The sequence below is a fragment of the Mytilus trossulus genome, chromosome 3 (assembly GCF_036588685.1).
Source record: "Mytilus trossulus isolate FHL-02 chromosome 3, PNRI_Mtr1.1.1.hap1, whole genome shotgun sequence".
In the NCBI taxonomy this organism is placed as follows: Eukaryota; Metazoa; Mollusca; class Bivalvia; order Mytilida; family Mytilidae; genus Mytilus; species Mytilus trossulus.
In genome coordinates this window covers 26608051-26680139 of record NC_086375.1, presented here as the reverse complement: position 1 = coordinate 26680139, position 72089 = coordinate 26608051, and the positions used below count along the sequence as shown (strand labels likewise).

Below are 72089 nucleotides of genomic sequence, written 5' to 3'. Positions count from 1 at the left end.
GCATTACTCAGTTTATTTTCTATGGTCGGCATTTCTACAAAGATGTTAAATAACAAAGATTGGCATGAAGAACAACAAAAGTCAAGATAGGGTGATCTGAAAGAGATGGTCCGACTAAAATCTCATATGTTAAAAGAAGGGACATTCACAAAACAAAGATACTTAGCTGTTTGAGGTAGAAGATCCAAATATAACATTTATAGATTACAAAACTGAAGCTAAGTTTTTTTTTAGAAAATTACCCCAATCAAAAAAGGTTCATATGATAATGTTACTGTGTTCCAGGCGGTGTATAACCCAAAGATTCATTGTTAGTTAACGCCACTTTAAAGCACCACTTTTGGGGTACTTCGTGGCAGACAGATTTATTAGTGAAGGAAGCCAGAGTGCCCAGAGAAGCCACCGACCCTCGATAGGGAAACTGACAACCCTCGTCAATTAAGATGACACGGAGTCGAACTCACAACCTCAGTGTTGATTGGCAAGTGATTACAGTAGTTACTACTTAAATCAATCAACCACCGATGCCCTTAAAACACATAGATAATTTTTAAATAACGTTTCTAAATATTATAGGATGTGTATTACCCAAAGATAACATTTACACAACATTGTAAATGATTTGTTTGGAGTGATTATCCACATAATTATATCTCTTCAAGACAACACTGGTACCACCATTGAAACTCATGAAGCTTAATCAGGGCGTATGACTATTAAGAAAAGTGCATATATGAATAAAGGCAACAGAAGTATACTTGTGTTCGTAAGTCAAAAACCGATTGAGAGGAAACGAACCGGGTTACAAATTATAACCGAGTGAAACATATCAACTTTAATAGGAAAACTAAGGAACAATATGAACACCAAAATGCAACAAAAACAAACTTCAACACACATAAAGAAAAATTATTTGATAACAGTTTCCATATTCCTGACTTGGAACAGGATATTTTAGGGGAAAAAAACCTCGTGGGCTGAACCTGGTTAAACGGCTAGCCAAACCTTCCGATTGTAAGACAATGTTAAAAAGTATTATATATACTACTGATACTAAAATATCCCAAGAGTAGTCCTATTAAAAATAGGTTTTTATGACGCTTCTATTGGGTTGATCCAGGTTTTTTACCCCTAGATAACAACCGTGTGCCACTGGTGCTGAGATGTTCGATGTGTGTGTCGCAATATTACTTTCATATATAAGTTGTTCAAGGTCTATGACGACCAGAAAACGGTCGCTTACAACAGCTACCGAATTATTATTAAAGCTCTGGTAATGAGTTGTTAGCAGTATATCATTTCCAAAAAAACATTCCTACAACACCAGTAATGAGTTTGGCGAGGAGGATTAATACAAGATAAAGTACACACAACACTGAGATTAAAGAGCGTTTGACAAAAAGAAAACGCTGCTACTTATTATTCGAGGGAAATGATCAAAAGGTACTGTTCCTACAACATTTTTGCTGAAGTGTTTCACTTTTTTGTACCTCTAGATAAGGTTCCTACAACACTTGTTCTAAATTGTTCGAGGTGTATGACCACGATATAGATATATATTAGGTAATACAACCAGCAAATTAAATAGGTACCGGATTGTCTAGTATAGTTGATACTGCGCAGATAATAATGATAAGGAACAATTATATAAGTCTGAAGATTTGTACTAATATAATCATCTTCGTATATTTTTCATTTATATTAGTACTATTGTGCACGTCTTTAGACATTTATATATAAGTAACTACACATCAAAATAATGTTACTGAGATATTCGAAATTTTATACTTTCTTATTGTTAGAGATTGATGACCCCTATATAATATTTCGTTAAGATTAAATTTGGATGTTCGAGGTAAATTACCGTAGTGCGGGGTGTAAATATTCGCGTATTTTCGCGGATAGAAAAAAAAAACGCCAATTTAAAAGTGCCCATGCAAAGGTATTGATAAAAGTTTGAATCCGCAAAAATTAAAACCGCCGAAATATTTCGTATACCTAATTCAATGAAAATTGCGAAATTTTACATTCGCGAAAATAACCCGCTAAACGGTACCCACTGGAACTAAGATGAGCGTTCATACAACAGAGCTACTTACTTGTTCACGTCTTATGATTACTACATAACGTTCGAACAAAAGTGGTACTGAGGAATATGATCTCTATAAAATGTTCAAGAAGCACTGCTTCTAAGTTGCTTGAGGTACATGCATATGATTCCTATATAACATTCATACAACAGTGGTCCTAGATATTGGTAATTGGAGAAAAAAGTAAAATCACAAAAATACTAAACTTAGAGGAAAATCAATTCGGAAAGTCCATAATCACATGGCAAAATCAAATAACAAAACGCATCAAAAACGAGTGGACAAGAACTGTCATATTCCTGACTTGGTACAGGCACTTTCAAATGTAGAACATGGTGGATTAAACCTGGTTCTATAGCGCTAACCCTCTCACTTTAATTGCAGTCTCGTCAAATTCCGTTATATTGCATTGATGCGTTAAATAAACAATAAAATAGTCAAAATATGGGTACATCAGTCATCATCATGTAACAATTTTAAAAGGAATAATTTAACAGAACACAAATACATCTACTATCTACGAATACATTGATTGATTTGAGTTTCTGACGTCAGAATTTTTTTATATGTCACATAAAATTTGTCGTTCAATGTGCATACAAACAATTGTAAAAGGAGTAGGTCCCGTAAGAGCCCGTTTTGGCCCTAAAATAAAGCAGATTTCAAAATTGTAAAAAATGTTTAAAACTTTTATTTATTTATTGGATAGTAGAATGGTTCTGCTACATAAATATGGGCTGTTTTTGACAATACAATGCACATATATTGGGTACCAGAACCATTAAGTCATGCTAAAATACTGAAATCTTAACAATTCCAGCATTTTACTTAAATTTTAGACGGTTTCCGTGTCAAACGAAAGTGGCCGCATTCGTGTTCATCACAAATATTTAAATGGAAGTTGTATTTGATGATAATACATAACATATATAAATTTTGAGATTGAACACAGATGCGGCCACTTTCGTTTTTGACAAAAACCATCTTAAAAGTGACATTTTTTCGCATTATTTGGTAGAGTTTTCCTATTTGAGCTTGAATCGGATCGTTTTTAAGGCCGTCATCGTACCTTGACCCGCGGTAGCCCGCTATCAGGTCGACCACGTACCTTCTCACCCGCGGTAGGACTAAATAAGATAAAATCTTTCACATAAATTAATTGAATCATATGAAATAGACACTTTAGGGTTTAAAAAGTGGTCAAAATCTTTCGTCAGACGAAACTGATATTTGAGGCCAAAATCGGTTCTTACCGGAACTACTCCTTTACATAGGCAATGTAAGCATACAGGGTCTAAAAATCAAAAGTATGTAAGAATAAATTTCAGAAATAGACCGAGATATAAACTAGTCCAAAAGTTATATATAGAATTTATAAGAATCCAAAAATAGTTGATTCCACTACGCGATTGAATGATTTTGACGTTTCTGGTTCAACGTATATACTAATTTATAATAGAAATATATCATAATGACATTTAATAAAACAATATCATACTGACGGGATCTTTTAAAGTACAAAATCACGTTATAAGAACAATAGAAATACAAAAAGTCGCATACAAAAAACAAACCACTAAAAAATGAGAGCCAATACAAACACATTGACGAGATGTATAAGTACCGAGCCACGTCAAACGGATATCACATAAAACCATTCAACAGTAAAAGTAATATTAATAATAGAACAAACACAAATGAAAGAACAATAAAACACGTTGTTAAGATGATAAACAACATCAGTACGCAGAATCTATACATCAAGACCATCGTGTATTATTTGAGAAGTTGATACGGAATATTTATCAACAAGGTCTTGGTACCTTCCGATGAACTTTTTTTTAGAAAAAACATACCCCTGGTTCATCAACTTTCTACTCAAACACTGATGACGTTTTACAAAGTGTGAATAGGAGCTGCAAGCTCTTGAATATCGAATGTTAGGAAATATATATCCCATATGCATGTGAAGTTGGTATATTGCTACTGAGGTGGAGGTGTTTAACATCTAGATAACCTTTCTTAAACACTGGTTTATATATAAATAATTGCTATAACAGGAAAATGACCAATGTTAAATGTTTATACAGCACTGTTATAAAAAAAAAAAAATTTCAAAAATACCGAACTGAAAGGAAATTTAAAAACGGAAAGTCCCTATCAAATGGAAAATTCAAAAGCTTATCACATCATATAAAAGGAAAACAACTGTCTTGTCTCTGACTTGATGCAAACATTTCCTCGTTTAAAAAATTGTGGATTTAACCTGGTTTTATAGCTAGCTACACTTCTCACGTATTCGACAGTCTTAAGTAATTCCATTATATACTTCACTCGTTCAATTTGAAGTCAATAACAATAACGGTATCATTTTTTTTGGCACACAAGATGCGCAAATGCGTTGACTGTATATTTCTATATCATTTACAGTCACTGACCCGATATCACTTTTCTTCATGAATAATATAAATTAGTTGCCGTAACTTGATTTGATTGCTCATGACAATCTCTTTGTCCTGTCTTTGTTTTAAAATGTAAACAACGAAGCGTTGAACGACTCAAACTTATTTCTTTAATAATTTACTTTGCAAGTATGTTTGTTGAAAATGGTTTTATGCTATTGTTGATATTTTATTCCATACTCCAACGAATTCGTTCACCATCGGATATTGTGTTATAATTTTACCTCACCAGAAATTATATCTTTTTAAAGGGGAATACTTTACCAATATTTATTTCAAAGCAATACAAAAACACAATTAACCACAATTGAGAATAGTTTTTCTTTCTATTTTACAGTATAAAGACAAAAACATGAATAAATAGTTGATTTGAAATATAAACGATATAACAATTTGGCCTAAAAATGTGTGAACAAAACAGACAGCCATAGTATGTTAAAAATAAGTGAGCAGCAGTCATCAGTGTGTAATAATCTTAATCCCTATAAGAATAAATATGTCAGGAAAGAAAATAATAATTCCATATGTACAAACAACAGAATAACAAATGAAAGAAAATATAACAAAATAATGACCATAATAACACAAAGGCGGAATGTTAGGTCTCTCCTAAAAGACATTACAAAAAAAAAAAATGAATCGTTAATGTAATAATTTACAACGGCAAATAAAAGAAACGCTTTTACACGTTATTAAGACGACACACCAACGTCAGTATGTTGAATCTATTCTATAAGACCATCATGCTTTATTTGTGAAGTTGATTATTTATCAACAACTGGAGTGAATATTGATGGAACCAATCAGAAAAGTTTGGATTGTTAATGGATAGAACATTATCAATATACTTATATCTGAATGTAATAAAATAGGTTGGATTATTTTATTATCTGGTTTTTGAATTGTCTGAAGGAACTCAGACTCATTTGGAAATAAGAAAAGGTAGGCACGCAGAGGCTCACATTTCGTTCCAAAAGGAAACCCACTTAAGATAAAATCTACCTCCAAATTCAACAAATATGTTGTCAATAAGAAACTCCAGTATACTGATAACTTGTTCCTATACGTAGCATGTTTTACCTTTTTTATTCACGTAACAAGCCATACATACATAACACTCGTTATCAAGTTGAATTGAACATAATCATTATACTTGACTTTTATATTAACGAATACCGTGTCTATGTTTGCAATTCTGTTTATTTTTTTTCTGTGATAAGGGCCGGATTAGATATATAGATAACTGATTAACCCTATTAAAATAAAGTATTGTCGGTGTTGTTGGTGTTACATCCATAAGTAATGTTCACCTCTACTTAACGTTCCATCAAGAGTAGTGTTGAGATTTAAGAGGTAATTAATCATGAGATAACGTTCCTATAACACCGGTATCGAATTTTTTAGAGGTGTATTAAACATCAATACCGTTCAAAGAACACTAGTACTGAGATTATTTTACTGTTTGTGTCAGATGTCCTTTGAAAATGTCCCTATTTGACCGTGTGCGTATGATGACCTTCGTTTGAAAATTTCAAACTGTTTAATTCTTTAATATGTCAATTTAAGAATAGATATGTCAATTTCAATTTAACAAGCCTATGTGATATTCCCAATTGAAGCTTATCATATTACATCAATGGTTGAAACTTTATGTTCCTTATGTCGTAACTACAATTCCGTTCCCCTTTCACGAATATGACCTACCAAATTAAATTATTTACCGAGTTTGCAATACCATGAATAACCGCATATTGAGATGGATCTGCTAAAACTTCCAGAGCACCAGAGATCACCACCAGTTTTTGGAGGGATTCGTCTTCGTCTTCAGTTTTCTATGTTGTTTCTTGTATACTTTAATTTGTCTGTTTCTTTTTTTTCATTTTTAGCCATGGGGTATTAACTTATTTTCCATCTATAGATTTAAATGTTCCTCTGGTATCTTTCTACCACTTTTAGGCCACACCAATTTAATTTCTTGTTCTACGGATTTTTTTATTCCAAAACGTTGGTCGATGGATCGATTTGAAAATTTTGAAAAAAATAAGAAAAAAATGATTTGTAAATGTTTGGGGCGAGGCTTGAAAAGTAAAGGCGAGTGTTTATAAATTATTTTTGTTAACATAAAAATAATAGGTTTTGACAAAATTGAATGGTATAAAACTTAATTTATCTCTTACACTTTGAATTTTTTTTTAATATCTCCATTTTTACACAAACAAAAAAATACACAGTATATATGATGTGTACAAGATGTATGTTTGTACAGGGTTTTGTACAAGTTATGAAGTTTTTTTCCCAATACCTTCTTGCAACAGGTGATACAGGTTTATATGCTAAAATGTACCAGTTATATGTTTTAAATTCAAATACATATACTTCAACCTCTCATTTGGAGCTTTTTTCCTTGTCATCAAACTAAAAATAAGGATACCAGAATGGTTTAAATTCTAATTTATTTTCCCGTTATGCCATATTCATGTCCTTAATCAGTCTTCTTCATGTCGTGTAATGTTTTTTTTATCAATGATCAGTATTAGACTGCATCATGTAGTTATGAAAATAAGAAACATGCGAGTCAAAAGACTGTGTGCTTGCATTATCCATCTATGTTAATAACCGTTTCACAAATGATATCGGATATGTTCCTTACGTCGTAATTACAATCCCTTTCCCTTTCATGAATGTTACCTACCGAATCAGACTTTTTACCGGATTTGATATCACATAAGCAACACGACGGGTGCCACTTGTGGAGCAGGATCTGCTTACCCTTCCGGAGCACCTGAGATCGCCCCTAGTTTTTGGTGGGGTTCGTATTGTTTATTCTTTGGTTTTCTATGTTGTGTCATGTGTACTATTGTTTGTCTGTTTGTCTTTTTCATTTTGAGCTATGGCGTTGTCAGTTTGTTTTAGATTAATGAGTTTGACTGTCCTTTTTGGTATCTTTCGTCCCTCTTTTAAGCAGTTCATACAACACTGATAACTTGTACAAAAAAATGTGTAAAAATTATAATTTGTACAACATTATAACTTGTACACAACATTAATATATATAACAGGAAAAGAACAAGATAATTAAAAAAAACCCATTTTATTGGAAGCAGCAAAAACATTTGTCTTTATAACCAGTATATCTAGTTCCACCTGAAAAAGAAAAAATCAGAATTTGTTACATATTTTTTTATTTTCCAGCCGTTGTATGAATGTAAATAAGATATAAGTAAAACACATTTTTCGTGGGTGTAGGTCATGTCCTCTCCTCTCCTTTAAACGTTAAAATCCTAGAGTTTAAAGGGGCACTAGCTACGAGATATATAAACAATTTGATTTTTTTCTGTTCAATCAATAATGAAAGTAAAATAGTGAAATAACAATTCGCCTTTTGCAGCCAAAAAGGTTCAATTTTGTCAAATTACGCTAAGAAACATTGATAATTACTAATTCACTTGCAAGTGAATGAGTCGACCTCTTTAAATCCGTATTCATGTGAACTTCAATTTAATCCCTAGCAGCTAGAGATTGACAACGCATGCATTGTACGTGTACTGGTTGTTTAAAAAAAAGGAATGCCAACAATGAAAGTGAAACTACGGTAAATCATTTGATTACTAATTCGATGCACATAAAATCATTCTCATACGGTTAAAAACAATGAGAAATATCTATGTTTAATCTATAAAAAAAAATCAAACAGACCTATAAAAATCCAATTGCACGTGTTGGTTAAAAACCGTTTAATCTATTCATATCTTTATTTATGTTCACATCGCTTATATGGTCATGTGAGGTCAAATCGATAGTTAATTAATTAGATGGCGTCTTGACTAAAATACACACGAAACGAACCTATATATTATCTACCCCATGCTCTGTAAACTGTTAATTTATACTGTTGATAGTTTGAATAAATGTTTTACATTGTTATAAATCAAATATGAGAATTTCAGTCAAATCGGTGACCATGAATTTGACAGCTAGTGCCCCTTTAACATACAACAACATAAATAATAATAGGTTGATGATTAAATACTTTCAACTGCTACGATCAATTCACAAACAAGGGGCAAGTAACAAATAATCAACGTCGACAACTGAAAGATGATTACGGAAGAGATAATTGTGGAATTAATCATGCACATTTACTTAACCTACTCGAAAAAACTATACCCTCTCTTTCCCGTTTTCAAACAACATATTATTCATAATTATAACAGAATGGATACAATTGACTATCGACAATGAAACCATTAATATCTTTGTTATAAACCATGCCGTTTGTTTAGTTTAGATTTGTTTCATGGTCTAAGAAACGTTAACATGCGAAATAAAGGCAATAGTAGTATACCGCTGTTCGATGGTAAAACTCACATCATAGTAAATAAAGGATATTTCAACAACCGCTAAAAAATCTAGTAGGTACACAATAAGAAGTCTATATTAAAAAAAGAAATAACTTTAAATGATTCGATACAGATTTCAGTGTTCATGACCGATTTTGATAAAAAAAAAAAAAATATATATATAGCTAGGAGCTTGGAATTCAAATGAATCGAAACAGAAACCTTTAAATCCTTATAACTTAACTTTGCATTACTTATATCATAATGATAAGTACCACATCAAAACCTGTGAAAAGACAATCAATGTTACTTATGATAAGTTAGAGTATTTGAAAACAAATAAGACATCATTTCCATTTTTTTTTAATAAATCATCTTTGCCTATCATGAAAACCCGATAAAATCACTAAATAACTAAAAAAAGCACTGATGGAAAAAGATCACTTCTATCTTCTCTGAAAGCACCCTTTCAAATCTGCTTTAAGTAATAAACTCATAATTTTAAAGAATATAAATCAGCTGTATATAAGGTGTCGATGGAATGAAACATATCTATACGGCTTTTGCAATCAAACCAAAGAGACATTATTACATTTTTGGGGAATGTTAAATTGTTAAAAGTTTTTTGCTTCAGCTTATTAATATTGTACAATCAGATTGCAATTCTGAGATTCTGATATCAAAACAAAACATCATCTCGGGATCAGATATTTTTTTCCCTTCTTTTTCATAAAATACTATTTTGATTCTTCACTTTTACCTTGTATCAAATTGTACTTGAAGTTAAAAAAAATTACTTTACAAAAAAAAATACCTTTCACAGTTCTTCTGGAATATGTAAAACAATAGATAAAAGAAAATCGGAAATCAATTATACAACTTATTTTAAGATAATTCATAAAAACTGCAAAATAAATGTGTAGAATAGAATAACTGGATGTATATCACAAATTAACAGTGGTTAGTGTACATCCTATAGATATATATGTATGTTAAGACTTTTAAGTTTTTAATTGAAATAAAGTGACGAATGTTGTTGTTGTGTTGTTATAAGCTATACAAATGTAGATTACATCTATTAGTTTTTTTTTACATAAATCTATATTTTTATGAGTTACAAGTATGCTGCATCAATACTAATCTGATCTATCTATTTAATTATATATAGATATAAGTTTATGTATTCTGGTTGTTTTTGTTTGTATTAAGCGCTGAAACTGGCGGGTCATAACACATATCGCATCCTTCTTTAAAGAAACGAAAAATGCATGTACATTTCGTATGAGATGAAGAAAATATATCGCATGACATGAAGAAATGGAAAAAATATCGCATGAGATGAAGAAATAGATAAATATTTTGCACGAGGTATCGTAACCTTTGTTCTTACCTTGATCTTATACTATACACCATATCCTCTATTAGTTAAGGTAGTACTTTTTATGGTAGATCTCCTTCCACCATTATATCCTCTATTTCCTCCGTAAACAGTCCTGACTAAACCGTTACCATTACCATAACTACCGTAATCGTTACTATATCTATGTCCTTTGTTTACTATTATTTTCGTTGTTTTACCATTTCTATAACCGTCGTTATTGTAACCATATCCATAACCGTCCTTTCTGTAACCATATCCATAACCGTTGTTTCTGTAACCATATCCATAACCGTTATTTCTGTAACCATATCCATTTCCTTTATTTACTATGATGTGAGTTTTATCATTTCCATAACCGTTGTTTCTGTAACCATATCCATTCCCTTTATTTACTATAATGTGAGTTTTATCATTTCTATAACCGTTGTTTCTGTAACCATATCCATAACCGTTGTTTCTGTAACCATATCCATTTCCTTTATTTAATATGATGTGAGTTTTACCATTTCCATAACCGTTGTTTCTGTAACCATATCCATTCCCTTTGTTTACTATGATGTGAGTTTTATCATTTCCATAACCGTTGTTTTTGTAACCATATCCATTTCCTTTATTTACTATGATGTGAGTTTTACCACTTCCATACCCGTTGTTTCTGTAACCATATCCATAACCGTTGTTTCTGTAACCATATACATAACCGTTGTTTCTGTAACCATATCCATTCCCTTTATTTACTATGATGTGAGTTTTATCATTTCTATAACCGTTGTTTCTGTAACCATATCCATTCCCTTTATTTACTATGATGTGAGTTTTACCATTTCCATAACCGTTGTTTCTGTAGCCATATTCATAACTGTTGTTTCTGTAACCATATCCATTCCCTTTATTTACTATGATGTGAGTTTTATCATTTCCATAACCGTTGTTTCTGTAGCCATATCCATTTCCTTTATTTACTATGATGTGAGTTTTACCATTTCCATAACCGTTGTTTCTGTAGCCATATCCATAACCGTTGTTTCTGTAACCATATCCATTTCCTTTATTTACTATGATGTGAGTTTTATCATTTCCATAACCGTTGTTTCTGTAACCATATCCATTTCCTTTATTAACTATGATGTGAGTTTTACCATTTCCATAACCGATGTTTCTGTAGCCATATCCATAACCGTTGTTTCTGTAACCATATCCATTCCCTTTATTTACTATGATGTGAGTTTTACCATTTCCATAACCGTTGTTTCTGTAACCATATCCATAACCGTTGTTTCTGTAACCATTTCCATTCCCTTTATTTACTATGATGTGAGTTTTATCATTTCCATAACCGTTGTTTCTGTAGCCATATCCATAACCGTTGTTTCTGTAGCCATATCCATAACCGTTGTTTCTGTAGCCATATCCATAACCGTTGTTTCTGTATCCATTTCCATTTCCTTTATTTACTATGATGTGAGTTTTACCATTTCCATAACCATTGTTTCGGTAACCATATCCATTGTCTTTGTTTACTACAATTTTCGTTGTTTTATCATTTCCACAACCGTCGTCGTAATTATAACCATATCCATTTCCTTTATTTACTATAATGTTCGTTAATTTACCATTACCATAACCGTTGTTATTGTAACCATATCCGTGTCCCTTTATTTACTATGATGTGAGTTTTATCATTTCTATAACCGTTGTTTCTGTAACCATATCCATTCCCTTTATTTACTATGATGTGAGTTTTACCATTTCCATAACCGTTGTTTCTGTAGCCATATTCATAACTGTTGTTTCTGTAACCATATCCATTCCCTTTATTTACTATGATGTGAGTTTTATCATTTCCATAACCGTTGTTTCTGTAGCCATAATTTTCGTTGATTTACCATTTCCATTACCGTCATGATCGTAATCATATCCATGTCTTCTATTTACTATGATTTTCGTTGATTTATCATTTCCATAACTATCGTGATCGTTACCATATCCATGTCCTTTATTTACTATTATTTTCGTTGATTTACCATTTTCATAACCGTCATGATCGTAACCATACCCATTTCCTTTATTTACTATGATTTTCGTTGATTTACCATTTCCATAGCCATCACGATCGTAACCATATCCATGTCCTTTATTTACTATAATTTTCGTTGATTTACCATTTCCATAGCCATCATGATCGTAACCATATCCATGTCCTTTATTTACTATGATTTTCGTTGATTTACCATTTCCATAGCCATCATGATCGTAACCATATCCATGTCCTTTATTTACAATGATTTTCGTTGATTTACCATTTCCATAGCCATCATGATCGTAACCATATCCATGTCCTTTATTTACTATGATTTTCGTTGATTTACCATTTCCATAGCCATCATGATCGTAACCATATCCATTTCCTTTATTTACTATGATTTTCGTTGATTTACCATTTCCATAACCGTCATGATCGTAACCATATCCATGTCCTTTATTTACTATAATTTTCGTTGATTTACCATTTCCATAACCATTATGATCGTGACCATATCCATTTCCTTTATTTACTATGATTTTTGTTGATTTACCATTTCCATAACCGTCGTTATCGTAACCATATCCATTTCCTTTATTTACTACAATTTTTGTTGTTTTGTCATTTCCATAACCATCGTGGTCGTAACCATATCCATTTCCTTTATTAACTACTATTTTCGTTTTCCCATTTCCGTTACCGTCATGATAGTAGCCCTTGTTATTATAACCATAATCGTTTCCTTTATTAACTACAATTTTCGTTGTTTTATCATTTCCATAATCGTCATGATCGTAGCCATATCCATTTCCTTTATTTACTTCGATTTTCGTTGATTTATCATTTCCATAACCGTCATGATCGTAACTATTTCCATGTCCTTTATTTACTATGATTTTCGTTGATTTACCATTTCTGTAACTGTCATGATCGTAACCATATCCATGTCCCTTATTTACTATAATTCTTGTTTTATCATTTCCATAACCGTCATGATCGTAACCATATCCATTTCCTTTATTTACAACAATTTTCGTTGATTTACCATTTCCATAACCGTCGTGATCGTAACTATATCGCTGATCTTTATTTATTTCAATGTTTGTTGTTTTGCTTTTTCCATAACTACTTCCATTTGCTAAAAGAAAAGTATCATTTCTTATTCTCATAAGTTATTTAAGTAATGAAAAAGTAAAATCATAAAAGAACTGAACTCCGAAGAAAATTTGAAAAAAGAAAGTTCATAATCAAATGGAAAAACCAAATGCTCAGACACATCAAACTAATGGATAACAAATGACATATTTCTGACTTTGTACAGGCCTCTTATGTAGAAAATGATGGATTAGAACTGGTTTTTAAGCTAGCTTAACCTCTCACTTCTATGACATCAAAACCTAGTTCCATTATAAGGACAACGAAGTGTGAACAAAACAAACAGACATAATAGATGAAATTGTCTAAAACATGGGTACAGCAGTCAACACTGTGTTATAATCTCAATAACTATTAAACAAACATATATGTAATCAGGAAGCACATCATGACATATAATCCAAGCATATCAGCATATAGTTTTCCTACTAAATATTCCTTCAACTGCCTCAATAAGGCAAATGAACAAAAAGAGAAAACTTACCCAATCCAATAAGAAGCAAGACCAAACAATGTTGTTTGAACTGAAGCATTGTTGAATAAGAGTAAAGAAAGAAATATGAAAATAAACTTATATAGTTTGAGATCCTCATTAAAAGAATCGGAAAATTAAGCAATGCACACACCTGATTAAATAAACACAGAAGGAAACGTGTTTTGCGTACTATAGATATTACGTGTAAAATGTATTATGTAATCCATTTCAGTAAAATAGATTAAAAAATAGAAAATGAGGAACTTTGGTAATTTGCGTAACTTATTGTTGCTTTGTGCATTTAAATTAAAGGCCCACGCTGAATGTTAATAAAAAACACATGAGAAAAAAAAAAAAAAAAAAAAGATAAAAAATCTATTAAGTATGTTTACCTTTTTATATCAGCGTGGTGAGTAAAACAAGTATAGATTTAATTATTTCTTTATGTTTTCGTACATTGCAGACATGACATATCTACAGCTTGTTATTTTCAATGGCATATTAAATGGGGAGCAGGTTCTGCTTACCCTTCCGGAGCACCTGTGATCACAAGTAGTTTTTGGTGGGGTTCGTGTTGCTTATAATCTTTAGTTTTCTATATTGCGTCAAGTGAACTATTGTTGTTGTTTGTCTTTGTAGTTTTTAGGCATGACATTGTCAGTTTATTTTCGATTTATGAGTTTGACTGACCCTCTGGTATCTTTCGCCCCTCTTTTAAATAGGTGGACAATTAAATATCATATTTGAAAAATATTTGGATAAATAAGTTCTTCAAATACACTTTGCTTGATATCTACCAACAATAAACAGCAAACAAAACATTAGGATATTTCGAGGTGTAACGAGATGGGGTGCGTGTAGATCTCTACTTTATGTCTTGTGCCTTTTTATAGGTTTTTTTTTGTCCTTTGTGTCGATAAAACGAGTCAAACTTTTAAATCCGCTTTTTAAAGTTTATTCCTATGTTGTGTTGTTCACCACTGTCATATAGTCTTTTTCCTGCTTGTGTTTGTGTCTGCCATAAATGAAATGTGAATTGATGAGACAACTATCCACGAGATAACGAATGAAGTAGATGGTAGCAACTATAGGTCACCGCTTCTAAAATGAAAAAAATTCACACCGTTAAAACAATTCAAACGAATTCAGACTATAAAATTAATGATACAATAAACAATTAAACGAAACATGCCAACACCGTTGCGAATGTCGAGATATTATTTCGTTTGGTAAAGAGAAAAAGGCTGGAAAAAAGAAAAGGCTGTGACAAATAAAATGATTTCATAATTTCATTATTATTTTTCATAAATGTAAATTTGATATGACGTTCATTGATACGGGTCGCTTGTCTGCATATAAAGTTTCCTTATTAGAAAAAAAGAAGAAAAACGAACATACTGGAGCAAATAAAAAGTTTGTTATCATCAGTTAAGGAAAGTGATTGCATCATAAAGATAAATGATAAATGATAATGTTTTTTAAGAAAAATAATGACAGCATTTCACTATTAAGCGGTGCAAGTTTTTTAGGAGTTTATTATTTTATGTCAGATCTTCGGTCATTGGTTGGGGCCGAATTCACTCACAACTTAGAATATAGCAAAGTGCTCTAGACCAATGAAATTGTAGAATTTGGTGTCTCTTAATTGTGAAGAATGAATGTAAATCATGTTCTCAGTAAGGGATTATTCTATTGTGCAGACCTACTTACAATTTGAAACGAAGGATTTTTATAAATGAGTTACAACTCCTCTGAATCACATTTACCAGATTAAGGCTGTATCACATGGATTGGATTTGACTAAAAGTTGCATTTTGAAACAAATCAAAGAACGATATGCCAATTTACAAGAATTGAAATTGTTATAGTTTGATGTTAATGGTTCACAATTGTCAATAGCCGAAGACGATATATTTTAAGCATAATATATATCTCATTGATTGTATTGTGTTTATGAATACTTTCTCATAAATGTATTGCTAGCTATGTTTTTAGTTAACGGATAATTCGGTCGCTATTATTTTCATTTATTCCATACATTTAATGGTTTGGTACCATTAAAACGTTTAATTTCTCTGCAAAGGTTTGTACCTATCTTAAAGTCAGGAATCTGACGTACAGTGGTTGTCGCCAGTTTATTTAGTTCATACGTATTTCTCGTTTCTCGTTTTATTATATACATAAGAACGTTGGTTTTCCCGTTTGAATAGTTTTACACTAGTTAATGTTGGGGTTTTTATAGCTTGTTGTTTGGTGGGAGCCATGGCTCCGTGTTGAAGGCCGTACCTGGACCTATAATTGTTTATTGGCTTTCATTTTTTGGTGGTTTGTTTTGTATATGCGACTTTTTGTATTTCTTTTGTTCTTATAACGTGACTCTGTACTTTAAAAGATCCCGTCAGTATGATATTGTTCTATTATATGTCATTATGATATGTTTCTATTATTAATTACTATATACGTTGAACCACAAACGACAAAATCAATCAATCGCGTAGTGGAATTAACTATTTTTGGATTCTTATAAATTCTATATGTAACTTTTGGACTATTTTGAATCTCTGTCTATTTCTGAAATTTATTCTTACATACTTTTGATTTTTTAATCCCGTATGCTATCATTGCCTATGTAAATTTTAAAATTGTTTATATGCACATTGAACGAAAATTGTTATACGATGATGACTGATGTACCCATACTTTAACTATTTTTTTTATTGTGTTTATTTATTTAACGCATCAATGTAAATAAAACAGAATTTGATGAGACTGTCATTAAAGTGAGAGGGTTAGCGCTATAGAACCAGGTTAAATCCACAATTTTCTACATTTGAAAATGCCTGTACCAAGTCAGGAAAATGACAGTTCTTGTCCATTCGTTTTTGATGCGTTTTGTTATTTGATTTTGCCATGTGATTATGGACTTTCGGAATTGATTTTCCTCTATGTTCAGTATTTTTGTGATTTTACTTTTTACTAAGTGGTTACTTGGATGGAAAGTTGTCTCATTGGCACTCATACTACATCTTCCTCAATCTAAAGAAATATGATAATAGGGCAAGTGTAACAAGTTGATAGTTTTTGAATTAAATCGACTCTAATATGTCTTTCTGTTTAATATGTATTTATTAACTGTCAGTAGCACATGGATTTGGTGCTATATTGGGAACATATATTCATTTTTAAAATGATATATGAATAAATTTAGTGTAATAAAAATAACCGTGAAGTCATCATTAGGTAAGGTATACTACCCTACTTTTGAAGTAGCCTTGTCCTACAGACAGATATATTAGTTATCTGTCGGACTAATCTATTTCTAAAGGAGGGTATTTTACCTAACCTATTAATGAATTCACGGTTCAACTAGCAAGCAAGTTACCTAAAATATTACCCATAGCTACACACTCAATGAACTTGCAATTAATTGTAACTACAGTAAGAGTTTGAAGTTTCTTTATATAATAACAAGAACTATTCATTCTTGGTACACGTTTACATTGAATATACTTTTTCATAGTTTGACCGTTCGACGCTCAGTCTTACTGCAGTAAAGTTGTCCCCTCCCATCCCTTTTGTGGAAACTCTTGTATTATAATTAATTTCCAACTATAGATCTGGAAAAAAACAACATTATGCAAATATTGTTTTATGATATAAAGGAATTCTATTCTATTATTTTTCTTTGAGGATGTATTTGTAAGACATGTATACGGTAGCGGTTTTCGTGTGCTGGCAAAGGAATTGAGAACAAACGTATTTCTTAAAATAGTAAAACTTTGCTGCACGTGTCTAGGCGACCTGCTTCACATTGATATATGTAAGAAGTTTGTATTCATAAATACGTTTTGCGTTTGATGCCACAAATTAGAAAATAAGTTACTTGGCGTGTAGCACCTTCCTTAGTTACTGACATCACCAAATGTTACTTATAACTAGGATTTTGCTTGTCGCAACGCGAATGCGCAGAAATTTATTTTCCACGATTTAGCAAGGTTCGTGTCACTCTTATACCTAGTAGCAATTTTGTTGACAGTTGTTCGACTTTTTTTATTCTTCTGATGTTTTCCAGAAAAAAAAGTGCACTTTATGCATTTTATGCTATTTTAAAGTTTGAACCATTAGCAATGCTCAACTTCGAAAACTTATAAATACTTAAACGCGCGAATAACCATATTTTCACTACGAACTTGTCGTTGCATGATAGAATTACAATTTTTGTTTATAAATAATTTTGATTTACAATGTTCAATTGTCCCTTAAATATCTTGATTTTCTTTTTTACAAAACATCTCATTATCATACCTTCAAAGAATATGGAAGAACAGACGATAGATAAGATGCACATCAATTATGTATTTGTGAATTTTTCATTTGAAAAAATATAACAATTGACTATACTTCTGCCAAAGTGTTTACTCAGTTTGATAAAAATTATTTAGAATTTATTTAATTTGCCAAATATATGCAAAATATTTGTTCATTCCATTCAATATTCGTTTTTTTTTCTTATTGGAAAAAGGCAGTTATGTTCGTGTCATGAGTACATAGGTAAAAGTTTTTTAAATACTCGGCCATGTATATAATTTTTGTTATTTGTACATTTACAAGGAGAGCCGTGTAACGCTTAAAATCAACTGTTTGACATTTTTGTAATTCCTACTCTTGTTTGTTTGAAATTTTCAATATTTATATCCAACATGTAACTTGTTGTTTATATCTTTTATTAATTTGGCGACACAAATTATCAGAACCTTTTTTATTTTACTTATTTTCACATACATATCTGTTTTGACGACGACTAATAAGCTTGGAATGATTGCTTCTTGGAAATTGATTATTACACGAAAATAACTACAAACACGTTTTTCTATGTGTTTTTTAAATAAGGTGTAAGCAGTGTTTAATTTTCCGTAGCTTCTTATGCCACATTTGCACTAAATGTTCTTAAACTTAATTTTCATACAACGATTTTATATAAGTCTAACTGTTTGGTCCTACTTTTTATCGCTTTGGGTAAGTAATTGTTTTTTACATATTCAGTTTTATAATAATGATAATTATAACTTATAAAAATCAAGAACAATGTACAATTTAGTCCCAGTGTACATATTCCAGTATTCCAGTCTTATAGTTGATGTGTTTCCTTCGGTATTGGTTTGTGACCTGGATTTGTTTTGTTTTTCTCTTTATCGATTTCTGACTTTTGAACAGCGGTATACTACTGCTGCCTTTTTGATGGGAACATACGCGTTTGGTCATGAACACATACGTATATGGTTCCACTGATATACTTATATTGTTGGACCATACGCTTGTGGTCTGGGTATTAAATATGATGAACGTAACTTTATGAATGACCATACAAGGTGTTAAAATGAAAATGTGACTACTTGATGTAAATGGTAGTTATTGTGACATGTTTAATTAAATAAAGTAAGTTTTATTTACAAGTTAAAATTATTCTTAACATATTTGTTCAATTGTTGTTATTGAATTTTCTTTACGAAAGGCAATAAGTCGACTTCGACCTTAGAATCTGATTTCATTCAATATATAGATGAATCATTAAACAAAAATTAAATTGTTCAACTTAAATATACTTGAGGTATTTGCATATACTTATTTTTCCGACGTAGTCGGTATAGTTTCGGTTTGTGCACTTTGAACTTAAGGACGCTTAACTATGGCAACAGAACACGCATGCTCGAAAATCCTTTCTGTGATTGGACAAAATGCTGTCACGGTGGGTAATTTGGTTGTGTTTGAAAAAACGTCTCGAAAATTATATCGTAATGGAAAGCAAGTGAAAAACTATAACTATTTGAACTAAATGTTACAAAGATTTATATTTTTATTAAAATGATTGTTTCTCCAACAGCTCTTTGCATCCATGACAGCTGTTTAATCGGGACAATTATAAAAATTTTCCATGACTTTTAGAACGCACCTACGCATGTGAGATTTCCGCGGGGTTTTGGTGAATGTAAACAGAAAGATATCACTTATACTACCAATAGTTTCTAGCTTTGTTAACCATGAATTAAGTTTAATGTAAACAGTAGTAAATGTATATTTGTTTCTTGTTATTTGCACTGGATTTTTTGACAAATAAAATTTTTAGTTGTCATCACAATATTCTTATATATCATTGCCTAAATATAACTAGACTTAGTAAAGAATATTCAGATGGAGATTTTATTAAAGAGGTCCTGCATCATTAAGTCATTGTGCTTCTGAAGGTTATCGAAATGATAGGTTTAAACATATACTCAAATTTAAATACGTAGGATATCTTTTTTAAGGTAGTTCTTGTTTGTTTTGTCCTTTATTTTTGTGTGTTAAATTGTTTCTAGTAAATCAAGTTTCGCAACTATTTCAAATCAGCTATTGCCAGTCCTTTTGATACAAAATATAAGTAATTCATATAATCTGCCCCATTATTCATATGTGTAAAATATAGCGTTATGTTTTTTAAAGTTTTCCCGATGCATCTGGTTTTATAAGTGTTATTCTTATTTCCGAACACAGCTGGATGGATGCTAAGTAGAATCTGTAAAGTAGCCGGTACTTTATTAATGATGTTATTAAAGACATACATTTTCCGTTGATATATTTTAAAATTATTAAGAAACTAAGATTTCAACACGCTCAGGAAAGTTGTTCGGGATGTTTTTTTGCTGTATCAATTTTGGTCTTTTTTTGTCATATATATCATATGACTGATAAGCACTATTTTTTTTTCTTTTCATGCTCATAAACATAATTAAGTGGAAAAGTATTTGAGAGAAAAGCGATGTTCTGTAATACACCCGTTTTAGAAATTAGAGGTTGCTTCCTTAGCCAATTCTCCCGATCATACTTACTATTTAGTGTAATGAAATGAGAATGGAAACAATACAACGAGTAGAAAAGACAATATAAGTTGTGTAAAGAATGTTTCATTACGGTAATTTTCTATTATGCATATCAAATGTTATATACTCAAGTCGCGATTATCCATACATTATCAGAATAATTATGAAACACGTGACGCCATCAAAGCATGGCTAATATTGAATGAAACCAATATTATTTATTTTTCGTTTTAAAGAGAAGCATGTGACGTCGCTCATTTATATTGAGCCCTTCCATTCAAAATATAACATGTGTTATGAGTTCATATCATTTCAAACTTACAAAACTTGAATGTAAGGAGGTACTCTTAGATTGAGGTACAGAACAATTAGTGGTACATTTATTACCGTATATGCAAATCTTCTTAAAAATACAAAATAATTTTATCATGTTTTTAATGCATGTCTTTTTTACTATTTTACATAACTATAAACTGAATTCATTTTAGCATGCTTGATATATCAAAGACACTTAAAACACCCTTGTTTATTACATAAAATTTACGAAACTTTTAAAATAATTCTTCTTTAATTTGAAATATTTAGGTTCCAATAAACCATACTCCATTAAGCAAGATGACACTAGCCGATTTTTGCCTCGCGGTGCGGAGCTTTTAGTTTCAGTCGACATTCACGCTATCTTGAATTAATTACTTATCACACTAACATTATGATTAGTTGCTTTATGATGCGACTGAGATAAATCAACAGCTATTAGTTTAAATGAAATAAAGATCTACAGACTTTTCTTCTCTTTGGATCTGACAGAAAATGCCAATTTAACTATGTGTATTTCAGTTCCGATCAATTGTCATTAATTCCAGTTATTTTATTATGCATGTATTTGACACTAAAATTCAATATTGAAATATCAATAATTGATACGTGTTTATTTGTAATTTTACCTTTTATTTGCTTTGTTAATCTGCACGATTTGCTTTACTAAACAATTCAACCTTTGTTCCTATGACAAATTTATGTTGACAAAAATGCGTTATTTGTGTTTTACACATTCTGCAAATCTAGGCACACCTCCAGAGTGGCACAGTTTCAGAGTCTTGTCTATTTGTAAATGTTTTAATTTTCAATAAGTAAAATGAACAAAATTTTAAAAGAATGCACACTCTCAATCAATATCTAAAGATACAAAATTCCTTATACTAAATCAACAACCATATGCACACATATTACCTAAAATTAGGATAGAGCAAAGCAGTCCATAGCTTTTAAGTAAGCTCAAATTTTTTGCTCGTTAAGATTACTAAAAGTAAAATGACACACACACACCGAACTCCGAGGAAAACTCTAAACGGAAAGTCTTGAATAAATATCAAAGGCAAAACCTCAATCACATCAAACTGTCCTATTTCTGACTTTGTAACTGTTTGTGTAGGTTAAAACTTTTCTCTCAGTATTATTTGAAAAATATATCCAGAGCAGTTCCTCAAACTCAAAAGAAATTCAAAACAAAACCTGCATATTCTTGCAAAAGAGTATCAACCAAAATACCAAAATCCATGTACTACAAAAGGGGGAGGAAGTTAAAAAAATATTACAAATTCAAACGCTCCACCATATCAGCAAACGAAACAAAAAGAAAACAACTTACATATTCCCTTTTTGGTAAAGACAGTTTCTGAAGGAAATAGTAGGTAAAACCTGGTTTGCTATCTAGCTGAACCTTTCATGTGTGTGACAGTTGTTTATAGTTCTGTTCTATTTATAAAGATTGGGTGAGAAATTATAGATGTTTAAAGTTTTAAATAGTTATCAAATGTACCAGGATTATAATTTAGTACGCAAGACGCGCGTTTTGTCTACATAATACTCATCTGTGACACTAAGATAAAAAAAGATATCAAGCCAAACAAGTACAAGGTTGCAAAGCATTGAGGACCAAAAATTCAAAAAGACGTTGTGCCAAATACGGCTACGGTAATCCTTTCCTGGAATAAGAATATCCTTAGTTTTACGAAAAATTCAAAGTTTTGAAACCGGAAATTTATAAAATGACCTTGAAATTGATATTCATGTCAACACCGAAGTGCTGACTACTGGGCTGGTGATACCCTCGAGGACGAAACGGCCACGAACAGTGGTATCGACCCAGTGGTGTAAATATTTATCAATGGTATCTGGATTATAATTCAATACGCCAGACGCGCGTTGAGTCTGTATAAGGCCGTGTTCACACCAAACGCCGTGTAGAGTAAACATGTTTACAATTAGTTTAGTGTAGTGTACACTGGTTTCACATTACATTTGTTCACATCTATACACCTTGTTTAGCTACCTGTACATAAGATTTGTTCCCACTTGTAAACTATATGTCATTTAAATGTTCATTACGTAGAACTGAATTCAAAATTTTTGGAAAATTTTTCTAGCGGTAAGGGAACAACCATTTGACTTCAAAAGAGGTGGGGGGTGGGGGGGGGATGGAAATATTCCGATCCCCAATTTGATAAAAAAAAAAAAAAATGGTCATACAGATGATAAAATTTTTTATTCTGAATCAAGAGTTTCCCCATACATTATAGTGTTAAATTTTGAAAAAAAAAGTATTTGATCACCAGCATCGAAAAAAAAGGAATAAAACGTACGCGCGAAAAAAAATCTGACTCAGATGAAAAAAAAAACCCTACCCCTTGTTTTAAGTTAAGTGGTTGCTACTTTGTGAAAGCCATTTTTATAATTTTCAGTAGTTTGAATATACTAGAGATACTAAATAACGCAAAAGAAAGAAAGATTTTGGCAACAGCGTGCTTACAGCCGAAAAAAAAGGATTGAGATATTAGAGATCACTACATTTTTATCTATTCTGTTCGTTTCAAATGGTATTTCTTCCCGAAGGAGTATTTGGTAAAGGAATAGGGTAACGTTTTTTTTAATTTATTTTACGTGTTATTTAACGGATCTGAGATACTAGACAAACATATCATTTACCTCACACTTTTTTAGTCATGCTTTTATGCGTGAATCGTTTTTTGAGTAAAGACCAGTGGCGAATATTTCACCTTCAACTATTTACTTCATTTTTGTGGAGGGGGAGGGGGGCGTGAGCTATTGATTTTTTTCAGGACAAATTTTGGTGACAAGTCGAAATCAATTTTAGCATTATATATAGTGGCAGCTGAGTGTGAAACAAACAATTTTTTTTCAGGGCCAACAAAATCCATAGCTCACCCCCTTGCCTTTATGTTTTATACTCAACTATAATAGCCCCCCCCCCCCCGACTTATGGGTTCGGCAATGATGCTGCTTTGAGTCTTGATTAGGGGTTAATAAAGTACGATATTTTTTTTTAACAAAAAAAAATCTGTAAATTTTAGATATTATCAAAAATATAAATTTTACTCAAAAATAGTTTCCTCCTTAAATATATACACGATAAAACTAATGTCCTAAATGCCTAGTTTTGTGTACACTTAACCTACACAAGGCCTACATTGACTATCGACTGTGTGTAGGTAAAACATGATTTAAACTTCATGTAAACATTGAGTTTTATCAATGGGAACGCAATTGGGTTTAGTTTACGTGTGAGTTACACTAACACAACACCGAACTTAGGTCAATGTGAACACGGCCTAAGACTCATCAGTGACACTCAGATCAAAATAGTTATCAAGCCAAACAAGAACAAAGTAAACCTGACAAATTCATAACCACAAGGGTGACAGGGTACTTGCCATATTTTACGTTTCGTATAAAAAATTTAGAACAAATTTTTAAAAACCTAAACCACTAAAATCATTCATGATACATGTAATTTGACAAAATTTATCAAATGTTTCAATGATTCAGCTTAATAATCATGTTTCTAAAGTATACTCATATAAGAAGACATTGTGAAGTAGAAACATACACCTCTTTTATCCTTACTAGTAATTGAACAAAAAAGGCCATCGTACCATAGTTTATTTATTCCTACCAACATTTTTCAAATTAAAATGACGAAAGTTAGGGCCTTTCAATGCTCTCCAAATTCGTACTTTATATATCCTTTTTAACTTTTTAGATGTTTGTTTTTTATTGATCTTCATCAGTATTTTGTAGACGAAACGCGCGTCTGACATAAAACATTTAAGCCAGATGACTATAATATTTACAATTCTATAAAGGATTTTAAACTGTGTATTTTGTTAAACCTTTCAGCAACACAGTTTTTTTTTACCATTTTTTAAATACTACACATTCACCAAAACAAAATTATATAAGTTCTATAAAGAAATATATGAACACTAAACTTAAACTAAGTTGATAGAAAGACTTTTAAGAAAACACTTGACCTTTTAGGCTAATACAATCATTAGTTGATTTTCAAATAGGTTTGCCTTGAGCTTCCCATAAGCGTTATATAATGTCGAAATGCTCATCTGATGCAGTTACTCAGTTGCATTTGAAACGAGTGGTGTTGACTTGAACAGACTCTTCTTCTATGCAACTTTCACAAACATAACGCTCATTTTGTTGGTATTAAAAATCTGAAGTATAGTCCTGGAAGGGCATATCATTTACAGTTTTACAAAAGAGTACATAACTGTCAGTTGATACAATTTCCAGATCTTTGTGCTTGCTACCTTGATTTTCTTCATAGATATTTGCCGCTTACAAGGAGATTATAACTTTAGTAAACAAATTTGTGTAATTGTATAGTCCTCCGTTCTAAACATTTAGCGATCCTAGAATATCTATGTCACATACTTTCACGCATAGATATGTACTATTTGTTATGACCACAAAATAGACCTTCCATCCTAAAAACAACGCTGAAATGTCTCGCCTTCTTTACTAATCATTGGTTTTATGTTGATAGCAATAAATATAAAGCTTTATTACAACTGTCACATAAACGTAACATTACCCAAGAAAACTAAACATTGACCAATGAATCATGAAAATGAGGTCAAGGTCAAATAAACCATGCCAGGTAGGCATGTACAGCTAACAATTCTTCCATACCACAAATATAGTTGACCTTTTGCTCTTAGTTTAACAAAAACAGACCAAAACACAAAAACTTAACACTGAGCAATGAAACGTGAAAATGAGGTGAAAGGTGAAGGTCATATAAAACCTACTCTACTGACATATAGATTAAAAATATTTCCATACACAACATATAGTTGACCTATTGCATATAGTATTAGAAAAAAGGACCAAAACTCAAAAACTTAACCATAACCACTGAATCATGAAAATGGGGTAAAGGTCAGATGACACCTCCCAGTTGGACATGTACACCTTACAGTCTTTCCATACACAGAATATACTAGACCTATTGCTTACAGTTACTGAGATATGGACTTGACCACCAAACTTAATTTTGTTCACTGATTCATGAAATGAGGTCGAGGTCAAGTCAAAACTGTCCGACGGGCACGAGGACCTTGCAATGTGCGCAAATACCAAATATAGTTATCCATTACTTAAAATAATAAGAGAGAATTTAACATTACAAAAAATCATAACTTTTTTTCAAGTAGTAACTGAACCATAAAAATAAGGTCAAGGACATTTGACATGTGACTGACGGAAACTTCGTAACATGAGGGATCCATATACAAAGTATTAAGCAAATAGGTCTTCCACTTTCTAAAATATAAAGCTTTCAAGAGTTAGCTAACGCCGGTCTTAACAAACCTTTTGTCTTCAAACCTGTGTATCTGGTTTCAATGCTTTTAGCATATTCCAATGGTTTATGAATTTCATTATGTTTTTGGATAGCCAAAATAAAACCAACAAAATATAACAAAGACAAAAAACCACACCAATATACCCTCTTTTATATAAAGCTGGATTTCCTAAAATGAAGAGAAATGACGAGTGTCAACAGCGGGTAAAACAGTGAATCTTAATGAAACCACGGAATTCCAACCCGGATTTTATTTGAGATTATGTTGATTTATCTGTTGTTTTCTTCATAGTTTTTGTTGTGTGTTTGTTCTTAAGTCCTAGTTTAGACGTTGTGTTTTTTGTGTTAAAAAAAGGAAGGGTATCATTTCTCGCTCAAATTTGCGTATTTAGATATCTCATTTTCTTTTTTTTTTAAATAGTCCGTATGTTTAAAGTATTATGTTAATCATTATGTAAAAAAATCATGATGACTTTTTGTTGTCAATATAAAGGAATTGTATGCCACTGTCATACAAGAATGAGGTTTAGCTAGATATAAACAAGGGTTTAATCCACCATTTTCTACATTAGAAAATGCCTGTTCCAAGGCAGGAATATGACAGTTGTTGTCCATTCATTTGATACGTTTGAGCTTTTGATTTGGCCATTTGTTAAGGGGCTTTCGGTTTAAGATTTATATTGGTATTCGATGTTTTGTTACTTAAGTTTTTTCAAAGCTGTATAGTTTCAGAGGTGTTTTATTGATTTACCAGATCTAATACAGCAAGGAGCCTCCAGTTGTTGTTCAATGCAATTGATAGTTGAAGTTGTCTTCCTTATAACTTACCTCATTATTCATTCTGATAAGCTGTGCACGTGAATCAACACTTTTTATTTTTATTTTCATACAATTGAAAAGGAAATTATACAAATCTTACTAATTAAGTCCTAAGGTTATTTGTTCTGATACGGGACACAGTTTTGGTAGTTATATTGCACTGACACAAATACAAGCCTACTGTAACAAAAAAAATCCGTTTGAACCGAAAAGCCTAAAAAAAACCTATAATAATGAAACTTGAGGTCAAGGATGAATGGCACATGGGATACGATGCGATGTTTATGTTAGTATACATTCATACCAAATATCATTGGAAAAAGTCAAAAGGTTGACTTATTGTGTATTCATTTTTAAATAAGGAACCTATAACAGTTTTGGCTAAACAGGTGATTGTCATGTTTTCAATAAAATATTCAAGTTTTTTCATTGTTCTTTCGTAGTATTGGTTGTTGTAGTTCATATATTATCTGTCCTTTGTTGTCATCATAAAATGGTTGCATTTTTTATTTCTTCCTTTTGTTGTGTTATACCGTAAAATGGAGGGTTCAATTGGAAGACTATCCGTCTCGTTCCTCACTTCAACATCAGTAATCTTCGATTATCAGTTAGTGTTTGGTGTGGTTACTGTAAAAATATAAATCAACAATCAGTAAGATAAAACTTTTATAATAATATTTGCTCAAAATTTACCAGTAAAAAAAATTAGTTTTCCTTAATATTTTGTCGTGTTGTTCATGTGCAAATACAACTGAATACCAATATCATTGACAACCATGAGTGTTTCCTCATTATCTGATCTTTTCACAAAATAAAAAATGCAAACTACGAAAATATTTCAAAGTTAAAAGACCATGACCGAAGGGGCGGGACAATATAATCTCCACGGAAATGGGTTTGTGGCAATGATAAAACAACTGCATAAGAATATCACTGACCTACCACTAGAGGTTCCCAAGAAATGACAAATCACAAACTATTAAAGATCAATTTGAGTTCAACAAATCTTCAGAATGAAATTGTTTTGAAATGGAAGCAATAGCCGAGTTAGGCTTTTGTGTGCATTTTTAATAAAAGAAAATTAAGTTTTTTATTTGAAGATGAAGACTGTGTAGTCTGCTTAACATTTATGTCAAATAAAAACAATCCTTTCTTTCATGTCTGTAACAGGTATGTCAGTAACTGCTAGTATTCCTTAGTTGTATCATTGCCTTTTTGCTTCTCTTACCTATTCTATTATCTGAATCGGACTTCTTTTAAATTAAGTTTTACTGTCCGTAATGCTGTGTTTGTTCTACATGGGCTAGAATTATCGGGAGATAATTGAGATTTCGCAAAACATGTTCAATCTATTGCATTTTCGCGTCTGTCTGAAGTCAGGAATCCCTTGCCATTGTAAGTCTAGTAACTTCAAAAAGTTCATAAAAAACGACTCCATAATCAACGGAATGAAAGAAAAACAAGTGTTATATATTTTTTGTCTTCATGTAGATCATAAGTATACATTTCTTCAGATAGAATTTTCTGATGCTTGGCCAAAATAAAGATTTTACTATGCTTTTTCAAAATATAATAAAAAGTATGAGTCACCAAGTTATTTTCTAAGTATATGGGTCGTTGGAAATTTCCTAAATTTGGTTAGACTGTCTATGAAAAAACCCATTTGAGTCCATTAAAAAAACCAATGAGATAGAATTTTGAAATAAATTCTGATATAGGTTTTATAATATTTTTTAAGGTAAATAAAAATAACGAGTGCACTGAAATGTCTCGCCTTCTTAACTAATAATTGATATTAAGTTGATAGTCCTAAGTATAAATTTATTACAACTGTCAAATAAACGTTACATTAACCAAAATAACTAAACAAAGACCAATGAACCAGAAAAATGAGGTCAAGGTCAGATGAACAATGTCAGGCTTACATTTACAGCTAAAAATGCTTTCATAAAACAATTATAGTTGACCTAATACATATAGTTTATACAAAATTCTCAGAAATGATCCTGAACATGTTTAATTGTCATTTGTTCCATGTTTGCATTGTGTTCTGATTCTTTGTAAATATTTTTTAGGGTAAATTTATTTCTGTTTGATGTGATGCTGTTCTAATCTTTTTTTAATTGTCTTTTGTTTATACTGTATCTTTTCTGATGGTAATCTGTTATGTAATAGGGAAATGTGTGTTAACACCTGAGCAAAACATCCAACCTCATATCTTCTTGCAAATTCTTTGACCTGACAATTAAACCATCCTGATCTAACTTTCGGCCCTATATTTTAATTTTGCTAATAAATGTGTCAGTGAACAAAATCCTCAAAGTCACACATAATGAGTTCATATTAATTTCATAGTAATTTAAATAATTTAATTACCCCTGATTTCTTTCAGAACACACCGTTTGAACTCATGATATGTAAAATTAAGGATTTAGTGCTCACATTATTATCAACCTAATTTTTCCTGCTATCACCTATCTTGTAAATGAACTCCTGGGAAATACTGTGTAGCAATGCCATTGGTATCCATGTTTGAATTAGACATAAATCATAATTTAATTACAACTTTTATTTTATATATATACATCACAATTATAATTTGGCCCTTGGGGAAACTACTCAGCTAAAAAATTTAATTTTTTTGCTCCATGCCTAAACCAAGAGCCTAGCTATGTGTATACTGAAAAGTAGCAAAGTATAGACCCCTAGCTTGACATCACACCAACCCAATTGGAACGATGGTTCAAAATAAATGCAATGAGGCTATCAGGAAGCCTATGAGGCTATCATTCCTAGAGGCTATCATGCCTATGAGGCTATGAGGAAGCCTATAATGAGACAATGAGGAAGCCTATAAGGAGGCTATGAGGAAGCCTAGTAGTGTTGATGTTGAATTGGTGTTGGAATGAATTTGTATGAAATTTGACAGTTTATCCCCAGAAATTCTTGGGGGATGAGTGAAATTTTTGAAACAACCAGTGATAAAATTTCATAAATGGCCATAACACAGATGGTAACAGCTGAGTGTCCCCAAGGATTTGTGAGGTTAGGGAGGGGGTACCTTCAATAAAGCCATGAAATAAAAAAAAATAAAAATAAAAATAATAAATGTTATCGCATAATAATACACAATATCAAAATCAATTGTCAAACAAAAACAATATCATCCAGAATCTCTGTAAAAAACATGCGTATGGAATATTTGAAAATGAGCATGCCCTTAAATTCTACCTAACCTACTTTGAGCTGTTTTAATAGATGCTGGCGTTACCCTAATGTATCTGATGTAACTACTTAATCTGCATTTAGATAAATGAATACTCAAGGCAGCATACACAGGTTTTTAATACACAACTTGTTAATGGGATACTCCTAAGTGGGAGGAGTTAAAACTGCACCCAGATTAATGTATCAAGAAACAAAGGACAAAGGAAGCCAACTGCCACAAGTGGTCCCTTATTAACAAGACATGTATATTTGTATTGGTACTGATGAAATTAGACCTCCTGCTAAGAACATGTGATAAACTTCATATCTAACTGATTGACATATGATAATAAATCTGTTTCATCTCAACAGCAAAGAAAATACACATCCTGGGAAAATCCTAAAATAATGACTACTGAGTAATTAAAATCAAATTATGTATAAACATAACTTATATAACATATAAGCACCTATTTAATAAAAATAGACAAAAACACAAAAACTTAACACTGAGCAATGAATTGTGAAAATGAAGTCAAGGTCAAATAAAACCTGCGCAACTAATATACAGATCAAAAAATATTTCCAAACACTTAATATAGTTTGCCTATGGCGTATAGAATCAGATAAAAAGACTAAAACTGAAAAACTTAACTTTAACCACTGAACCATGAAAATGAGGTCAAAGTCATCTGTCCGCTAGACATGTTCACCTTACAATCATTCCATACAACAAATATAGTAGACCTATTGCTTAAAGTATGAGAAAAACAGACAAAAACACAAAAAACTTAACTATAATCACTGAACCATGAAAATGAGGTCAAGGCCAGTTGAACATGAACACCTTACAGTCCTTCCATACATTGAATATACAAGCCCTATTGCTTATAGTATCTGAGATATGGACTTGACCACCAAAACTTAACCTTGTTCACTGAACCATGAAAATGAGGTCAAGGGCATTGGACATGTGACTGACGGAAACTTCGTAACATGAGACATCTATATACAAAGTATGAAGCATCCAGGTCTTCCACCTTTTAAAATATAAAGCTTTTAATAAGTGAGCTAACGCCGCCGCCGCCGGATCACTATTCCCACGTCGAGCTTTCTGCAACAAAAGTTGCAGGCTCGACAAAAATGGTGTTACCGATTTTGTTTTCTTGCTACAAGTTAAAAGAAAAAAAATCCAGTATATATGTTTATGCCCCACCTACGATATTAAAGGGGCATTATGTTTTCTGGTTCGTCGTCCGTTCGTCCGTTCGTCCGTCCGTCTGTCCGTTCATTCGTCCGTCCGTTTGTTCGTTCGTCCGTCCGTCTGTCCCGCTTCAGGTTAAAGCTTTTGGTCAAGGTAGTTTTTGATGAAGTTGAAGTTCAATCAACTTGAAACTTAATACACATGTTCCTTATGATATGATCTTTCTAATTTCAAAGCTAAATTAAACTTTTGACCCCAATTGCACGGTCCACTGACCATAGAAAATGAAAGCGCATGTTTCAGGTTAAAGTTTTTGGTCACGGTAGTTTTTGATGAAGTTGAAACTTAGTACGCATGTTCCCTATGATATTTTCTTTCTAATTTCAATGCCTAATTATATCTTTAGGCCCCATCTACGATAGTAGAGATGCATTATGTTTTCTGGTCTGTGCGTCCGTTCGTCTGTCCGTCCGTCTTTTCGTTCGTATGTCTGTCCCGCTTCAGGTTGAAGTTTTTGGTCAAGGTAGTTTTTAATGAAGCTGAAGTCCAATCAACTTGAAACTTAGTACACTTGTTGCTTATGATATGATCTTTCTTATTTTAAGACCAAATTTGACTTTTGACCCCAATTTCAAGGTCCACTGAACATAGAAAATGAAAGTGCAAGTTTCAGGTTAAAGTTTTTGGTCAAGGTAGTTTTTGATGAAGCTGAAGTCCAATCAACTTGAAACTTAGTACACATGCGTATTTTTAATGCCAAATTAGATTATTTACCCAATTTCACGGTCCATTGAACATCGAAAATGAGAGTGCGAGTGGGGCAACCGTGTACTTCGGACACATTCTTGTTACTAAAAGAATTATCTCCCCTTAAATGGCTTATTTGAAAAAATGATTCTAAAAACACAAATTTTGATACTTGTTTAAATAAATTGTATAATCACCATGTTTTCTTTCTATAAATAAACAGCCTACCATCAAATTACAAATCAGTCTCCAAACTTGTTGATTTGGACAAATTACTAGGCCGGTTTTTTACTGCGATTGTACAATCCAAGATGGTGGTAGACCATGAATCTACCTAGATACATAGTTTTCTGAAAATAATGGTGGGTTATACTTGGTTTTATATCAAGCTCAACCTGCCGCTTGTTTATAGTTCCGGTTTATTGAAAAACATACATAGACTATAGTAGAGATCCAATACCAAAAACTTTGTAAACAGACACCACTAACGTACAGTACAAATAAACAAAACATAAAAGCAAACATACATATCTATCTGACAAAGACTCCAACACATTGTTATAAAAGCATTTAAAACTGAGGAAAATCGTACTCTAAAGGTAATACATTATTCAAGGAGCTGGTTTATAATTTATGTCTTTCTAATAAAGTCTTCGGAATATTCGATAAAACAATGATATTGGTAAACAAAAGTCATCCTTGAGCTTTAACTCTTAAAAGAAATGAATTGACTAACAGTATTACAGTCACGTTAAAACTTTTTGCTTCAACAATTTGTATTGAGGCAAATTGTGATCACATGATCATTGCGAAGTAACTTTGACACCTTTATTAATTCTACTGAGGGTAACAATAGTATTATTAATATCAGAACAATCTCACATTTTTCAAAATAGTTCTTTACCGGAAGATGTCTGCATTTGATAAAAAAAAAAAGGCAACAATAGTATACTGCTGTTCATTGCGGGTAGAAGTCAGATATCTACATTCTGTTGATTTTGCCAAGTAAGACTGATTTTTCTTTCAATATCCCTGCTCAAGAAACTATTCATTTACTAGTACTTGCATTTTATCCTGTTTGATATATTTTGTGCTATGACATACATTTTACTTGGCGGATGGGATTGTCGGACATACTTAATAAACTAAATATCCTAGGGTATCCATGTTTGGTTTCATCAGTTTGGCCCATCAATTTCAGGGAAGATTTATTTTAGCAAATATTAAACGATAATGAACGACGGACGTAATCTGAAAAATTTACATATTTTTGTTAACTTTGCATCTGTCTTGCATTGACTAAACCTTTTCTAGCGACATAAGTTCGATGTTTCGTGGCCTTTGATCTTAAGATTCAGTACAGTCGTCCGATTTTGACAGTTTGACTTAGTGCATGGCATGGAATACAAGCAAATCTTTGAATGCCTAACCTTTCGACAAATTCAGGTGAATTCCTCTCTGCGAGAGCATGAGTTATATAATAAATTTGTTTTGGGGTTTGTGCCTGTTTAATTCCTCAACACATTTCAAACGGATTGTTACAGTTTGTTGTTATGTTGTGTTGTTACGCAATTGTCCATGCTTAGGGTGATTGAACGCTTAACACATTTTTAAGTCAGTCGTATCTCAAGCCCAGTAGTCAGCACTTGTTGTGATGACATGATTTATCATTGATATGGCTATATTTATAAATTAACTGTACAAAATTTTGAATTGTTTGAAATACTAAGGTTTTCTACCTTAGGCATAGATTATCGTAGCTGTATTTGGCAAAACTTTTAGGAATTTTGGTCCTCAATGCTCTTCAACTTCGTACTTTGTTTGGTCTTTTTGACTTTTTTTTATTCGAGCGTCACTGATGAGTCTTTTGTAGACGAAACGCGCGTCTGACGTATTTACAAAAGTTAGTCCTGGTATCTATGATGAGTTTATATACATGTTATCTGTATGTTTCTGTCCAAAACAAAGGCGACAGTAGTTTATCAATGACCAATTTCTATAAATCGATAAGCAAAAGACAATTGAATTACAATAAACACTTAGAAATTAACATTTTTCAAGATCCTTGACACTTTGAAAAAAAAAGAGGGTCGTCAAGTTTAAATCTTTAAAAAAAATATGTTATTACATTATGAAGTGATAAATTGATAAATAAAACGTATAATTAAAAATCATTTTTTTTTTATTACATTGATAAAGTGATAAATAAAACGTATAATTAAAAATCATTTTTTTATTACATTGATAAAGTGATAAATAAAACGTATAATTTAAAAAGGGGGCATTCCGGTAAGATTTGATACGAGGCAGTGTAACAACAACATGAATAAACAAAATACATCTAAAGAGAAACAATAAATATAGCAGAAAAGATCATGCGACTTTCGTATTTCAATATTTCCTGCCTATAAAGAAAACACGAATATGGAAGTACAAATCATTATATAAAACAATATATGTACCTGATAAGTAAAGTTTATCAGCGTCCTCAGCTGCCCATATACGTACAACACATCCTAGTAACAGTTCATTTTGTATGAAGGTATGAACTTTCAATAATTGATACTGAAATCAAATATAGATATACTATCAAAATATATTCCAAAGATAACTACTGCCACTACGTTGTAAGCGCTTTTAAATTTTTAACTTTAAAATTTATTTATGCAAACATTGCTGATCAATCGGATTTAATGTTTAGGAAAAGGTCCTTTGAAGGGCTAAGATAAATATGTTGTCTTCGATAAAGTTTTACAACAATAGAATCGTTGTCACTGCTTTTTAACCTTTTTTCCCCGTGGATATCGTCTTGCAGTCGTCAGCACACATATGTTGACTTAAAATATAATTAATGCGGTACTCCTGTGTAAATTATTTGTTTTATCTCTTTGACAATTTTATTGCACCTCCGATAAATAAGTAACATTGTGATTCTTTATATACAAACTTAGCATTAAATGTCCCGTATGCGGTAAATTCGTTATATGGTTCACGGCTGAACATCTATGAATCCATTGAGGGCAAGTAAAGTTAGTAGTAAATTCGGCAAGATTGAAATTCAGATTTCTTTACTGCTCATATAAGAGTGTTGGGCTCTGGATCCTCGTCGAGAATTTTTTTTATAACTATTTCATACACAAGACAGCAGAGTACCAGAAAGCCTGTTCACCAAAACAAAGTGTAGGAGACTCAACAGTCATTGTACCGAGTCTCCATTGAATATGTTAAACTGAAATGTTATAAAACCATTGGAACTTGTTGGAGGCTTCATAGTCACACACATTCCGGCAGCCATTGTTTTGTAAATCACAGAAATGACCCCCTCCCTAAGAAATCCACTTTTGATTTAATAATATATTGATTAAAGAGCAATGTTAACATAAAATAAGAAGCATGTTGACCTCTGGAATTAATTTTTTTCAAAACAAACTTTACTAGATAACATCTATCGATAATATTTTATTTTTCACAGGGTTATAAAGAACGTAAATATACAGACCATCCTAAATTATGTATACATGATAAACACAGACAAATTTATGGACAGAAACATATTTCAGTTTTTTAATGCACTACTATTACACATTTTGAAACCTTCGTGCATGTTAATATCATCTTTACAGGCAAAACTTGTTTTGAAATGAGGTAGAGTAAATCTTCACTTAAGGGCATACGATACAGTTTCAGGGGAGGTAATGACGTTGCTTACGTAAAATGTTATTTTCGCGACGTCAAACTGAGCCATATCGGAAAGGATGCATTTTTTCGACTGATTTTTATCATTCAAACTGATTTAATTTGAAAACAAGTTCTTGGACCCTATTTTTTAAAACGAAATTTTGTTTCATTTTGCAGGGAGATTGTGTGGACCAAATTTTATAAGACTGTAAATAGTGCGTTTTTTTGATTTTGATACATTTACAGCAAAAATGACGTTTTTTTTCTCTATTAATGAACATTTGGTGAATATGAGTTACTTCTGAATAAAAAATGCATAGTATACTTATAAAATACAGAAACTACAAATTATTTAACAAAAAACAATTTGTGTTTATCTTTTAAAACCAAAAAGTTATGTCTTTCTTTCGAAAGGGAAAATACGACCTCATTTAATTCAAAAAGTAGAACATAAAGTTATATTTTTTATTACGTATTTGATTTAATCAGACAAAAAATAGCCTATATGGAAATTTTCATCAAACTGTAAATATGGGATTAAAACAGTATCGTATGCCCTTAAAGCTTATATAGGTCAACTCAGTCAATTAAGTTTTATCAGCTCAAGTGATACAAATAAATATTACACTGACATATTCAGCGTCCATATTAAACACTTTTATGTACAAGCAAGAACATTTAAATTTGTATTGGCAATTATCAACAATCGATCAAGGGATATTTCTTTTTTTATTTTTAAATATAATACTTGAATAATCAATAGTATGGAAATACATAAAGCAAACTTAATTATCTGTTCATCAAAACTCGTAGTCCATCAACTTGTGATTTGATAACTCATAACAAATCTACTGGTGAAAAAGTACCGAAATGACACTTTCTGACTCAGTACAGTGTCGCTTACATGGAAGGAATCATTTTTTAAAATAATAAATGGTTCATTGTATCTAGATTATTTTGCGCAATTGTGCTCCAGTTTCAATCAGACATATGTCTCAAGACGGCACTGCAATTACAACACACTCAGTAATGTTTTGCTCTGTAACGTTTTATATTTGTGTCTTCGTTTGTTGTTGGTTGGGTTTTTCTTTGACATTTTAGCGGTATATAAATAATATTGCAGGTTCAAACCACCTTATTTTTTATAAATGTCCTGTACTAGGTCAGGAATATTGCAGTTGTTATCTAACAGTTCGTTTCTATTCATGTTGCATTGTCGTTTGTTTTTGTTGCACTTCAGTGTTTTTTGTTTTCCTCTTATAGTTGATGTTTTCCCTCAGTTTTACTTTGTTACCCGGATTTATTTTCTATCAATCGATTTATGACTTTTGAATAACGGTATACTACTGTTGTCAGTATTTAGTCAATAACGAAACGGATGAAGACTATTACAAGAAAAAGCTTTGTCAGTACGGAAATCAGGAACTGGTTCTCTATGATAAAACAAACAGTAAAAAAAAAAAGAATATATAATCTCCTTACCAAAATCAAATGAAAAGTATTTCTAGATATGAAAAATAAAATAGTTAAATAACCGAACTTCAATGTTAATTAAAAAGAAACTTTAAAAACAAAAACCTGATAAAATACAAACGGTCGTTGTTATCAACTAACAGCATGACTTGAAAACAAATGTCATACTCTGACCTGGTACATGCATTGTTTTGATGAATATGTTGAGTTAAACTGGTTTTATAGGTGGCAAAACTTGTCACTCTTATGACAGTTGTATGTTGTTAAATTTACGAAATATGTGTGAGCAAACCAAACAGATATAATTTGATAAACATGACAAAGAAACACTCACTTACCTTATGCAATAAAAATAAAAGACAAAAAATGTTATGTAAACCAAACCTTTGCAAAGTAATAGTAAAGATATCGTATAAAAAAGTTTGCTTTATAGAACCAGAAGCTCATTAGTAAGAACGGAAAATTAAGCAATGATTTCACCTTATTTAATGAATATATAAGAAAATATGTTTCAAGTAGTATACAATACATAAAATTATTATAGGTAATTAATTTCGGTTCAGAATATTTGAAAATAGAAAAAAGTAATGGGTTTTCTTATTTCCACTTGCATTACGAATATACATTATGCATATAAAAATGCAGTGACATGTTGATTGTATTAAAAATGGATCAAAAATGAAATTTGGGATAATGTCTAAAATATTTTTAGCTAGATGTAATTGTGCATTTAAGTTAAAGATAGTTTAATTATATAAATTCCATTTACTAATTTATTATGTAAAAGTGTAATATTTTTGGGTCTTTTATTTTCCATTACTTTGATGTGTTTGCGCTTTTTATTTTGCCATCTGATAACGAAATTTTCGATTTGAATTTTCTTTGGAGTTCGGTAAATTTATTCTCTTATTTTTTAATTAAATGATTTATGCAGCTAACAATGTTACAAGGTAAATTCTCCAAAGTATTATCAGAAAATGGTTTATGTTACATGCATAAAGAAAGTAAAAAACAAAAATACTAAAATCCGAGGAAATTCAAAACGGAAAGTTCCTAATAAAATTGCAAAATAAATCCAATGGACAACAATTGTCATATTCCTGACTTGGTACAGGCATTCTCAAATATAGAAAATGGTGGATTGAACCTGGTTTTATAGCACAAAACTTCTCAAAATTGTATGACAGTCGCATCATTTTATTTCTTATGGTGCGTGATCAAAACAGACATACTAAGACAAATAGAGATACAATGATAGCAATACTGTATACGAATAGTATGTCGGTATTAAAATCACAAAAATACTGAACTCAAGAGGAAAATCAAAACGGAAAGTTTCTAATCAAATAGCAAAATAAAATGATAAAACACATTAAACGAATGGACAACAATTGTCATATTCCTGACTTGGTACAGGCATTCTCAAATGAAGAAAATGGTAGAATGAACCTGTTTTTATAGCACTGAACTTCCTAATTGTATCACAGTCGCATCGAGTCCATCTTATTTATAACGATGTGTGAACAAAACAGATATAATAAGTATATTTGTCAAAATAAGGATACAATGATAGCAATGCTGTATATGAATAGTATGTTGGTATTAAAATCTTTTTATAGGTCTATCTATTAATTTTAATATAACATCTTCAGCAAATTTATATGATAACAGACGAAATGATAAAAAAACGGGATAAGCAGAGAAACACGCATAGACCATACTATAAAATGTTAAGTCCAGGAAACAACTTAACAAAAGAAAGTAATTGCAAAGAGCAGAAATATTGTTTTTATAAATGGTGTGTTGAAGAAAAAAAAGGAGTTGAAAGTCCGTGATAAACAAAATGATTTTGACATTTCACTGGTTTCTAGAAATATCAGTGTTATCATGATTCCTACTTTGAACAAATACTAAGTAAACGAACATTTTTTTGTACGTAGTGCAAATCACTCAATTCATGAAACATCCTAGAGTTATGAACTCTTTTAAAAAATATTAATGAATAGTTTACCTATGAAGCGTGCCAATCAGCTCATATTTAACGATTAAATTCACACTTGAAGCGCATATTTAACGTTTCACACATTAATACAAAGTGTTAAGAGACAGGTTTTAGTACCCTAAGAATTTATATGGATTGTTTTGCTAGACCTCGTTGACTGATCATAATATTTCATTGAAACTTCAAGTCTTAAATGACAAGTACTACGAATTTTTTTCCGTAACTAAATCTCGGAAAGTAACATTTATCGGTAATTTGTATATTTTCCCTTTGGTCTTACTGCCTAATATTTTCGAGTATCAACGTACTGGCTGTATCACTGAAAATATTAGGCAATACATTGCGTGACGTCATAACATTGCGTGACGTCATAATTACCGATAAACAGAATAATAGGTAGTTGAGTTTTTGATACTGACTATATCATGCTGAATATCTTAACTCGCCTAACGGGCTCGTCTAGATATTTCACATGATATAGTCAGTATCAAAAACTCAACTACCTATTATTCTATATGTATTGGTAAAAGAACCATCATGCACCGAAATACAGTTTAATGGTTTATAGTCTGGTCCCCGATGGTATCACCAGTACAACAGGCAATACGTTGATGTTGACATAAACATCAATTCTATGATCATTATTATAACTTTACTGTTGGCAAAAGTATGAATTATTCGAAATACTAAAAATTTTCTTATCCAAAGAATTATGAAACCCGTATTTAGCACAGTTTTTTTTTTAAATTTTAGGTCCTCGATGCTCTTCAACTTTATATTTGTTTGGCTTTTTTACTCTTTTTATTGGAACGTATCTGATGAGTCATATGTCGACGAAAGCCTGAAACATCTAATAACTATTATATTTTTTAATAGATTGTACAAAAAGAACCTCAGACATATAGATACAAGAGATTTTTTTGCATTTTGAATAAACGCAAAATGATTGTTGATACTTCTTTTAACTATAATCTAATATTTCTTTTACAAAGAAACAAGACATTAATATGAAATGATATAAGTACCGGAAAAAACTATAGCAAATACTTAAAAATATAGTATGTTTGTATTTAAATCTTTTTATATGTCAATCTATTATTTTTATTTTGAAAACAGTAGCAAATTGACCAGGTAACAGACGAAATAGAAAAGGCTAAATAAATAGAGAAACACGCATAGACTATTCCATAAAATATTAAGTACAATAAACAACTTGACAAAATAAGATAACAAAGGTCAGATAATTATTTAAAAAAATAATTGTTGGGAAAAAAAGTTGAAAGTCTGTGATAAATAAATACAATTTAACATTTGATTAACTTGTAGGCGTGCAAATAATCTAAGATTAACGAATTCAAGTTGGACTTTATCAAATCTTCTTCAGGGGAAGCACGAGTACTTCCCTCCCTAACATTATGTAGTTATAATCTTTTTAATGGGTAGCATCAAAAACACACTTCGACAAAAAAAAATAAGTCATCCATCTGACTTGAATATTAAGTTAGTTTGGACCATGCATTCTAATCTCTTAATTAGAAGCGAAAGATACCAAAGGAACATTTAAACTAAATTGACATGCAACGCCACTGCTAAAAAGGAAAATAAGACCAACAGACAAACAATATTACACAAAACACAACATAGAAAACTTAAGACTGAGCAACACGAACCCCACTAAATACTAGGGGTGATCACAAATTATCAGGAAGGGTAAGCAGATTCTGCTCCACATGTTGCATCCATTCCTAAATGTAATTTGATTTCTTAACGTTAGTTCAAAAAAGAAAGCTTTTCATCAACATTAACATTTTGTTATCTTGCAACAGTGAACCTAACTTAAAATCCAAAAATTATGCAAAAATGTCTGACAATATGAAAATCAGAAGATGTGGTATGATTGCAAATAAGACAACTCACAACAAGAGACCAAAATGAACAGAAATTAACACAACTACAGGTATTCATACGGCCTTCGATGGTCGATTCAATATTTGTTTTGTTAAAGGGCAATTGTTTCTTCAATATATGAATGCATCATGGGTTACGATTTTTTTTTTCAAAACACGAAAGCAGTCCCGGAAGTTATGAAGAAAAAACAGAAACTTTCTAACCTATTATACATTTTTAAAATTCACGATTAAAATCAAAACTCTTCAAAATCTATGACATATAACTCATTTTCATTTTTAGTTTAATGTGTCAATTTACAACCAACATGTTGCTTATACATTGTTATAGTTTACGTCTCTTAATTTATTCTATACAAATTATCAATACAAATTGAATCTTTTCATTTTACTTAATTATTCATATGCATAACTATTTGACCGCAACTTATTACCTTCAAATTATTGCAGCCGTGAAATTGTATATTACATGAAACTTACAAGAAACACGTGTTTCTATGTGTTCATTAAATAGGGTGTAAGCAGGGTTAAATTTTGCGTGGCTTTTAATGAGATTTTCAAACTATAAAACTCAAGATTTAGCATTGTATCTTCACATTCAAATCAAAATGTTTTGGACTATAGGCCACTGTTTAGTATTACTGTGCGTTGCTTTTGGTAAGTAAATGTTTTGCAACTACTTCTAGGGTACCTTACTACTTCATTTAATAATAATATTCAATCAATTCAACAGCAATGGTTAATTCAAATCCTCAAGTATATTACAAAAAAATATTAACAATTAAAATATCTTTGCTGAATTTCTCTTAATGAATTTAACTTTTGGACCGCCCAAAACCACAATGTCAAAGCCATTTGAGGACAGTAATACGCGGCTAAAACGAACCTTTGCAGCTTTTTTGATATCAATGCGAAAGCTTTCAAGGTCTTCTTCAAATATTTAAAGACTGTTAAAAAAAAACCACATGCTATCATATTGAAAGGATTTATAATTATGCCAAAGAAGTAAAATAAGTTTTTATTTTCGAGTTCAATGGATAAACAGATGACTATTCCTTATAAATTAAAAAAAAAACCAGTCACATTGCCAAATGTATTACTCCGAACTGATATAGCATTATAACTAATTGGGTCTTTTGGTGAATGAATTTGTTATCCTTGAATTTTTCAACGGGGAAAATGTGTGGTATGCGCCATCCGAAAGTAGACAACTTGGACATATTTTAGAGGTAAATCATCTTCTTAGGACATGGGGCCGATTTGGCCGTTAAAGCACAATATCCTTTAATGTGAATGCAGATCTTTCGGACTTTAACAATTTAAACTGACATTCAGGTTCCATCATTTTAGATTTTGAGACCGAATACACGAATAGTCTAACGATGAGCTTTGTACATTTGACGCATCTTCTTCTGTTCGTGTTTTAAAAAAGTCAATTGTGACATTTCTTGTCGGATTGATCATCGGTACAAAATCATAACATTTAGAAGATAGATTTATGATAATTTTAATGGTCTTTGTATCGATACACTATTTGTATCGATACAATATTTTTATCGATACAATATTTTAATCGATACAATATTTGTATCGATACAATATTCTTCCAAAATCATATACTGTTGACCCGGATTATTTCTACTACGAAAATGATATAAAATCCGATTCTATGGTGCTTACTGTAACTTTTGATACTCTTTAAAAAAAAACAAGAAAATTTCCAAATGAAGTTTTGTTAATTAAAAAGCTGATCTTAAAAGAAAACCGGAATTTCTTTTTTGTTTTTGGAATTGGTACCTTTACAATATGCAAAGATATACACAAAGAGCACATTTAAAAAGGATAATGTCACAATTTCGCCATACGAAGTTAAATTGCTGATCACCAATTAGAAAGTGAGAAAGAATCTCCGATATAGACAAGCTATTTCTCTGAAGCATGCAGAAGTTTAAGTTACATACGTCCTGATTGATGAGGTTTCCAAACAGCTAGCTAAATATATCCGTTCATGTAACTAAGTTGCATCCTAATTTGGACGTACAAGGATTGTGTAGCCTTTAAGCAAATACTTTTAAAAATATTTGAAAATATTAATACTGATATCTATAAACAGACTTATGTTTTCTGAAATTCTGATTTGATAGATTTATAAAATAATTAAAATTCAGAATTCAGAAGTAAAATGATTGGCAATATCATACCTTACCCTTTTGTAAGTAAGAGACAAGACAGAAACATACGAAGGCCCAACAGCCACGTCGTCTGTAGATATTTTACTATGTTTATTTCACTTGACTGGGCGGGGCTTAACTGGTTCGCTTATTTAAGACCAGTCCATCTATAAACAGGTGTGTCGGGATAAACTCAGCAATGGAGTGCCCAGTTATTCGTCCTATATCATACTCAGTTCATTTGTTTATCCGTTTGTTGACACTTTATCACACACATCTTCAAATAGACTGTACTTATGCAAACTAAAACGTAAGCTCCGCCCGATCAGTTGAAATGACATGGGTTATACACCAGCCAAAATCTTAAATTTGAATTGCGATTTTCACAGTTAAAGATATAATAAAAGAAAAAATGGTGCTAAAATATGCATATCCAATACAAATTAAGCCCAAGATATTGTGAAGAGGATATTTTCTCAATCTAAACTTGAACTTACTTTTTATACTGATAACACGAATATTTTGTTATAATGATTAAAACATTTTTCTTTCTAGTCAACATTGACGGCGGCAGCATAGGATATCACGACGACAGCACAGGATACGGCTATGGAGCAGGTAAAGGCATCAATACAACCATAACGATCCACAAACATAGAACATTATATAATAGTGATGACATGTATTGACATGGTCCAAAACAAATGTCTTCAAAGTAAAATAAAACTTCATCTGATGCATTTTGTATGCATTTTATAATATTATTTTCAAAGATATTATTACTCGTTCAATTTAAAAACCAAAAAGTATCAAAAGTTTAAAATGAAATAACGCTTTTATCAGTTGGGTCCATTCATAGCGCTTCCAGAATTTACCTTCATCGAGAGCCGTGAATTTTTTTTTAAAGAAATTCAAGGTCATATTAGTACTAGAAAATTTAATGATCTGTATGACCAAAAGAAATCTAAAAACAAAGACAATTCCTTCAAAAGTCAACTTTGGCTTTTGATTTTTTCAACTTTAAAATCATCCTGACGCAATGTACAATATAACTCCACAGCTACAAATAAATACAACAGCAATAGTATGCTATTTCAATCAGCCTTCAGATGCTTATGAAACACTAATCATATTCTAATCTTTTTCGAACACCTATAATGATAAATGTGTTTTTTTTAAAATGCATATATATTGTACTCGATATCGCAATATCGCAGCTAAAAATAGAATATTTGATTGGTATCCTTGCCGATATATGTATAAATATAGGAATATTTGGTGTGAGTGCCAATATGAGCATATATTACTGTGAACAAATGACGAAAATTGATAATGAATAAATGTTGAAATCAATTGTCTCCAGTAAAATATAATTACTATTCTGGCTTCACAGGAGATATTTGTCTTGTATACCCTTGTTAGTGTCCTTTATCACTATGAATCACTATCGTTTTGATTAGTTTCGGTATAATTTAATTTTTTTAAATAATTTTGTTAATATTCGACAAGGCATTAATAATGTCGTAAAAATCCCACAAAACTTAACAAAAAAATTGAAAAAACAACACGTTAAATAATGTCTTGCGTCCGAAACGCCTTTCTGGATTTACCTTCATCAGGGTCAATATTAAGGGTTCATATTGAAACCCAAAATGATACACACGTGACATGCTGTAACTTGTCAAGCAACTATAGGTTTGATTTTTTTAAATTTTACCCCAAAGTTCACTAAATATGTCATATCATTTATGAATTTTAGGATATGGTACTGGTGACGGATACGGAAGTGGTACTAGATATGGCAGTGGTACTAAGAAAGTTGTAGTTACATCTGTCCATGGATCAGGATCAGGGTCAGGCTATAGTACTGGATATGGCAGTGGTAATAAGAAAGTTGTAGTAACATCTGTCCATGGATCAGGATCAGGGTCTGGTTATAGTCACGGATATGGCAGTGGTAACAAGAAAGTTGTAGTAACATCTGTCCATGGATCAGGATCAGGGTCAGGATATGGTTACGGACACGGCAATGGTAACAAGAAAGTTGTAGTTACATCTGTACATGGATCAGGATCAGGGTCTGGTTATAGTGACGGATATGGCAGTGGTAACAAGAAAGTTGTAGTAACATCTGTCCATGGATCAGGATCAGGGTCTGGTTATAGTGACGGATACGGCAGTGGAAACAAGAAAGTTGTAGTTACATCTGTCCATGGATCAGGATTAGGGTCCGGACATGGTATTGGATATGGCAGTGGTAACAAGAAAGTTGTAGTTACATCTGTACATGGATCAGGATCAGGGTCTGGTTATAGTGACGGATACGGCAGTGGAAACAAGAAAGTTGTAGTTACATCTGTACATGGATCAGGATCAGGGTCAGGATATGGTTATGGACACGGCAGTGGTAACAAGAAAGTTGTAGTTACATCTGTACATGGATCAGGATCAGGATCAGGTTATAGTGACGGATACGGCAGTGGAAACAAGAAAGTTGTAGTTACATCTGTACATGGATCAGGATCAGGGTTAGGTTATAGTGACGGATATGGCAGTGGAAACAAGAAAGTTGTAGTTACATCTGTCCATGGATCAGGATTAGGGTCAGGACATGGTATCGGATACGGCAGTGGTAACAAGAAAGTTGTAGTTACATCTGTACATGGATCAGGATCAGGGTTAGGTTATAGTGACGGATATGGCAGTGGAAACAAGAAAGTTGTAGTCACATCTGTCCATGGATCAGGATTAGGGTCAGGACATGGTATCGGATATGGCAGTGGTAACAAGAAAGTTGTAGTTACATCTGTACATGGATCAGGATCAGGATCAGGTTATAGTGACGGATATGGCAGTGGAAACAAGAAAGTTGTAGTTACATCTGTACATGGATCAGGATCAGGGTTAGGTTATAGTGACGGATATGGCAGTGGAAACAAGAAAGTTGTAGTTACATCTGTCCATGGATCAGGATTAGGGTCAGGACATGGTATCGGATACGGCAGTGGTAACAAGAAAGTTGTAGTTACATCTGTACATGGATCAGGATCAGGGTTAGGTTATAGTGACGGATATGGCAGTGGAAACAAGAAAGTTGTAGTCACATCTGTCCATGGATCAGGATTAGGGTCAGGACATGGTATCGGATATGGCAGTGGTAACAAGAAAGTTGTAGTTACATCTGTACATGGATCAGGATCAGGTTCAGGTTATGGTTATGGACACGGCAGTGGTAACAAGAAAGTTGTAGTTACATCTGTTCATGGATCAGGATTAGGGTCAGGACATGGTATCGGATACGGCAGTGGTAACAAGAAAGTTGTAGTCACATCTGTACATGGATCAGGATCAGGGTCAGGTTATAGTGACGGATATAGCAGTGGTAATAAGAAAGTTGTAGTAACATCTGTCCATGGATCAGGATCGGGGTCAGGTTATGGTTACGGACACGGCAGTGGTAACAAGAAAGTTGTAGTCACATCTGTCCATGGATCAGGATCGGGGTCAGGTTATGGTTACGGACACGGCAGTGGTAACAAGAAAGTTGTAGTCACATCTGTCCATGACTCTGGATCAGGGTCAGGATATGGCGACGGATATAGCAGTGGTAATAAGAAAGTTGTAGTAACATCTGTCCATGGATCAGGATCGGGGTCAGGTTATGGTTACGGACACGGCAGTGGTAACAAGAAAGTTGTTGTTGTCCATGGATCTAGATCAGGGTCAGGATATGGCGACGGATACGGCAATGATAATGGATATAACGGTAGATACGGATGTGTTCCTTTCGAGCAGAATATTGTCATACATAAAGGACAAAAAGGATATGGTGGATACAATGGTGGAAGTAACACAATTGCACAGATTTTGCCGTTTGGATATAATGGAAAAGGATATAACACATATTACAATGGTAAGTTTAACTAGGACGGAGAAATAATTTTCAATTAGTAAAATCAGTATACTGTATGACAAACTGAATATCACTTCGACAATATGTTTTAAGTAAGAATTTTACATTTTGACATCGAAATTATTCTTGTAAATATTAAACGATACCAATTTTACTGCAATGATGTGGTTTTTTTTTCGATAAGTATTGTCTCTATAGTGATGTCGAAATGATATTTGTCCTTCAAATATGTATACAAACTTTGACGAACTGATATAACCGCGGACAAATGCCTACACGATAAATATGAAAAAAAGTTAAATCACACAAAGTACTGAACTCCGAGGAAAATTCAAAACAGAAACTTTTAAAATATGGTTACAGCAGTCATCACTGTGTTTCAATCTCAAAACAAACAAACATTTACAAAAAATCATAAAGATTCATCTATAAAATTTAAAAATACTCTCATTGTTTTGCGTGTTTGGTGTCAGAAAATGAGAAAAAAAAATCACGATGAATAAGATTGTCTTTCGATTAAACAATGAATTCGATCTTGATGCAATATCCTTCGTACATATTCTACCATTTATACCTTGCAAGAATTATTTGTGGTCAAATCTTCATATATAAATCAGGTGTATCAATTCAAAATATCATGAAACTGAATGCAGTTTGTCGCATTATTTGCGCATTTGTGAAAAAAATACTTCTCACAAAGAGCGTAGTAAATATTGATTAATAAACGAACAATCTTAAAATATTAAAAAAAGGCGTCGAAATCCGTATAACACTTTGCATTAGTTGAAAACATCCAAAATTTAAAAAAAAGTTATATCTTAAAAAAATATGAAATAATACATTGAAGTGCTTTCGTAATTAAACTTCACCAGAAAAGCCAACTATCTTAAAAACAAGATGACAATTTATCAGAATCAATTTCAAAATAATATCATTCACATATAAACGTAAAGCATTAGCTGCTATGATGTTGATCATTCCAGTAATATATTGTCCTGCAGAAATGGCACCGAGCCCGGGGTATAAAATAAAAGCTTTATCATACAAAATAGGGGCGATAGATACCAGAGGGGTGAAAGTTACCTGAAGAACATTCAATAAAAATTGGTCTGATGCATTATGGGTGCATTTCGAAAATGTATTTTCAGTGTTAATTTTCCAAACAAACCATGAACAGAAATCAAAATAAGAAATTACACTTTTGGTACGTCTGAAATTTTCAAATTTATATTTATCATGAACACTAATGAAAGGGGAGGGGTGCAGGACCTTTTTCGGGACTTCGGGATCGGGGTGTTTTTAAGCTCAGGATTTCGGGATCTGGACCCCCTCCGACCTCCCCCTTTCACTAAAAATTGAGAGGCAAAAATGTTTAATAGTTTGGTTTTTTTAATACTCTCGGAGCTGTAGGACAAAAAAGAATTTGAATGAATAGCCAAATATATCTAGGTTTAACCTTACCTGTAAACCAGCCATGAAAGAAATGACCATACATTTTTCGAAATACATTTTGGTCTGAATTTATCTTACTTCGATATTAAATCTATATAAACATTTCTGTTAAAAAAAAGAAGGTAAATCTAACAGTAACATAAGGTTTTCTGACGGATACATTAAAGCTATGCCTGATGTTGTATATATGTTCTTTTTTTGGTCCTATGATTGTTTTGTTACTCTTAAACATTAAGAGATACAGATTTCTTATCTTTCTTTTTGACCACCATGATTAGAAATTCAATTTAAATCATATGAATATATATCATACTGAATTTGAATATCACGAAGATGATTAAATAAGATTGGTAGCCTTATCGGGATTTGTATTTAAGAATTGAATGCTTCTTTTTGTAAATTTATTGGGGTGTAAAAGCGTTGACCGAAGTACATTTTGTATGAAGCGCGGAAGCGCTTCATTCTAAAAATGTACGCACGGTCAACGCTTTTACACCCCTATAAAGTTACAAACAGAAGCATTCAATAATTATAATTACATTTTTTAGCTAGGATTATAAAAACACGATTTTCATGAAGTTATTTTTTTAAATTCACCTGTGCACTTTATTGTGGGACCACGAGTCATCATGAATGAAATGTTATTGTCTCATGCAACTGCTTACGGAATAACATGTGATGTGCAATTAGCCAATCAGAATAACGTATTATAATGAAACATACATCTAATGTAATTATTTACATGAACAACACGACATGTGATTAACTTATCATAAATACCAGGATTGTAGACCGAGACCTGCACGCCTTTCCGGAGCACCCGAAATCTCCATCAATTCTTTTGTAATGGTTCTTGTCACTCAGTCATAATTTTTTTATATTATGTTTTGTAAATTTGTAAATTTTCTTTTAATCGTTTTAAGCTTTTTTCCCCATGACATTGTCAGTTAGCTTTCGACTAATCAGTCAGAATATTACGTTGGAATATTTCGGTGATTTTTCATTTTCTTCTGTATTCTGATAACATTGTAAGTTCAAACATTATTATTTATAGTGAATTGGGAAACAAGTTTTGCAACTTATATTAATCCCTCTCCACTTTGCGGGTGCGAGTCCTGCCTGGTAGTGTCATTAGCCTGCTCTTTTCCTAAATCTACAAGGGGGTCTGTTACATGCAAGAGATATGGCTCTCTCTGAACACGAGTCAGTCATTATCGTCCCCTTTCGACGGACCATCGTCGTTGTTATTCGAACCTCACAGTAGACATGAGCTAATTTATTCTTGTTTTTGTCCTATGTTGCTTTGTATGACAGGTCAGGCTATATATAAAATTGACAAATAAGAAAGACATGAAGTATCAGCATCATTAAATGTTGGTATCATTATTTTCGTATTTTTTCAATTTTCTAACATTAGGTAAACACTCGGCGTAGCTTGAATTATGTCATTTTGTGGAAAAGTATTTAATGAATTGAAATCGGAAAAAATCCGTCGGAACTATATTAATTGGTTGTAGGAATGAAAACAGAATTTGATTAAACGTTAAACAAAATAAATATCAAAGATACCAGAATTTTAATTTAATACGCCAGTCGCGCGTTTCGTCAACACAAGACGCATCAGTGATACTCCGTTAAAAAAAATATAAAGCCAAACGAATACAAAGTTAAAGCGAAAAAACAACCCAGCAATATCAATGCTTAATTTGGCGTTCATATAAAGGCTCCCCGAACCAATGTTACATGACATGCTGTGAATAATATGTGTTCTTATGTATTTCACTAAAGTGCACCCCAAATCCACATGATATATAATTGTGTGTATTCTATTTTAGGATATGGTACTGGTGACTATAACAGTTATGGTAGTGGTAATAAGAAAGTTGTAGTTACATCTGTACATGGATCAGGATCAGGGTCAGATTATGGTTACGGACACGGCGGTGGTAATAAGAAAGTTGTAGTAACATCTGTCCATGGATCAGGATTAGGGTCAAGACATGGTATCGGATATGGCAGTGGTAACAAGAAAGTTGTAGTTACATCTGTACATGGATCTGGATCAGGTTCAGGTTATAATGACGGATACGGCGGTGGTAATAAGAAAGTTGTAGTTACATCTGTCCATGGGTCAGGATTAGGGTCAGGACATGGTATCGGATATGGCAGTGGTAACAAGAAAGTTGTAGTTACATCTGTACATGGATCTGGATCAGGTTCAGGTTATAGTGACGGATACGGCGGTGGTAACAAGAAAGTTGTAGTTACATCTGTCCATGGATCAGGATTAGGGTCAGGACATGGTATCGGATATGGCAGTGGTAACAAGAAAGTTGTAGTTACATCTGTGCATGGATCAGGATCGGGGTCAGGTTATAGTGACGGATACGGCGGGGGTAACAAGAAAATTGTAGTTACATCTGTCCATGGGTCAGGAATAGGGTCAGGACATGGTATCGGATACGGCAGTGGAAATAAGAAAGTTGTAGTTACATCTGTACATGGATCAGGATCAGGGTCAGGCTATGATGACGGATATCGCAGTGGTAACAAGAAAGTTGTAGTTACATCTGTCCATGGATCAGGAATAGGGTCAGGACATGGTATCGGATACGGCAGTGGTAACAAGAAAGTTGTAGTTACATCTGTACATGGATCAGGATCAGGTTCAGGTTATGTAGACGGATATGGCAGTGGTAACAAGAAAGTTGTAGTAACATCTGTACATGGATCAGGATCAGGGTCAAGTTATAGTTACGGACACGGCAGTGGTAACAAGAAAGTTGTAGTTACATCTGTACATGGATCAGGATCAGGTTATGGTGACGGATACGGCAGTGGTAACAAGAAAGTTGTAGTTACATCTGTACATGGATCAGGACCAGGGTTAGGACATGGTATCGGATATGGCAGTGGTAGCAAGAAAGTTGTAGTAACATCTGTACATGGATCAGGATCAGGGTCAGGTTATGGTTACGGACACGGCAATGGTAACAAGAAAGTTGTAGTTACATCTGTACATGGATCAGGATCAGGGTTAGGACATGGTATCGGATATGGCAATGGTAACAAAAAAGTTGTAGTTACATCTGTACATGGATCAGGATCAGGGTCAGGTTATGGTTACGGACACGGCAATGGTAACAAGAAAGTTGTAGTTACATCTGTACATGGATCAGGATCAGGGTTAGGACATGGTATCGGATATGGCAGTGGTAATAAGAAAGTTGTAGTTACATCTGTACATGGATCAGGATCAGGTTATGGTGACGGATACGGCAGTGGTAACAAGAGAGTTGTGGTTACATCTGTACATGGATCAGGATCAGGGTCAGGTTATAATGACGGATACGGGATTGGTCATAAGAAAATTGTGGTCCATAGCTCTGGATCGGCTGGCGCATATGGTTACGGTAATTACAAAATCATACTATTTTGTTGAAAAGTATGTTGTTGACTGAAATCATGTTTCAAGGTTAAATCCAAGATAGCTACTATTGTATATAAAAAAGGTTGTTAGTAAACGTCTTAAACTGAAATGTTCCTACCCTTAATTATATACTTTGTCGTCTTTTCGTGTTTTGTCAGTTCTTGTCCATTCGTTTTTTCATTTGATTTTGCCATGTGATTATGGACTTTCCGATAAAATTTTCCTCTGAGTTTAGTATGTTTGTGATTTTACTTTTTTTTCTTCCAATAACATATATAAATGTAAAGGTAATATTTTTTGTTTAAAGTCGACCAAGCACCGAGGTATGCTTTAATATAAAATCTATAGACAGGTGTGTCGGGATAACTCACTAATGGAGTGTCCAGTTATTCGTCATATATCCTACAATCAGTCCATTTGTATATTCGTTTTTGACACTGATAGATGATACGAAATCAACTGTTAATAAAACGGCCATCATCCTTATAACACACATCTTCAAATAGACTGTCCTTATGCAAATTTAAACATAAGCTCCGTCCGATCAGTTGAAATGACATTGGTTATAAAACAAAACAAATAACAGATTGTAGGTTTTTATTCATACGGACTATATTTGCAAATGTTGTATTTATTCATTCATAATGTAACAATTAAGTGTAGATTTTGCTAATGTCGAGCAACAAGAAATCAAGCAAGTGTGCTTAGGTATACGAAGGAAGTACTCCGAAGCCAAATGTAACAAGTCATCTGAGTAGGAACATAGAAAAAAATACAGCAATGTCATCAGTATAACATCGATATTGAACACAGTCAAAACTGATGTCATTGTAAATATCTACAAAGTTTTAGCTACATTGCTAACTTATTTAAAAAAAAAAGAATAGTAAGGGCTATTGAGACCAGCGTAAGGTATGGGCTTTCTTATCTTTTAAAATAATTATTGAAACATTTTCTTATGTGCATCTTTATTTAGCCTCATGAAAGAATTTATTATAGAATATTGATATGTTGATTTTTTTTTCAGACAATCAATACAAAGGATAAAGACAACTTTTTATCAGCTTTTTCTAATTATCCGTGAAATGATAATTTGTATATCAAAATAAAATGCATTAACATCAATATATTTTATGTGTCTTTGTTATTTGAAAAGGCCATAGTCTACAAACTTTTAATCTGCTTTGGAATAACAAGGGTTCAACTGTTGTCGGTAAAAAGACACTGGACGGTTTTTACTTTGCTTTAAGTTGTCTAGATATCTGCATTTTTTTTAAAATTGTCTGACATCTGGTAGATTCTTATTTTTAACACTCAAACTTATTCTTGATTGCACATTTGTCTGTTTAGCAATACGAGTAAAACCAGTACAGTCTTCCTGAGAATATGTAGTTTTAACAAATTGTTTATGATTCTCAAAACATATCTTGCGAATTGGTTCTTGTATTGCAAACCGAGTCCCTGTTTAATACGAACATAAGAGGAAACACATTTTTACTTAAATATGATGATACACGAAAAAAAAAATCCTAGTTGGTTCTTTATCCTGTATTTCTCAAATGGATTTTCCTTCTTTCCAGATTCTCTTATTTGAATTGTGAATTTATTCGGAAACCTCTTCCACCAACGTCACTAAAGTGTAATAGTTGCAACACAATCTGTATTATCCTTGCATCAATATGACGGGTTTACGGGTCAAATAGTTACCATCCTAAGACCGACATGTTTGTAATGATTTTCAAAATTGAGACCTTGGGAGATAAACAATGAGAGGTATTTGAGATTAAGAACAATGATATGAAGAAGACCAAATGTGTCAATCAAATTTGGGTAGAAGTATGATCACATTGTGAAGAAGGGACTTTTCTGTCTCCAAAAAATGCTCTGGAAAATTGTTAAAAAAAAGATTTCACATATTAACATTGTTTCAAATGTGATATGTATTTACCAAAACGTAATTCGACACACGATTGCCCCACTCACACTATCATTTTCTATGTTCAGTGAACCGTGAAATTAGGGTCAGAAATTTAATTTGGCAATTAAATTAGGAAGATCAAATAATAGAAAAAAAGGTGTACTAAGTCTCAAATGGATTGGACTTCAACTTCACGAGAAGCTACTTTCACCAAAAACTAAAATCTGAAGCTGGACAGATGGACGGAAAAAAAAGAGACCAGAAAACATAATGCCTCTCTACTATCGTAGGTTTGGCAGAAAAAATGAGAGTAAGGCAAATAAATTCATATCCTTAATCACCCTTATTTGAATAGATACGGCAAAATCAATGTCTTTGTTGGATACCCCAATTTGTGAAAAATGATTGCAAGTGATTTTTCAAATGGTGTCAGACCACCAATTACAAATCCCTAACTGTTCTACCACCTTTTGCAAAAAATATAACACCTGTTTTTAGCCCACCTGGCCCGAAGGGCCAAGTGAGCATTTCTCATCACTTGGCGTCCGGCGTCGTCCGTCGTCGTTAACTTTTACAAAAATCTTCTCCTCTCAAACTACTAGGCCAAATTTTACTAAACTTGGCCACAATTATCATTGGGGTATCTAGTTTAAAAAATGTGTCCGGTGACCCGGCCAATCAACCAAAATGGCCGCCATGGCTAAAAATAGAACATAGGGGTAAAATGCAGTTTTTGGCTTATAACTCAAAAACCAAAGCATTTAGAGCAAATCTGACATGGGGTTAGAATGTTTATCAGGGTCAAGTTCTATCTACCCTGAAATTTTCAGATGAATCGGACATTGGTTGTTGGGTTGCTGCCCCTGGATTGGTAATTTTAAGGAAATTTTGCTGATTTTGGTTATTATCTTGAATATTATTAGAGATAGAGATAAACTGTAAACAGCAATAATGTTCAGCAAAGTAAGATCTACAAATAAGTCAACATGACCGAAATGGTCAGTTGACCCCTTTAGGAGTTATTGCCCTTTATAGACATTTTTAAACCATTTTTCGTAAATCTTAGTAGTCTTTTACAATAATCTTCTCCTCTGAAACTACTGGGCCAAATTAATCCAAACTTGGCCACAATCATCTTTGGGGTATTTAGTTAAAAAAATGTGTCCGGTGACCCGGTCATCAAATCAAGATGGCTGCTAGGGCTAAAAATAGAACATTGGGGAAAATGCAGTATTTGGCTTAAAACTCAAAAACCAAAGTATTTAGAGCAAATCTTACATAGGTAAAATTGTTATTCAGGTCAATATCTATCTGCCCTCAAATTTTCAGATGAATCGGACAACTGGTTGTTGGGTTGCTGCCCCTGAATTGGTAATTTTAGGGAAATTTTGGTGTGTTTGGTTATTATCTTGATTATTATAGATAGAGATAAACTGTAAACAGCAATAATGTTCAGCAAAGTAAGATCTACAAATGAGTCAGAATGACCGAAATGGTCAGTTGACACCTTTAGGAGTTATTGCTCTTTATAGTCAATTTTGAACCATTTTTCGTAAATCTTAGTAGTCTTTTACAAAAATCTTCTCCTCTGAAACTACTGGGCCAAATTAATCCAAACTTGGCCACAATCATCTTTGGGGTATTTAGTTTAAAAAATGTGTCTGGTGACCCCGCTTTCAAATCAAGATGGCTGCCACGGCTAAAAATAGAACATAGGGGGTAAAATGCAGTTTTTGGCTCATAACTCAAAAACCAAAGCATTTAGAGCAAATCTTTCAGGGGTAAAATTGTTTATCAGGGTCAAGATCTATCTGCCCTGTAATTTTCAGATGAATCAGACAGCCTTTAGTTGGGTTGCTGCCTCTGAATTGGTAATTTTAAGGAAATTTTGCTGTTTTTGGTTATTATCTTTAATATTATTATAGATAGAGATAAACTGTAAACAGCAAAAATGTTCAGCAAAGTAAAATTTACAAATAAGTCAAAATGACCGAAATGGTCAATTGACCACTTTAGGAGTTATTGCCCTTTAAAGTCATTTTTTACCAATTTGCATAACATTTTTTACCAACATTTTCCACTGAAACTACTGGGCCAAGTTCATAATTATAGATAGAGATAATTGTATGCAGCAAGAATGTTTAGTAAAATGTAAAAACACATCACTATCACCAAAACACAATTTTGTCATGAATCCATCTGCTTCCTTTGTTTAATATCTTCATACATGACATAGACCAAGGTGAGCGACACAGGCTCTTTAGAGCCTCTAGTTTTCTGGAAATCTTAAATAAGTATACCATGGAGCGCATTAATGCTCAATTTTTAATGCAAACTCAGTCAGGTTAATTTCGACTCAAAATGGTCTTGATATATTTCTCTTTCACCAAAAGTTTCATTTCTGCAAATGTGTAGGTTAGTTAAAGTAAACAAAGACATCAAAAGCATTTTTTTTTCAGAGTAGGGCTACTTTTACATACTTTCTAAATTGGAGGAAGTAATTGGTGGTCTGTAACCTAAACAGTACTGAATTTACCATCATGAAGAAGTTTGAAATCGGACTGAAAGACTGAACACAACTGAATAATTCATTGTTCAGACTTTCAAGATGATGCTAAAATCAAAATGACTGTTTAAGGCTATAACTAATTTACTAAGGAGAAAGTGATAACAATACCTCTCAAAGAAACCCAGTCAAATGATTTCAACAGACCATTGTGTCACCAATACCATTCAAATTACATTTTGTGTTGCCATCTTGAAAAGAATTATAGACTTAAAATAGTTATTTAGCCTTGAGAATTGAAAATATCATCGCATTCATACAATTGGAGTTTGAATACTGTGGATTCATTTATTTTTCGTGGAAATAACTGAACTTTTAGATTAATATGTCATGTATGTTCTCCATATGTTATCCCTTTTATTAGAAAATCGAATGCACCTTCTTATGTAAGGGTGTGTTTGAGATGAATATTTTGTTTGAAAACGTACAAAGGAAGAATATTTTATACATCATCTCGCTTCAGATTCTATCATTTTTATATAGCAAAGCTACAGGTTGACTTTATAACATAAAAAATCACAGTACTAAAAGATGAAATATATGGGTCAAACTTTGAAATACCAATAAAATTTAAGTATGATGTATACAAGCTGAAGCCCCACCTATCTTAATTGCCATGCTTGAGCAAACATTGATACAAGCAAAGCAAGCAAGCCAAACAAAGATTTGTCTTGCTAGCAGGCCTGGGGCCATTACATTGCAATGTAATGCATTACATTACAATTACTTTGTGATTCTTCCATTACAATTACAATTACAATTACATTTTTTCTCACATGTAATGCATTACATTACAATTACTTTGCCTGTGTAATGTATTACATTACACATTACTTTTTCAATATAAAAACAAAAAGCATTTCAAAACAGAGGTATATGTACATGATGTAAATATGTATACAGTGTTAGGTAAATAGACTTCAAATACTGGTTAATTAATATGTCCATTGCACTTTATCATCATAAGTGGTTTAAATGTGATGCCATTAAGAGAACAGCGATCAGTTCTGTACACCTTTCTGGCAATACTTAAAAGCCTTTCTACAGGAGCTTATGTGTGGGAAATGGCTAAATACTTGATAGCTGTATAAGCCAAAGAAGAAAGGCACACTGAATTTGACTTCCATTATTCCAGTGCATTGATTGAAATTTCTTCACATGGCTCAGACAAGTAGATGTCAACATCATGTACTGCACAAGACCTGTGTCTACACTCTTTGATGGAGTAGTAGGAGGCATGAAACTGAAAAAGTCACTTTCAAGTTTCTTAGGTGGTGGTAAAAAATAAATAAACTATCATATAATTTTGTTTCTTACATTAATCACTTAATCATTAAGACATCATTAAGGATTTCAAAGGGATATAATAAATGTGTCATTAAAGGATTGTCTTGTGAAATGCCTAAGGGTTCTGTGAGGACAAACATAAGTTGAGAAGATTTGATTGCAATAAAAACATTGTGATGATAAATTAGGTGAAATAACAACACAGACAGAATCCAAACCACAGTTTGATTTAAAAATGTTGTTGGATATATATTCAATATTTCATTGAAATACATGTAAGGTGTGTATAGAATTATGAAATTTTCATCTTCATATTTTTTTCATTGATCTATATAGTTTTGTTTGATAATTTTTTTATAAGATTTTTCATAGACCACCAAACACCAAAATATTCCCATATCATATTACAAATATCAGAAACCAAGATCAAAGACTTGATATTTTTTACCATTTTATATTTTGTACCTTAATGTGTGTTTTAAAGATTGATGTAATTTATTTAATACAGTAATTAACTGTGACAAAAATTTTATTCCATACTTTCTTTTGTTTTTGTTAATATTTTATTTTTACTATACAATATTCTTCAATTTTATCTATTTTACCAATTTGTAATGAAAAGTAATGTACTGTAATGGAGGCATTACATCAATTTTTAACTAAAGTAATCATTACATTACATGTAATTGTAATGCAGAAAATGTGCATTACAAATTACTTTGCATTACATCCATAAATGTAATATTACAATGCATTACAATTACAAATTACCATTACCCCAGGCCTGCTTGCTAGCATTAATGTAAAAGCTGTAAAGCTTTACATATTATAATTTGTTCATGTACTCTCAGTCTGACAGAAAACAGACATGCAATTTTCAATAACTAAGAGTTACTTTAGATGAATTTGGAACATTTCACAATTTTTTTAACAATAAATACAAAATGAATTTTCCAGTTTAAACATTTGCCTTAAAATATGGTTTTTAATGTCAGAATGCTTTGTACTTTAATTTGTTAATAATAAACAATAGATTTACCTTCAATTGGACAAGTTAAATAATATGTGGCCAGATAGATCAACTCCCTTTCAATTTTCAAGTCTAAATAGCTATTTTCTGGGCTACTCTAGCAACCAAGATGGCAACCAAGGATTAAACTTTTTTTGATATGGCAAACAGGGAAAAAGGCAATCGTTAAAAAATTATTTTATCCATTACCAGTTGGTTATAGAATATTAATAGGTTGTCTAGTTCAAGTTTTAGACTTGTTATTTGTGATGTGGCAATATGTCATGCATATTCAGGACAAGCCAATTCAAGCAAACCGTAACAATTACCGTATAGCAGGTTATTTTCGCGGGGTGTAAATTTTCGCTTATTTTCGCGGATAGAACAAAATCGCCAAAATAAATTCCGCCAATTTAAAAGTGTACATGCAAAGGTAATGTTAAAAGTGTTGAATCCGCCAAAATAATAACCGCCAAAATTTTTCGTATACCTTATTCAATGAAAATCGCGAAATTTTACACCTGCGAAAATAACCCGCTATACGGTATTTTCAGTTTAAAATATCTAAGTTCAAGAATACTGGCGAACATTTAACACAAAATAACCAACAACAGTTATAATACATATGGAATTAAAACATTTTTATTTACTTTTTAAACAACGCATTCAACTATCTTCACTTTCTTTGGGCATTATTGGTGGTTCAAGTTCATATATCATTCTTTCGTGACGTGCCTTCCGCTGAATTCTTAACATTCTTCTGTGTCTTTCAGCACGCTTATGACCTTCATTTTCGGCATAAAATGGTCTCTTTTTGCCTTTTTGCAATGACATTTTGCCATCAAAGTACAATGTTTCAAAATTAAGCTCTTCCTTTGGCGGTGGTTCTTTTGTAACTTCACCATCACTAGGGGAGGCTACAACAACAGGAAGATAATCATGTTCTTTTCTTATTTCCACAACGTGAAGCTTTAACCGATCAGCTAGTTCTTGATGGGTTTCCTGTAAAGACATATTAAATCTATCATTTCTATGTAAGAAATTATGTAATTAATCACTGGTGTCAACTTGATAATCGTAACTGTGATTACGATAATTCCCAATGTGGTGGGAACAAATTTCTATGGTTAAGACAATATTAGGCTTCTTGATGATTCAAATTAGTGTTTGTCAAACTGCTATATATCCAATGATTTTTTTCTGATAATATGTCTGGTTCAACTTTTTTTGAAATTTTCATATTTTTCGTCAAAGTGTCAAAGTAAATATTTTGTTACAATTTTCACCTTAAGGGGGTTCGCGGGTCTAAATCATTTATATAGGATTTCTCTATATTTTTCTATAAATGAACTTTATCTTTAAGTTAATAGAAAAATAAAATAAAAAAGTGGGGTCACCGTTCATTTGCGCTCACAATCTGCCTTCGAAAGAAGCATACATTTTTGTAAAAATGTTTTTTTTCTGATGAACTAATAGGAGAAATAAAGTTAATATCGAAATAAAAAAAAGAAATTTATTACAGAAATCTCTCAAATTTTACAATAATTTAGTTTAAGTACAGCTTATACGGAAATTATATTAAAAAATATAGGTCACCGATGAGTTGAAAAAGATATTTCAATTTTAAAGCCACAAAATGGCATTTTTTTCACCAAAGGGAGATAATTTGGAACTTTTTCAATGATGTATACATTTTAAAAGTCATCTGGGGCCAACACGAATTGATTGTTTTGAATGAATTTTGTACCATATGATAAAGTAACACAACTGCAAAAGGTAACAAATAAAATTTGTATTGAAAAACAAATGTTTAATTTTTTTCTGAAATTTTTAAACCCTCGAGCCTCCTTATTTATAATACACCTTCACTGCAGTAAATTTCCTGCTTTTCAAGTAAATCGGTGCAGTTTATGTGCAATACTGTTCAACAAATTCTACAAAAACATTGTAACCAAGGAAACCACTACATGTATACATATATAAACATACCTGTTCTCTAAGTCCATTGAAGAATGCTTTTGTCAAATTCTGAATATTTTTTGTTGACCCTTCAACTTTAGCATACATATTATGAACTCCTATTGTATCACAGATTGTCTTTAAACAACGATGACACACTAAACCATAACCTGGAATCAAATATGTGAGTGGGCTTAGGATAACTTTATAACAAAATCAGGTCAACACTAGGCCATATAATTCACTAATAAATGTCAATACAGGGTAAATTTATCAATTATTTTTCAAGGAAATTTTAAAGATGCTTGTGGTACTATAGTATTATCCACTTCACTCCTACACTCCTTAATGGAAATGTATCAAAAAGCTTAATTTGTTTATGTTAAAAAATATTTTTCAGTGATGTCCTGTGTTTGAATTTGTTTGTTAGCTGTTTGGTCATGAATGTTTGTCTCTAATATTTAATTAACTGTGCATTTGTATTCAGATATCGCAGATCAAATTTATTCGTTCATTGTGTAATCATACGTTTTTTGATTGAGTTAAGTCTGCCAATTGATATTTTATCGTATGTTTTTCTATGTTGTGATGTTATGCTATTGTTTCAGAAAAAGGGAGAAGGTTTGGATCCATTAAAACGTTTAATCCCGCTGCAAATGTTTGCACCTGTCCTAAGTCAGGAATCTGAAGTACAGTAGTTGTCGTTTGTTTATGTAATATATACGTGTTTCTCGTTTTGTTTATATAGATTAGACCGTTGGTTTTCCCGTTTGAATGGTTTTACACTAGTAATTTTGGGGCCCTTTATAGCTTGTTGTTCAGTGTGAGCCAAGGCTCCCTGTTGAAGGCCGTACTTTAACCTATAATGGTTTACTTTTTAAATTGTTATTTGGATGGAGAGTTGTCTCATTGGCACTCACACCACATCTTCCTATATCAAATTAAATAAAAAGTTCTTCTAGAAGCCATGGTAACTGCTTGCCAAAACTATGCTACTGGTACATACAACGTATGCTCAAATACTGTTATTGTATTTGGTTTTACAAAAATATTCTTCGAGGTCTGCTCATGTAAATTATATAAGAAATTGAGACAACAATAGTAATGAGCAGTTATTTATATTAAGCATACCTTCTTCTTTCCTAAATGCATAAACTTTTGTTGCTGTCTGTTGGGAGAAAAAGTTGTGATTCACTAAAACAGAAGAAAATTGTTAAGAATTACATGATATTTGCTGGAACATGTTCATTCTTGATGTTCATGATGAGTGAGCATCAATAGAAAAAAAACAAATTCATGCAAACACGTCAAATGTATTTTCATGATTCATACATTATATAAACCTTTGAAATAAGATGTGAGAAAGGACTTGAATATTTATTAAAATAAAAGCTAAATTTCTAAAAAAATAAAGACAATTTGTTATTCTCTTATTTGTCAATTTCTGAAAGTATAAGTAACTATACTTGTCTAATCAATATGCAGAATTGTTCCAGTCCATAAATAAATAACCAGAAGTACAAAACTTAGATTCTGTATTAGAAACAGTTCTTACTGCTAAATTTTTTCTTTTTTATAGTTAATGTATTTAAAATTATGATAGTCTTAAAATTATGCATCGTTTTTGGTAGGTTTTTTTTGTCAAATTGAAGCGTGACACATTTTTATAAACACTTAGATTGTTTGGTGTCTTTTTTGTGTGAATGAGATGTAGTCTCCTAATATATATACCCTACAGATCCTTTTGTTCATAGTTTATTTTTGTGTCCTTATGAATATTGTTGGCTTATCAATCCTTAGCTGTTCCTTTATACTTTGGTATGCTAGAGTAATCATTACTTTAAATTTTCTTGGTTTCTAGAAGTTTATGACCTTGACTTACATGTATGACCTTCATATCTATGGAGATACTGTAATCTTTGAGCTGCTTGATTAGTTGCCTAAAAAATAATATTAACAAGTGAAACTACAAGCTACTGCTCACTGATGATACCTTACGCCCGCCCAGGAAGTTGTTTGATGAATATTAAAACACATCACAGGGTATAGGTAACTTATATAAACCCTATCACCAATTTCAGAAATCCTCATGATGTAGTTCTATGAAAGATGCAACAAACAGACAGACAGACAGAAATAAAACAGTATACCCCAACTGTTTTAAAGCGCAGTTATAATGAGTAAATGTCAAGTTTATTCAAGTCTGTTACAAATAACTATATAGAGTTAAACTTGTACTTTGACCAAAAAGGCATTGACCTTGTAATGGTTTCTGCAGAAAATAGATAAAGAAGCCAAGAGTAACTTTTTTTGCTTTTTTATTTATAAAATAAAAAAAAATGAAGCTGAGAATCACCATCTTGTTTGATAAACCATTTATAACCTGTAATAAAAGTCTGGACCAAAACTTTTTTATCTACTTGTCCGAAAACTAAATACTAAAACTTGTCCCTATTTGTATATATATAAATTGAAAATTTTCTCCAGTTAGAATCAATATTTTCTAGTCTGGGGCATCCAACAAATGGTTATTGGTGCAGACTGATAATAATAACACTTAACCGTGACCTAAAATAGCTATCATCCACTTCATTTGAACTTTGGTGGATAGTTGTCTCATTGGCAATCATACCACATCTTCTGATTTTATATAGAACACTACTCTACATACCTTTCTTACTGCAGCATCCCATTTTTTAGCTTTTGCTACAGCATACCCTGAAAATTTATAGATAATGGTAACTTCTTCAAAACAATGACTGTTCTGAATAATACAAATTTTGATAAACCTACATTTAAAAATGGAGGGAATTAAAGTGACAACAAAGTGATAACAGGATAACACATTGAGTAGCTGTAGTAAATACTAGTCAAATAAATTAGACATTACTAGAAATTACTAGTAATTTGATTGTAAAACAAATAGACTAATAAAAGATAAAATCAAAATAAATAGTGAAAACAAATAATGGTATTAGTATTACATTTGAAAAAGTGTTATTTGATGTGATTATCAAATATTTTTGTCAGTGCTGTGCTGTTGCGTTTGCTTGCTACCTCGGAGAAGACATAAATGCAGAAAATGCACTTATGAAAATCTTATCCATTGACTTTAGAGAAAACTGCAGCAAACAATTAAATAAAATCAGACATACTCTGGACATTTGATAGTGGTTTTTGTGGGTATGGGGTTTGCTCATTCTTAATGGCTATACCATGATATATAGTTGTTAACTTCTGTCGTCTGGTTTCTGCTGGAGACAACCATACCACATCTTCCTACTTTTATACAATCTAACCTACATTTACTTACCTCCAATACCATTTTTGTTGCCCACAACAACCATGGCAGAAAACCTAAACACAGCTTTGACAGTTCCACTTGTATTAGTTACTTTTTTTAACTGAAATTAACGAAGTTAAAGTATTTCAATTAATTTTGCTAAGTCAAAGAAAACATTTGTTAATATGAATGCACCCAGGAGAACATTAAAATATTGTTATAAGAGTCTAAGAATGTTTTTTTGATGATATTAGGTACTCCAAGCACTCCCCCCCCAAAAAAAAAATAATAAAAAATAACATTTTATCATACAACTGCATAATATTATAAACTAGTCTAAAGATTGGTCAGAACTAATTCTGTATGTATAGAGTTTACTTCAGACTTTCATGTTAAGTTTGTGAGTGAATTGGTCTATAATACACACCAGAAGACTCTTAAAAATGTTTTATTCCTTAATATGGTTTTAAATGGAAGATCGGTTGTTTTGAAAATATATACTATTGTCAATCCCTAGTGAAGTACATCCCATTGAATTAAACTGTACATTTATATGTTTATAAATATAAACAAGAATGTGTCCATAGTACACAGATGCCGCACTTGCACTATCATTTTCTGTGTTTGGTGGACCGTGAAAATTGGGGTCAGAACTTTAATTTGGAATTAAAATTAGAAAAATCATGTCAAAGGGAACATGTGTACTAAGTTTCAAGTTGATGTAACTTTAACTTCATCAAAAACTACCTTGACCAAAAACTTTAACCTGAACTTCGCACTATCGTTTTCTATTGTTCAGCGGACCATGAAATTGGGGTCAAAACTATAATTTGGCATTAAAATTTAAAAGATCATATCATGGGGAACATGTGTACTAAGTTTCAAATTGATTGGACTTCAACTTCATCAAAAACTACCTTGACCAAAAACTTTAACCTGAAGCGGGACGAACGGACGTACAGACGGACGCACGGACGAATGAACAAACGGAGGCACAGACCAGAAAACATAATGCCCCTCTACTATCGTAGGTGGGGCATAAAAACATTCTGTGTGAGCCAAGGCTCTGTGTTGAAGGCTATTTTGACCTATAATGGTTTACTTTCACAAATTGTTAATTGGAAGGAGAGTTGTCTCACTTGCACTCACACCACATCTTACTATATATCAATGTAAAAATTGTTGTATTATAAACTGTACCTGTAAAATTCTGGTTTCAAATCCCTCAAAATCATCTGAAAGAATTCAAAAAATGATTGATGAAATTGTACTTAAATGTTTCAATTTTAGAATTTAAAAAAAAACCATTTACCTGCAACTGGATATACATTTTACTTTGAAAATGTTATATATCATTATCCTATAAACCGTGTTATCATTAGATTAATGTTCTCATGTATTAATGTGGCTGTTAGTTGGTATATTGTAATGAGATGATGAAACTTGTTTGGAAGTAAATTACAATCACAAGATTTTTGTATCTGCGGAACTTTAAACATGTTAAATCACAAGAAGCTTGTGCCTAAGAACATTCTTTAACTAACAATTACCAGAATGCTTAATTCTGAGTTAATAACTTACAATCACCAACAGGATCAGGTGGGTATGACCTAGTTCCTGCCCTTGTTGTTCCCGTCCATCCTCGCTGTAGAGGCAGTAGTTTGACAGAACGGAATGTCTGTTTAGCACCTCTCTGTTTGATTATGTTGTCAAAGTATTCCTGTTTAGGTCCATGTTGACTTCTTTTTACTATTTCATCTCCTCTCTTTGTTTCTGATGTCAGACCTGGCCATACCATACCAGCTCTTCCTGTTAATAAAAACATATAGCTATATAAGCTAAATGCACCCTTTTCAACATTTGGAATCTTTTTATTTTCAAAAGCAATCAAAATACTGGCAAAATACTGTAAACAGCCCAGGTAGTAAACAGGCCGGGTAATAATCGCAATAATTTAAACTCACATTTTGATTTTTTTTATATGAATTAAACAGTATCTCAATATCACAAAAAGTAAAATTGCCTTTTAGTCTAAAATGACAAAATCACAATAATAAATGCATGCAATAATTTCTGAATTTACAGTACTGTTATTACGTTTATTAATTTTAGTTAATTTTTTTCAATAATAAAATAAAAGTGTCAGAATTTGTAGAGATCTTTACATACAAGATGAAATGCAGATACACTGCACATCTATATTATTCTCCAGGTATGTTAAAGTATTGCATGTAGTTAAAAAAAATTGAATTCATAAAATATACAAAATTATCTAACAGAGTTAAAATTGTTATAATAGAAATTTTCAATATCCTAATATTCCAAGGGAAAATAAATTATGCATTTAAACATCACAACTATTACACAATTAACATGACAAATAAATATAATATACATATTTACCTTCTCCTATTATTTGACCTCTATGGAGGTTGATAATACTTCTTTGTTTTTTCCCTCTTCCTTTCTTTTTTCCAGTATTACTTACGCCAGTCACACTGGCCCACAGTCTGTCATTGTCCTCTAAAATAGTTATCGTTCTAATATTAGCAGCCAATCAAATTAAGGATTCCTATCACAATCAGCTATAAATAATTCTTCATGTTCATCAATTAATAAAAACAATGTACATGAATAAGAAAAATAAGATGTCTTTTGTGATCTTATGTGGTATGGTTATTTCCTCATAGGTGTACAGCAAAGAAAGTCTGAGAATCATGAAGAACTTACTGTAGTAAACAATATCCTGTCTTTCTACATCCTTAGAATGAGATCTATCATCATATAGATCTATAGACCTCAGATAAATGTAAAGGAGTAAGTTCGGTAAGGGCCATATTTGGCCCCAATTATAAAGTTCATAGTTATAAGACAATAAATGTTTTAAGTTGCCTTAAATACATGTTAGAAAGTTAAACAGAACTGTTTTTGTCAAAGTTTAATTCTAACACGTTGATTTTTACATCCAAAAAAGGTCAAAATAAGGGATTTTGGTGAAATTTGACGAAATCAGCTAGATTTCAACCAAATGAAGGACCAGGAAACATAGAGCGCAGGCGTCGACAAGCTTAAGATTCAAATAAGAGATGTGAAATGTCTTCACAAACATTATTTTAAAAGATCTTTCTTGTCGACGTATGCGCTCTATGTTTCCAGTCCAATAATCTATGGAAATTTACCCATTTTCATTGATTTTTTCGTGAAAAATCAATATGAGTACAACTTGTGACGTCATAATGAAACGCAGAAACGTAAAATTTTCAACAAAATTGTTTATATCCTAGCTAGTCAATGTATTAGCTATAATTTATCGTGATATTGGTCGATAAATCTGAATTTGAAATTTACGCTAAAAAGGGGGCCATTTTAGGACCTTATCGAACATACTCCTTTCTTTTTTATAATGAAAATTCAGTGATATTGTTTGCCTTAAATTAGTGGAGAATAAAGTCTTTTTCCATGGGAGAAGAATCCAAATTTGAAAAAAATGGCTTAAAGTTATTCCCAAAAAGACAATTTTTTTTCCCAAACAGTGCAGTCTCAGTAGTAATTGTTCATGGATACAAACTGAAAAACACTCAATTAAACAATTTTATTGCCTAAAATGACTATATATGAGCACATTTGAGGGTCTTTTTATGTATCATCACTGACAAAATGAGGTCATATTTTAAAGCAGGATTTGACTCTTGAAAATGTGTCTGTAAATGGAAGTTTTAATCAAATTCATGGTTTATCTTAAATTTCCCAATTTGATGAAAACGACGCATATTTTCCCAATAAAAAAGGGTAGAGGTAGTTTTGAAAAAAGCCAACAATATCACTGAAATTATAACTCTGGTTGAATTGAGAAAATACATTGATTTACATTTAACTACATAAAATCTGGTTTTGTTCCTAAAAAGTACAATTGTTTTGATAGTACATGTATATAAATTATTTTTGAGTAGTAAATTAACTTTTCATACCATATATCTACCTACATGACCTAGAGTGATTTTCTTATCTAATGTACCAATCTACAAAAAATGTACCAACAACTGACTTATTCCATCATGTTAAAATTTATGTAATTTCTTCAATATACTTACCATGTCTGAAAAAACTGTTGTTCCTAGCTGGATATATACTAACTGTAGGTAACACTCTACATGATGTCAGCAAATGGGATGTACCTGCAAAAAACATATTTGATTATTATTAATGAAAAAGCTATACATGATTCATCATGAAATGGCAATTTTGTTTCGCATACTGTACTTCAGTGCAGATACCCCACTGTATGCCCCTCATTAGAACTTTCAGTGACTAAAGTCACAGGCTCAACAATGTCAATGACGAATGTAGGACAAAAAGTTACAGGATAAAAAAGTCACAATTCAGTTTTTATATTATTTTACTTTGAACAAGAAAATGTGAATTTCAGATTTTTTTCTTTTTTTTCTTGAACTCTTATATAAGCACCATTGTCATTAAAATGTTTTCAATAAATATCAATAATGATCAAATTATTGTTTATATGAAATCAAAATGTCGACGTGGTTTGGTACTTAAATGGCTTTATAGTGCCAAGAAATATATCCTTTCCATGAATAAAATTTAATCATTCTTATAGGATTTAATTTGCATATTAGGGAATATGTTGACATGATTGTTCTAGAGGATTTCAGGTAGTTGATTTTGACGTTGGTTATTTTTCGATAGACGACGTTGACCGAACTTCTTTTCGTAACCAATGTGAACAAGATGGCGGCCATAATAACAATGACGTTAATTTTTTTTTATTTTCACTGCAGGTTAATCGTTAAATAAAATAATACATGAAAACATTTATTTGAATGATAATAAGAGTTTTGCAGTTTAATTTTTATCAGATAGGAAATTTCATTGAATACATATTTTTGCGTTAATCAACAAATATATTCATGCCCCAGGCATATTCAATGACATAAATATACAATTTACGTGTAATAGAGGTAATGAGTTTGAAAAAATATATTCTAATCTCCAATTTAGAAGAATTATAAGGAATAAACGTTCGTCTTTTTAAAGGAATTTATTGGTGTATGAACTGGACCAAGTATACGATATGTATGCGAATGACTTGTTTGTGACTGAATTGTTCGAGTTTATACACCAATAGACCTTTAAAAAGGTTAGGTGCGGATTTGACTAGATGCCGATTTAACCGGGTGCCGATTTGACTAGATACCGATTTACAAGTAAATTTAAAATTATAAAGATAAAGTACAAGAGAGTTGTTTACCAGAGTGAATTATATACACGCAAGATTTGAATAATTACAAGGGAGACAATCCAGTGTCAACAGCGACACCTACATTGTACATAATACAGAATACCTATTTGACCAGGCGCGGATTTGACTTGTTCCCCTTATCGAGAAGCTTAGCACCCGTCTCATTTACAGAGCTCCAGATAAGAATTCACAAATTGGGGTTTTTACTCACCATTTTCTTGTGTAATTGGGTGATACAGATTTTTAATTGCATTATCAATTCCAATTCACCCCTCAAGTTAATATCAGATTGGGTTTTTCACCACCAAGCTCCTAAATGTATTGGGTTTTTTCATCAACACACTATTGAATATTTAGGCAATATCAACACCGGATGTTTTTCCATTTTAAATATGTTTCTTTCTTTGAATAATATGTGCTATAGCTGCTTTAATTTCTTAATTCACTGACGAGCAATTGTAGGTTTAATGTGTGTCCCTTCTCAAACCTTCTGCCAGTTTTGTATCTTCTCACAACTTGTGAAAACTGTAAATAACGGACATGTGTATTCCAACGCACTCGTCTCAGAACTTTTTTTTTCTCTTATATACCTTTATATAAAAATTCTGAGAGGAATGTCTGTGTGTGTATTCACTCATTTACCGTAAAACGAAAAAAAAATAATAGTAAACTCTTATTATACTTGAATGTTTTTGTTTTATTCAATTTACATAAATCTGGGTTAAGTTATCCCGTATTAGAACTTTTGGTTTCTAATAATATTTCATTTCATATTTGATATCATTTGGCCTTTCACATTTTCTAACGGCAACTGATTCAGTTTTTGACGAAGTCGCCTGTTTATTAGCAATAAATGTTCGCGTTAAGGTACGCAAACACGCCCATGCGTTCGACGGACGCTTCCTAAAAACACTGGCTGAGTATTGTTATCATAATATCTTTCCCTCACTGTTATTCAAAAGAAGCTGAAAACATGTTTCTAATCAATATTTTTATCTGACATTCACTTTCGTTTTAATTCAATGTATGTTATGATAAATCTTGAGCAATTGGAAAAAAATATGACAACATGACACATGCTAATTGGATAAACGCCGAGAAGATCGAAATGATTTCAAAAACACATGTACCTTTTGAGCAAGGGAAAATTCCAACAGGGACCCATTTCAGCTACTTGATGCAGGGAACTATTTTTAGAACGAAAGAACATTTCCAATTATGAATATAATAAAAATAGATTTACGCAACAAGTGAAAACAGATAAGGGTAAATAACGCAAACGGTAGCCAACAAAAGGGTTGAGAACTCATGGTTTTGGCATATAATTGGGTTTTCCTTTGAATTAATTGGGTTATTGAACCCTGCAATGGACAATTGCATTGGGTTTTCTGTTATTTGTATTGCGTGATCACGCAATTACGCAGCTTATCTAGAGCTCTGCATTTAAGACTAATAAAACATAAACATACAGCTTGACACATTGCATATACACCTGAAACTAAAAGAAGACTGAGGCATGCTATATACAGTCCAAATAATTATGACTTCTTGAAAGGCTATTATAATTTTTTCTTTGACGCCTTACATTGATGCGTCAAAGAAAAAAAAATATAATAGCATTTCAAGACATCATAATTATTTGAACTAGCTATATACAGTGATCTACACTACAGTGCCCTCTAAAAATAATTTATGAGATTTTGTCGTTGGGTTGCTGCTCTCCAATTTACGTATATCTCTCATCTGTGAATTTATATTATGCATTTGAAAAATCTGTTTCAATTCAAAACATGTGTGCTTGTCTGGGCATTATTTGTACCTTTAGAATGAACATTAATTTGCCGCAGCGCAAAAACAGAATATCGTGCGACAGACATTCTCCGTCTGATCTTATTTAAAGATAACACCAAAGAACTTCGAAGTGCAAAATTTGAGACAGGCTAAAATATGTCCAACAGCTCCTACTCCGTACCGCTGTCCTAAATGAACAGAGACAAGATCGAATAGATAGATTCTTTTCAATGAATCTTCTAATTTCGAAAATAACTCAGAGAGTGAATGTGAATTTTTAAAGTTTCACTAACGACTTAAATAATCGGACCCCCCAAAAATAAACTTTGATAAAAAAAAAAAAAGGAATGTTTTTTTAACATACTTCAGAAACATTTGTATTGTTCCCAGCATACATGACAACTTTATATTTTAATTCAATGTTGTTTTTTATACTTATTTTCAATAGAAAGAAATTATTTTTGTTGAAATAAGTTATAATAAACTGAAACTGGGTCCTCTGAAGAACAAGAAACACAATATTTTTTTAACTTTAATGATTTTTAACTACAACGGC

At 32.0% G+C, this 72089-nt stretch overlaps 2 protein-coding genes, 1 long non-coding RNA gene and 1 pseudogene across 4 annotated transcripts; 1 reads left to right on the top strand and 3 right to left on the bottom strand.

The window, feature by feature from the left end:
• Positions 1-10294: 10294 nt before the first annotated feature.
• On the bottom strand, positions 10295-13984 carry LOC134710586 (TATA-binding protein-associated factor 2N-like; annotated as a pseudogene).
• A 13507-nt stretch (positions 13985-27491) lies between these two features.
• Positions 27492-44279, bottom strand: LOC134709323 (uncharacterized). 2 transcript variants are annotated; one of them, XR_010105947.1, is made up of 3 exons: positions 44166-44279; positions 34900-35002; positions 27492-27906 (listed from the first exon to the last, which is right to left on the bottom strand). It is a non-coding gene; the product is annotated as an uncharacterized LOC134709323 (long non-coding RNA). The 2 variants fall into 2 exon arrangements; XR_010105946.1 differs by lacking the exon at positions 44166-44279 and adding an exon at positions 37927-37965.
• A 64-nt stretch (positions 44280-44343) lies between these two features.
• On the top strand, positions 44344-53592 carry LOC134710584 (fibroin heavy chain-like). The gene is made up of 6 exons (XM_063570960.1): positions 44344-44383; positions 45428-46351; positions 46427-46726; positions 46802-47581; positions 50869-52446; positions 53491-53592. The coding sequence occupies exons 1-6, from the start codon at positions 44344-44346 to the stop codon at positions 53508-53510; spliced, it is 3642 nt and encodes a 1213-aa protein (XP_063427030.1). The 3' UTR covers positions 53511-53592.
• A 6277-nt stretch (positions 53593-59869) lies between these two features.
• On the bottom strand, positions 59870-71669 carry LOC134711070 (small ribosomal subunit protein uS5m-like). The gene is made up of 11 exons (XM_063571499.1): positions 71562-71669; positions 68577-68660; positions 66889-67008; positions 66067-66294; positions 65686-65720; positions 64516-64606; positions 63874-63920; positions 63085-63142; positions 62334-62396; positions 61233-61372; positions 59870-60245 (listed from the first exon to the last, which is right to left on the bottom strand). Exons 1-11 carry the CDS (start codon positions 71617-71619, stop codon positions 59910-59912), a joined length of 1260 nt encoding a protein of 419 aa, XP_063427569.1. The 5' UTR covers positions 71620-71669; the 3' UTR covers positions 59870-59909.
• Between the last annotated feature and the right edge of the window lie 420 nt (positions 71670-72089).

Coding starts and splice junctions, on each gene's coding strand:
- LOC134710584 (XM_063570960.1), top strand. CDS start 44,344: ATGACATGTATTGACATGGTCCAAAACAAATGTCTTCAAA. Junction 44,384..45,427: donor CCAAAACAAATGTCTTCAAA/GTAAAATAAAAC, acceptor TATGAATTTTAG/GATATGGTACTGGTGACGGA. Junction 46,727..46,801: donor TGGATCAGGATCAGGGTTAG/GTTATAGTGACG, acceptor GATTAGGGTCAG/GACATGGTATCGGATATGGC.
- LOC134711070 (XM_063571499.1), bottom strand. CDS start 71,619: ATGTCTGTCGCACGATATTCTGTTTTTGCGCTGCGGCAAATTAATGTT. Junction 66,295..66,888: donor AGGTCAAATAATAGGAGAAG/GTAAATATGTAT, acceptor TTTTATTAACAG/GAAGAGCTGGTATGGTATGG. Junction 65,721..66,066: donor ACCTGATCCTGTTGGTGATT/GTAAGTTATTAA, acceptor GAATTCTTTCAG/ATGATTTTGAGGGATTTGAA.